This window comes from Apodemus sylvaticus, chromosome 2 (assembly GCF_947179515.1).
Source record: "Apodemus sylvaticus chromosome 2, mApoSyl1.1, whole genome shotgun sequence".
Classification (NCBI taxonomy): domain Eukaryota; kingdom Metazoa; phylum Chordata; class Mammalia; order Rodentia; family Muridae; genus Apodemus; species Apodemus sylvaticus.
This window is the reverse complement of record NC_067473.1, coordinates 75,589,080-75,661,168: the sequence shown is the minus strand read 5'-3', so window position 1 is coordinate 75,661,168 and position 72,089 is coordinate 75,589,080. Positions and strand designations below refer to the sequence as shown.

At 44.1% G+C, this 72,089-nt stretch overlaps 2 protein-coding genes and 2 pseudogenes across 2 annotated transcripts in view; 2 read left to right on the top strand and 2 right to left on the bottom strand.

Moving 5' to 3' along the window:
- Nucleotides 1-13,718: 13,718 nt before the first annotated feature.
- On the top strand, nt 13,719-17,417 carry Npvf (neuropeptide VF precursor). Its single transcript, XM_052172530.1, is given in 4 exon segments — nt 13,719-13,856; nt 15,318-15,697; nt 17,260-17,297; nt 17,300-17,417. Coding segments are annotated over 4 exon segments (609 nt in total). The 3' UTR covers nt 17,353-17,417.
- Nucleotides 17,418-40,073: 22,656 nt separating this feature from the next.
- LOC127677922 (pre-mRNA-splicing factor 18-like) lies at nt 40,074-42,434 on the bottom strand (annotated as a pseudogene).
- A 5,024-nt stretch (nt 42,435-47,458) lies between these two features.
- On the bottom strand, nt 47,459-49,496 carry LOC127677920 (crooked neck-like protein 1; annotated as a pseudogene).
- Nucleotides 49,497-58,719: 9,223 nt separating this feature from the next.
- The window catches only part of C2H7orf31 (chromosome 2 C7orf31 homolog), a 22,775-nt gene continuing 9,405 nt past the window's right edge, over nt 58,720-72,089 (top strand). The window contains exons 1-4 of the mRNA XM_052172529.1: nt 58,720-58,866; nt 63,850-64,026; nt 67,866-67,937; nt 69,824-69,853. Of these exons, the coding sequence (XP_052028489.1) occupies nt 58,733-58,866; nt 63,850-64,026; nt 67,866-67,937; nt 69,824-69,853 (413 nt within the window). The 5' untranslated portion in view covers nt 58,720-58,732. The remainder of the gene's footprint in view (nt 58,867-63,849; nt 64,027-67,865; nt 67,938-69,823; nt 69,854-72,089) is intronic.

Here is a 72,089-nt window from a genome sequence, read left to right as displayed (position 1 = left end):
TCTGCCCCTGCTTCTAATCAGGCATCTTATCTTTTACATTCCAACACCAGGAAAAGAGATCGGCCCCACTCCCTCTGCCACCCAGGAATACCTGGTTCTTGAGCATATTAACATTCCTTCCCAGGTGGTGAGCCTGTGAGCCTTCATTAAAAAACAGGGCAATGCAGGAAAAAAATGTTGTTAATATAGCTTTCTAGCCAAACCTCCACAGTGGCCTGGCTCTTACATGGTCCCACAGTTGCACCCGCCAAATGCATAAAATAATGGTCCTGTGTTAACACCAGCCATTCTGTGAGCATACACCAGGAGTACAACAGGCAGCAGCAATGTCGCCTCTGCTCCAGTACGTCTTACAGAAGTCTTACCGATTAAAGAAGGAAACGAGTTAGAAAGAGCAAGAAAGAAAAGAGGGTGCAACAAAAGAACCAACGCCCAGATGGAGTAAAAGCCCCAACCTACAATGCATCAGGAAAGAAAGAATTATGAACTAAAGAGCTAAAAGCACAACACAGTCAAGCCTATAATTCTGTAATGCCAGATTTTTAATGAAAATAAAAAGGTTTATAAATTTCAGGTTTTTGCTCAGCAGTTGTTGGAGACAGAGTATGTTCAGAATTACGGAGTGAATATAGATAAGAAAAATGTCTGTGTTATGAATGAGTGCTAGGATCTTGCACATACACACACACACACACACACACACACTACTCATGCCAGTACAAGAGGAAATAGACTGAATAACAGCCAATCTTGAACTTTTGTCACAGTAAATGATTAGCCATTTGACATTGAGTCAATCTCAATTCAATCAACTCCATGGAAATTAGTCACTCTGAAGGAAAAAGTACTTAACTTGAAAGGGTTCATTCATTACATATCCACACACATTGCAAAGATAACCTTTCTGCTTAAGGTCCAGACCCGCTCCCTTCTCTCAGGTCTTCCTTCATTTACTTAGCAAGGAGTGTTGAGTTCTTACAGTAATCCATGTGTACTTTGTAGGTTATAGACAATAAAAATATCCACCATAAGATAGATTGAAGATTTTATATATATACATATATATTACTTATTTTATTATCTGAATATAAGCAAAGATTTACCCTCTTTCCCTCAAAAAAAAAAAAAAACCCGACAGTGACAAAATGACTCAGTGTGTAAAGCACTTGCCACCAATTTGATGACCTGAGTTCAATCTCCCAAAACAGGGAGTGTCCAGGTCAGTTCCAGATTCATTTATCTACAGCCTACAGCTTATGTGTATGGTGTTTCTCATTTAGTTATGGTGGGCAACCAGAAGTAACGCACTGCCTGCACTGCTCTGGGTACCTCTGGGGCTCCTTGACAACCAGCTCTCTTTATACCACGACCCTTAAGTCTCACTTAATTTATGACAACAAGTTACATGAACTGGTGCACCTGAAGTTTGTGGTAGATATTACATGACATAGACATGAAGTTGAATAATATATAGAATAACCTAGCAAAGAGGAATATAACACATTAGGAAGTAATTTATGGGAGGGTCTACTTTCCTGAGTATATACCTGCTGTCCGTCTCTGGTGGTGGGGGGGGAGTCTGCATTTATGAACCTATTCATGTGTGTCTTAGACTAAGATAAGACACATTAAGAAAGATCATGATCTTCATTAATATATGTTGTGGCCTCTCTTAAAGATAATAGTAGACAAGTCTTCCTGTGTTATGTTTACTCATAGCAATGTTATCATTCCAAAAGGGTTGTAATTGTCTTCAAGACCCCTGAGACTATGCCACTGCTCTGTTTATGCCCAAGTTTCCAAGACTGGAAAACCCAGACTAAGATAAGAGAGTCATGCACTTGCATGTAATTGCTGATTATGTAGTAAATTATTACACCAAATGGGAACTTGGAAACTATTACCTTCTTTGTAGAACAACCAATAAATTAGTAACCAATTCTTCATGAATATGAATTATTATATGCTGAGTAAAACTTCTTTTATAATTGTCAAAAGGTACTATTTGAGCATAGTTTGAGAATCACTAAATATTAATAAAAGGGAGGGAAATGCAGATAGCCTAGACAGCAGAGAGACAAACGAGCCAGCTCATCGCTGCTGCTGTGAGCGGAACGCCAACATTACAGACAAAGGAAGACTTCGGAACTATTACATGGTGCTATTTAAAACATGTGCTACCTGTATAATAGGCTGGAGAAGAACTCGTCAATTGATGATGGGATATTTAGATCTATGACTTACATTATCATGATGAATCCTCTATTAATATTAAAGTTCTATCCATCATTTTGGACATCTCCCTAGAGAGTTTCTAACACGGCCTAGTGGCTACCTTAACATGTAAATCACTGCCAGTGCATAGTTTCTGCTTAGAACTTTTTCTACATTCTACCTTCTCTCCATATTTTTTAATTTGAAGGAAGAGAAAAACCTCTCATCCTCCCTTCAGATTACCATGTTGTATTACCCTAGCCAATGCCGAGGTTCAGGCGTTCAATATTATCTCCCCCTTCCCTCTTTGCTTGCTGATAGTAAAATTAGCAGCACTAAGGAGTCTACTCTGCAAGCTTAGGAAACTTGGCTCAAGCTGCTCGAACAAGCAATAAATGCTGGCCAGCTTTTATTTTGTAGCTCGTAAAGCACTGGATTCCATAGCTCAGATTCTTTGGTCGGTGGCCACAGTCTACAACTGTCACATTTCATCAAAATCACTCCAGCAACTGCTGTCACAGGCATGCCCAAAGGGGAAAGGGCGTGACGCCATGCAATAAAAGCAGACAGAGGTCATGCCAGCGGGCACTAACTGCCACGCAAGAGCAACACTGTTGCCCAGGTTCTCAGGTGCAAAAATAATCTGTGCCTCTCCAAATTCAACACATCTGAGATTTGGGCATGAGAAAAGAATAGGTCAGAAGTCATTCAGCCATTTTCTTTCTGGCACAGAATCCCCCAGGCTTGCAGCCAGCCGGCAAGCAACCTGACTCTTCCTCCTACCAGCCATGGACACAGTCATTATCTCTAAAAGATTGTGGGCATATCACAGTAACAGCAGCAACAGCGGCAGCAGCAGCAGCACAGCCAATAACAACATGTACCCAGGGCTTACTGGGCTGAGGACACAGCCAGCCAAGCTGAGTACGTGCTAATGCCCATCTCCAGATGGGCCATGGAGAAGCTGACGGGGCCACTGAGGGGATGGCAGGTGGACTCTGCATGGCCACCCTCCACCTCACAGCTCTGTCTCACTCCAGAATGTGGCCGGCTCACATCAACTTCACCCCAGAGACAAAACACGCACCCTCTGCTCAGGTTCCCTCCTGAGGGGGAAGGTCAGCCTCGGAGCACCCCAAACTTTCTCTGTCAGTTTCTTGGAAGTGGTCAAAAGAGTCTGGTTGAACAATGACTGGTAGGTATTCGGGGAGATATTACCTGACAGATTTTTCATTCAAAAAACTTTATGAATTTTTAAATCTCACTCTTTCAAAATGAACCATAAATGGGTCAAATGATATAGAATAGTAAAATGGATGTGATATGAATTCTTTATAATTATGGAAATGGTGCCTTCCTTATTGGTCACATGAGTCACGTAACATGTAATTCCCTGTCTTGGGTTATTAATAATAGATACACAGTTATCAAATTGTTCTAATGAACACTTCTAAAATACTTTCTGTCACTAGAAGCAAATATGTTAGTGCAGACAGATATGCTTGTAGGGGCTAAACTAGACTATAGCATTATTGCTACTCCTTATTTAGGGTAAATGCTGTCAAAAACTGACAGAGAGTAATAAAGCTAACTACTGAAGAGTCTACATGTGCTTATATATGGGATTATACACAAGAGTGTACTTTTACTATCTCCAAAATAAACACTCCTTTGTGATCTCTACGTAGCTCACTGTACACAGCAGAATGTTTTGGATTGTGTCTGTGAGGAAGACTACCCAAGTGTTGGACACAAAATGTTGAGCCTGCTAACTTCATAGAAAATGCAACTCTCTTGCTCAAAAAGCAAGGTTTCACAAAATTACTGCTTCATAAAATTACTTGACCTTAATCAGCTCAATAGGCAGAAATGAGGAAAGCCAGTATCACCACTACAAAAGCAAGGGTGTAAAACATTTCGGAAGGAGGCCCGAGTTGAAAAGAGTTTAAGACCATTTAGGACTCAAACCATCTGGTCTTGAAATCCTCAGAACTGTGCTGCATATCTGGTGCGAACATAATGCTGGAAACAGGAGTGCCTCCAAATGCCAGAGAGAAACGCCTGAGCCAGGATTTCCACCTGCCAAGAGGGAAAGGGAGGCCTACAGGCTCCCACCACTGCCTCTGCTTTTGATGGATATATGGAGAAAGAGCTGGGAACTGTGCCCTCCACCACCCTTGGGGAGGAAGAATCTAAAATTTGTTTTTTTGTTTTGTTTTTACCAGCAAAGCCCCATGCGAGCTCCAAAAATATCACACAAGAACACCTGCTTGCTGAAACAAAGACCCAAATTGCCCAGAAGAAGCACTATCTGCCTTTACCACACAGCTGGACTAGAGGGACTGTCTCAGCACCTCTACAGAGAAACAAAGGAATGTGACACCAGCAACTGTTTACTTCTGCCTCTGGCACAGTTGTCACTGAGACAGTGGAGAGAATTGTTTTCCTTTGCCTGGAGAACTGGAGTCAGGGAAAAGAGTTCTTTTACTTTCATGCCATCTATCTGACTGACTCATGTCCAGTCAGACCACCTCCCCGGCACTACCACCCAGCCCACTTCTCTCACAGCCTCACATAGGGCATTCTGTGTTAGTATACTATGACCACCCCCAGACACAAGTTCACTCAGAATTGGATGGGTTATCTACCCCGGGTAAATCAGAGTTCTTCCTTCACATCTTGAATCTGGACTTGAGAAAGTTAAGACAGTTTTGAATGGGATGGCCAAAATTGCAAAATGTTTAAACTTATAAAGTATTGAAAAGTGGATAGGTATTTTCTTTTAAATCTAGAAAGTAGTCAGTTGTTAGGGTAGAAATGTGAATTTAAGAGGAATACCTGATAGTGATTTGAGTCCTTGGCTCCAGGTGTTCTACACGCACCAATCCCATTCAGAAGGCATCCCAGGATCTTTATAATAAACCCTCGGTTTTGCTTGAAATCTCTGTAAAATGTAACCCAGGACACATGGATAAACTATCAGGAAAAGAAGAGCTTCATTCTGCAGCTGTGCCAATAAGAAACTTTTAACCACAAAGCATTTGTAAGAATTGCAAAGTGCTCAACAAGCCAGAAGATCCAACATGAACCTACAGTGATATCTCTCTGCCTTTTCTCACCCTGTCACACCTGGGCTGCATGGTAGGGTTTCCCTGCATCTCTCTGTCCTGGAACAGAATAAATTATATGTGAAAGGCTTTTGGAGGGATAAGAACAAACAAATCAACCTGAAGTCTATGAAGACATAGGAAGGACTGCAACTGCTCTAAATCAAGAGGTTGGAAGATGAGGCAGGGATGGACAGTTCACTTAGCGGCCACATCACTTTGGATGCTCCCTGATCATGGATCACTAGCTGTCCCTGTCGATGAGGGCGAGCTCTCTGACTCCATCAGCCAAGACATGCCTTCTAAAGATGCTCTTGAGTCATTCACACCTGGATTTGTAAGAGACTTCTGTCCGTAGCACTGGCGCTGTGCCTAAATACTCTCTAAACTAAAACCTTTCCCAGGTTTACTTATTTTCTTTCTCTTATAACCTCTCAAGAGAGAAATAGCAACTCTCTTAGACTTGCCAACTTAAACCCTGGTTTTTAAAACTCAGTATGGAGTTAAACCTATTAGGTATATTTAATGAGGATTATATTGACATTTATTTTATACATCTAACCTCAGTTAATACAAAGTCTGGATCCAATCTAGATCCAGAAAGTCGTTGGGGGAAAAAAAACTTTTAATTGAATTTATACCAGAGTCACAGTACACTTTGAAAGTGCCACATGCACATCCAAAGTTCACTTGAAGTTTTTCTGGGTTTTTGCTTGCTTATTTGTTTTGGGATTGGCATTTTATTTATTTCTCATAGAACTGCCTGACTTTCAACCAACAGATCTGCCCTATTGTGGCTCCTGACCATATCACGGACTCATCTAACAGAAGTCACACGGACGGGATCAGTAAAACCTTTCTCCTCGTTGCAATCTAGTCACTGTGGCTCAAGTGACAGAAGGAGCCATGAGGTTTCCACAGGATCTCATAGGCAGATCAGAGAATCAGGTGCAATTACCAAAACCAAAGTGCTGACAAAAGACAAAAGAGAACCAAATTTCCAGCGTATGGTCCCCCACAGCAGCCAACGCCGGATCCACTTCTGCGCGACAGAGCCTAGACGAGCATGGCTGCTGGAGACCTTTACAGAAACTCCTACCCCAGCCCAGCGCTGAGCAGCACAGGAAGAGCAGGACCCGACTAGCAGGAGAAATCCCAAGTCTTCCAGATGAAAGAGCATCTAGGAGGCCCGCGTGAGTCATGATGCCCCTTCAGATCAGCTACACATCTGCCCTTAACAGCCATGTTTGAGACCGGAAGCCAGTGGTGCTTGCTTCTGGTGTTTGCAAACATCCTCTGCAGCTCGCATCAATGTAGGTTCAAGCAGCAAATTCTCTTCTCTGAGATCGCCTGGACAAGCAGTGAGAAAGGATACCCCACGGCTTAGGTGAGGGTCCTTCCTACCCTAGTCAAAGCCTCATCTTTTTTATTAAACCAAATTATTGCTTTAAAGGAACATTCTAAGATTTATTTGTATATGAGTACACTGTAGTTGTGACTCATCATGTGGTTGCTGGGAATTGAATTTAGGACCTCTGCTAACTCAGGCCCAAAGATTTATTTATTATTATAAATAAGTACACTGTAGCTGGCTTCATTGTGGATGGTTGTAAACCACCATGTGGTTGCTGGGATTTGAACTCAGGACCTTCGGAAGAGTAGTCAGTGCTTTTAATCGCTGAGTCATCTCTCCAACCCTCCTAGCAACTCATCTTTTTTATTAAAAGAAATCATTGCTTTAAAGGAACATTCTACATTTAGAGCAGAACACTTCCAAAGACCACAAGAATAAATTAAACAAAATGTTGAAAAGGCACACACTAACATTTAATTAAGGGCTGGCAAACAGTTCAGCGGTTAAAGGCACTCGCTTCGCTAGCCTGACCTGAGTAACTCAGTTTGATCCCCAGAACTCTAGGAGGAAGGCGAGAACCAATGCCTCTAAGTTCTCCTCTGACCTTAACACGTACACTGTGGCATGTAAATGCACACACATACACATGTACACTGACAGATAAAACATATTAAATTACATAATCCCACTCAAGTTGGAATATTGAGATGGCTGCTTGCATATCTCTCTCTCTCTCTCTCTCTATATATATATATATATATATACATACATATATACATATATATGTATATATCAATCAAAACAGGCTAAAAATAATTCTAGTACAATTTCTATTTCCTACATTTGTATAAAAGCTATGTGTGATTTTTAACTAAACATCTGGTCTTTGTCCCTCATGTAAAAAACTATGAAATTTCTTGAGTCTTTGGCAAGAGGCACCAGAACCCCATGCCAAGCCAGTAAAAATCACACATTCTTCCCAAGAGGAAAAAAATGTCAATAAACTGAAACATTGAAAAAAATGTCAAAGCTCAACTAGGAGAGCTGTGAGGGCCGCCTCCTCATCAGCTGCAAATTGCTTTAGATGTTTTAAATTCCACTACTTGGAAGATCTAATACTGGAGGTTTATTCAATATATTGCTCTTTTAAAAAAAAAATCTCCTTCCAACACGGAGATTCAGTCGTTATTCAGGCTCCTAGAATAAATCATATGAATTAATTTTTATAAATATTTAATGTCTATTCTTGCATTGTACAAATTGATTCTTTAGGTTACTTCAAATGGAGTTGAATTTCGACATTTCTCACTACATGGAGAAATAATCTTGGTCTCACACTCGCCTCAGCACCTGCCCAGGCCCGGCACTGGCATCTGTCATGGAGAAAGCTGAGAAATAAATACAGTCTTGCCATTAACATATGACAAGCTCATTATAACAAAAGACTCATAAATCTCTGAGCAAAGGGAGTACCTTTGCATATTTAAATAATAATTTTACACAGTTTGTACATGGTGCTTTTACTTGGAACAAAGACAGGTATTTTTCCCCCTCTCTGCCATATATAACATTAAAATGAAATATAGCATAATACCACCTCCCGCCTTGCTCTAAAAGGGCCAAAAGTTAACAGATTTGCGAAATACTTTGGAAACATGAAACACAAAATAAGAGTCTAATGCCCATAAGTTCTCCTGTGTAACTAAGCAATTGGATTTTGCATAGGTGGGAAGATATAAACATTGGAGAAAGGCAAATGGCGCAGAACGAAACGGCTAGGTTGGGGGTGAGAAAGAGAGCTTCGTTCCCAGGCTCCTCTGGATGTTAAAATTGGCCACCCTATAGCAGACATTTCCCATAGCTTCAGGAAGCATGCATCTGCGAATACAGTAAGATGCCCCTTCAGCGTGGGGTTTTAGAATATGTGCAACCCATAGCACACAAACAATCTCTTATTCAAATACTTTACTAGAAGCCCAGATAGATCAACCCTTTTAAACTCGGGTCACTTCAATTCTGCATTGGTAGGAATTATTTGTTCTCCTTTGATTATTACTTGTCAGGAGTAGAAAGTGCAGGTATAGAAAGACAGTAAGCCAAGAGCCTTCTTCCACCCAAGTCTGCTGCCCCATGGGAGACCCTGCAGCACTGACAGGAAGCCATCCTTGGGGCTGCATCTTTTGTTTCAATAGAACAGATACCCGTCAACTCAGTGAGATCCACTGGAGCAGAGTGATCTTATCAAGGTGTGTGATTACTGCAACAGAGCAAACCTAATGGATTGGCAGTATAACTCAGTGACAGATCATTTCACCAGAACAGTAAATTCACCAAGCACAACTGTTCTTGGCATGCAGTGAATATTTAAAAACATTGCCTACTATTGAGTACAATGCTCAGACCTAGAGACAACAGCGAACGCTGTACAGTGGGATGTGGGAACAAACGGAAGGGAATAGCCAGGGCTGTTGTGGAAGAGTCTGGCTCAGATCTCCAGATGAATGGTAGTGAATGTACAAGTTACTGACTGTGGCTCAGCTCCAGTCTACCTTCCAGCACATGGTATAAGGCCATGGAACCAACCCAGTCACCCTCTTTCTTTTGAAGGAGGCGCATGGTTCTGGAAAGCCTCTGGCTCCAGGACCATCTTCCCCTTAGTTCTCACATCCACAGCTGCCATTGGTGTATGTGAGGGATAGCATGATGCCCAGTAGAAAACTCCCAGGAGTCTCACAGATATCCCAGTTTTTCACCACACCCAGACTGCCTCATGCTTGGGGTATGGGCAAGCACTGGCCCAGAGGTGGTGGCAAATTTCTCTGTTGTTTATAACTTCTCCAATGTGATCTGAGACAGTTTGCTCTCTCTCCCTCCATGGTCTGCCTCATCCCTAACACATGCCTTTTCCCCTGTATAATTTAAGCCTCTGGGGTGGGTGAAGTGGATCAGTAGGTAAAGGCGCTTGCCACCTGGATGGAAGGGGAGGACTGACTACAGCCAAGCTGTCCTCTGACTTCCAAGCGTGTGCTGTGACATGAACACATACACAATTTTAAAAATAATACAATAGAGCTTAAAAGTAAAACATGTACCTGAATAAACACAAGCTAGCAAGAAAAAAACTAAATTTGTATGTCTGTATATCTTACCAAGAAGTCCCCAGAGTACTAAATCTACATGCACATATGCAATGGTACCATCTGTCTATCACCAAAGGTCTATCCTTTGTACATCCTGTAGTGTGGTTCTCTATTTGTTAAACTTCACAATGCTAAACAGAAAATATGGTGAAAAACAGTCAATTTCCATTTTAATAGAGGCAAGCCTTGTTGGCCAAGGTCACACCCTGGAAATAGTGGAAGGCACGAGATGGGGTTTCTAAAATTTGATTTGTGTCTAGCCCTTTTCAAAGAATGTGGGACTCTAAGAAGGTCACCAGCTTTAGTCGTACATAAGGTATTGGCACACTATTATAATTGCATTCCAAACATGGAAACCTAACCTTGTAGAGCAGAAAGGTAGTTATACAGGCTCCTCAGGATGTCCCCTAGAATAACCTCTAACACGTGTGCCAATACCTTACATATAACTGAAACCATGGCCGGCTTCGAGTGCCACGTTCTTTGAAAAGGACTAGACACAAACCAAATTTTGGAAACCCCATCTGGTGCCTTCCACTTTTTCCAGGGTGTGAACTTGGTCAACAAACTTGCCCCTTGCTTCATCCATTTCTCAAAAGTTTGAAAGATCAACTGACCACAAAAAGGGAAGCTCCCTCAGCAGTTTACAAAAGAACAATTTGGAAGAGAAGTGTATTGAATCCTAAGGGAAATTAAACCCAAATAATCCAATAACTGCATTACAAAATTAACACAAGGCTATGAGTTGAATTAATTGCATACTACTGTGGGGATTCTTGGCTACTGCAGACCAAAACAAATGCAGCCCAAAGAAGCCAACTGCCTTAAGAGAGGTCACAGGCAAGTGCGGCATTAAAGCCATGGAGAGTTTACCTACTGCTGCCTCTCAACTTTCTGGCTTACTTTAGACACCTTCAGAATAGGGAAAGGTCTTTGCTTCTGCCACCTGTACAGAGTCATATTGGGAGTCATACCACATGGTAGGAACTTGACATTGGCCAAGGACAATCCCTGGCTTCTCCAGGAGAAGCTAGACAACTTCTGCCGGAAGTCAGCACAGAGTCTTGGGGGGGGGGGAGGGCTTGCCCAAATTGTTAAAAGGTCTGACCACCATTAAAGTTTCGGCCTCCATCAGTAAAATATTGTCCTGGCCTTCTTTCTTTTCGCCACTTCCCCATCTATCCCTCAGCTTCTGTTCCAGCAACCCAGTTCGTAATAGCTGCAAGCAGCTATGGAATACAACACACCTCAGGTTACACACAGAGGTTGTAGAGAGTGCAGAACAACTACACACATTTTGTCAAGTCACCTCCTAGAACCTCTGTGTGGATGTAGATGGATCTCCATGTAAGGTCTAGTTCTCATGGGAGGGCAGAAGGTAAGATGTGACCAGTGGTGGCTTCTCTGGAACAGTGGGTCAGCAAATACAGAGGGGAACACTCTTGGCCAGCCATTGAACTGAGCACAGGGTCCCCAATGGAGGAGCTAGAGAAAGGACCCAAGGAGCTGAAGGGGTTTGCAGCCCCATAGAAGGAACAACAATATGAGCCACCCAGTACTCCCAGAGCTCCCAAAGACAAAACCATCAACCAGACAGTGCACATGGAGGGACCCATGGCTCCAGATGCATAGCCAACAGAGGATGGCCTTGTTGGACAACAAAGGGAGGAGAGGCCCCTGGTCCTAGAAAGGCTCATTGCAGCAGTGTAGGGGAATACCAGGACAGGGAAGTGGGAGGGGATTGATTGGGGAGGGGAGAGGGCTTATGGGACTTTTGGGGGTGGGGAACCAGGAAAGGGGAGATCATTTGAAATGTAAATAAAGAATATATAATAATAATAATAATAATAATAATAATAATAATAAAGAATACCAGTCAGCTTCTCCAAAAGAGACTTGCTGTGGTATTTTAGAAAATACACACTTATTTCTTTTTTTTTTTTTTTTTAATTTTTTTTATTTGATATAATTTATTTACATTTCAAATGATTTCCCCTTTTCTAGCCCCCCCCCACTCCCCGAAAGTCCCGTAAGCCCCCTTCTCTTCCCCTGTCCTCCCTCCCACCCCTTCCCAGTTCCCCGTTTTGGTTTTGCCAAATACTGTTTCACTGAGTCTTTCCAGAACCAGGGACCACTCCTGCTTTCTTCTTGTATCTCATTTGATGTGTGGATTATGTTTTGGGTATTCCAGTTTTCTAGGTTAATAACCACTTATTAGTGAGTGCATACCATGATTCACCTTTTGAGTCTGGGTTACCTCACTTAGTATGATGTTCTCTAGCTCCATCCATTTGCCTAAGAATTTCATGAATTCATTGTTTCTAATGGCTGAATAGTACTCCATTGTGTAGATATACCACATTTTTTGTATCCACTCTTCTGTTGAGGGATACCTGGGTTCTTTCCAGCATCTGGCAATTATAAATAGGGCTGCTATGAACATAGTAGAGCATGTATCCTTATTACATGGTGGGGAATCCTCTGGGTATATGCCCAGGAGTGGTATAGCAGGATCTTCTGGAAGTGAGGTGCCCAGTTTTCGGAGGAACCGCCAGACTGCTTTCCAGAGTGGTTGTACCAATTTGCAACCCCACCAGCAGTGGAGGAGTGTTCCTCTTTCTCCGCACCCTCTCCAACACCTGCTGTCTCCTGAATTTTTAATCTTAGCCATTCTGACTGGTGTAAGATGAAATCTTAGGGTTGTTTTGATTTGCATTTCCCTAATGACTAATGAAGTGGAGCATTTTTTAAGATGCTTCTCCGCCATCCGAAGTTCTTCAGGTGAGAATTCTTTGTTTAACTCTGTACCCCATTTTTTAATAGGGTTGTTCGGTTTTCTGGAGTCTAACTTCTTGAGTTCTTTATATATATTGGATATTAGCCCTCTATCTGATGTAGGATTGGTGAAGATCTTTTCCCAATTTGTTGGTTGCCGATCTGTCCTCTTGATGGTGTCCTTTGCCTTACAGAAACTCTGTAACCTTATGAGGTCCCATTTGTCAATTCTTGCTCTTACACACTTATTTCTATAAATTTTCTTTTAATGCTAGGATGTCAGTATGCCTGTGGCAAGGTGAGATTACCTAACTACTGTGGGCTCTGGGAGCCACAACCTGAACATACGTGTGACTAACTCATCCCCTGCTGGATGTCTTAATGTAAGGACTTTGAGCAGGAAGGTAGAATGTGTCATCTTTATAGACATAAAATCCAGGTGATTTATACACATTTACCAAATTAGACCCTCAGGGCAAATAACAGGGAGGCTGCTCTGCCTCCTGGAACACCTACTGAACATTTTCTCTGCAGCTCATCCTGCACACGACAGCTGACATTTACTCTTAGAGCTTTGTAATAACCGAACAACATTTTACAAAAACAATTAATTCATGGCATTTTATTGGGGTACTATGCGACTTGCTATTTTTTTTCACATTTCTTAATTTCATTTGACATTTTGAGAAGACGATGCCTCACCCTTGTACCTGAATTTTTTAAAACCCAGTTAGCGTGTAGAGAATGTTTTCTTTCCTTTTTAAGCTTCCCTCAAAAACTAACAAAAGCACCAAAAACAAAAGATTTTTTGTTTAAGCTCTGAGAAATAAAACATCCTGTTTGTTTGGAATCTTAATGACTGTTGTCCCAATCTTACCTAATTAGGAGGACCTTCTAATGAGGAAAATTCTTTTCAAAGTCAATGGATTTGCAAACACGGACATTACTGTCTCCCCAGAATGAATTAAGCACATTCCTTGTGTGCATGTTTTAGTTACACACTCTAATTAATATTACTACTTAAAATATGTGGGATTTATCTTACAGTATAAAAACACCATGAGTTCTCTTCTCATAGACTCATAGACACCAGGCTCAACATATTAACCTAATCTAGATTTAGACAAAATGGAAATCATTTCATCAAAACGATTCATTTTATTGACTTTAGCAATTTCAAGCTTCTTAACATCAAACATCTTCTGTACAGATGAATTAATATTGCCTCATTTTCACAGCAAAGAAGGTTATGGAAAATATTCCCAGGTAAGTTATGAAGACTACCTATTACAATTAATATTTTATATGTACACACGCTAACATAACTGACATTCTAAATCCACATGCTAACATATACATTCTACATATACATACTAACAACTGACATTCTATATGCATACACTAATATAACTGACATTCTATATGTATACCTAATATAACTGATATTCTATATGTACATACTACTATAACTGAAATTCTATATGTACACATGCTAATAACTGACATTCAATACGCATGCTCACGTATGCACATATACTATTTATCTTGAATCTAATGCTTTTGTAAAGAGTAAGTAATAAGCAAGTTTATGCTTTGCTTTGTTTTGGATTTCGGGTTTCTGTCATAGTTTGGCTTTTCTGTGACAACATATGATGTTGCTTTGTAAAGTTTAGCACGACTGCAATTAGCTTGACATCTCAGTGACACGTACACCCCACTCAGTGTAGTATTTAGCAAAAGAAAGGAGAATGGTACATATCAATTGACGGAGAGTGCATGCCTGCAATAAAGACACATAGAAATAACATCTGGATGCACTTCAGCTGGAAGCTTGCATGACAAACTCGGTATTTGTATTTTCTCCTTTAGCAATTACAAGCTGGTAAAGATTACATTATCTTTAAATCCTGATAAAATGTTCATCCCTACATCAGGGAAGTGCAGGAAACTTCAAGTTATGTTTATTCTTAGTGTTTATATGTTCTGAAAATTTCTTGTTAGTATGTTTCAGTCAGATTATCATAAAAAAGAATTATTTAAAAATTTTTTTTGCATGTGGTCCAGTGTGTAGGACAGAACCAGATCTAACTAACTATCCACTGCACTCTCTGTGGCTCCCACAGAGTCAGATTGTTGGATTTTGGCTTTTCACTAAAAATGTAATTTGTAGTCTAATTAAAGTGCAACTGGTTTTTTGAAATGTGTTTTTAGAGTGAAACTCTAAATATAAGGGAGTAAAGAAAGAAAGTCGACGGGCCTATTCCCAGACCAGGCGAGATCCAGTCCTGTGGGTCTTTAAAGGGTGAGGTGGAGCACAAGCCCGAGGGGAATGGAAGTTTTCTCTAAAGCCATAATATAAGCATATAAAAATACCCCATAAACAATATGAATCAAAAACCTGAAAGAGAATAACTGTAATAAAATAAACTTTTGCCTTATTTCAATACTTCATTATGTCCCTGCTGCTTAAACATACTGCTGCACTCACTATATATTTTTTATTAATATTTTATAGATGTCTTATAATAGTCAAGGGACAGAGAAACTAGATTGCTTTAAGAAGCTTAATACAGATTATTTATTTAAAAATTCTGCATATAGAAACACAAACTTTGTTTATAGCTAGAGCAAGTCTGCAGATTAAAGTCTGGATTTAAGTTAATTTAGGGTTTAAATCTATGGCTTGTAATAATAATAAATTATTTTAATTCTTGTTTCTAATTATAGCTGAGAGGAATCCCAAAAGGGGAAAAGGAAAGAAGTGTCAGTTTTCAAGAACTAAAAGATTGGGGGGCAAAGAATGTTATTAAGATGAGTCCAGCCCCTGCCAACAAAGTGCCCCACTCAGCAGCTAACCTGCCCCTGAGGTTTGGGAGGACCACAGAAGAGAAGAGAAGCCCCACAGCACGGGCCAACATGGAGGCAGGGACCATGAGTCATTTTCCCAGCCTGCCCCAAAGGTTTGGGAGAACAGCAGCCAGAAGCATCCCCAAGACACCGGCTGGTTTGCCACAGAAATCCCTGCATTCGCTGGCCTCCAGTGCGTTGCTCTACGCCATAACCTGCCAACATCAAGAAATTCAGGGTCCTGGTGGAAAGCAACCGAGGTAAGTGTGAGAAAGCTGGTCAGCTGCACAGGCAGAGAATTCAAAATGTGTAGCCCGCACTGTCAAAGCGGACAGCTAAGAAAGCCAGCTTCTCAGAAGGACAAAGGCAACATCCCAAGTCAATGAACGCCTGTACATTCAGAGCTCTTCAAGGAAGGGCACCACGGGCCAAGCACTATGTCCATGCAATGACGGATTTAAGCTATGCCATATTGTGCAATGTTTCATCTCTCTAAAATAAAAGTCCCACGTGGGAGAATTGTTCCCCAGTTTAGATGATGCAGCTATCTCAATCAGATGGCAAGTGTAGGGACTTTCCCCCCAAGAATACTTTTGGGATGGTGAGGGAGATGGAATGTGGGCCTTATGCATGCTAGGTAGGTAGATGCTCTACCACTGTCAAGTTGGATTCCGTTTCTGCCCAAGTTTTAAATTAAAGTTTTCTGTGTGCTTTTATACATAAGTCCTTCTACAGTCATTCTTTGTATTAACTGAAAAGTATTTATTATCCAGTATCTATAAATCATAGTATCAGTTGCTATATAAGATTATAAAATGTTATTTCTTGTAGAGACCACATATTAAGAAAAGCAGAATTCCTGACTTTGGTTAGATGCTGAAGGACATAGGGTTACAGAGTCTGAGAAGATGTCTAGGAATACACCTGGCTTACTGTTTCCAAGAACTTGCAACCATCTGACTTACATGTTTAGGCTCCGTTCCCTTTAACAGATCTCCGTTTCTGTAAGCCCCTTCATTTTATCTAGTGCCCTACTCTTAGGGCCGAGGCCTGTGACTGCCCCATAGTAAGCCCTGCATATTTGAGAAAATAATTGAATGCCATAAGAAACTAATAAGATCCTACGAAGGCAGGTGGATCCGTGGGAAGGAATCCAGAGATCTTTCCTCCAGAGGATGGCTGGACTCTGAACATGAAGAGACTGTGGGGATAAGACAGGTCACTTCCAGGCTAAAGGCTAAGGATGAGCCAAGGCCCTGAAGAAGGCAAGCCATGGGGAGGGAGGGGCCTCTGCATGGGCAGGAACAGTGAAGAGACCAGGAAAGGGCAGGGGCAGGGGTCAGAGGGCAAGCAAAATGCAGACAAACTGGGTCCAGACACAGCTTGGGACCCCAGTCATTAGGAGATGGAGAGTTGCTGTCATTTTGCTGAGGTCCTGGGGTATATAAAATATAATATGGGGTAGATTTGCACAACTGTCAATGGTAAGTGTCCATAACAAATTCAGAAGCCCCCAGAATCTTTCATTTCAACTACAACCCAATTCAGCTAAAGTATAACTAATTACAAGGAAGATTTTTTTTTAATTTTTTTTATATTTTATTTATTTTATTTTGAGATATCATCTCACAGTGTAGTTCTGACTGTGCTGGAACTGTCTATGTAAACCAAGCTTGGCTCACACTCACAGAGATCCACCTGCCTATGTCTCCCAACTGCTGAGCTCAGGGCGTGCGCATCTACACCCTGGATGGCTGTATTTTGATGTCCCTCTGCTTGCTAGTGCTCTGAGAGATGAGAACCCCGTCCTGTTCCATTTCAGGAGACGAGCGTTCACGGAAACAGATGACGCAGAGAGGAAACCAGAAAAATAGGAAACCTGGAGCCCATCCTTCAAGAGACTACAAGGCTGTGACCTGTGGCCTGAGCAGCTCTGGGGTGTTGACAAGGAAGAGCATCAGCGAGAGCCATTATTCCTGTCAGTATGGTTATGTTAGCGGCTGTTAAACAGGATCAAGGATGATTGTAATGTAAACTTGAAGTAACTTTTGTTAGAATAAAACAGTATTGTAAATAAAGAAGCCTCTGGTTAATAAGGGGGTAGAAGGGAGGGAACGTGGGAGGGAAGGAGGGAGGGAGGGAAGTAAGGAGGGAGAGAAAGGAGGAACAGAGGAAGGGAGGGAGGGATAGAGAAGGAGGGAGAAGAGAGACTGAAGCTACAAGACTACACATCACAACACGTGCGTCCCTTCCTCCCTACACCCTAGCCAACATCGATCGCTTCCTCCTGTTCACTGGGTCTGGGCCACAGGGGCCTGGTACTTACTCCCCAGCACCCAGCACCCAGTACCCAGCACCCAGCACCAGCTCCAGCTCCAGCTCAGTCATCCAGCAGCTGAGATTACAGGGACGGAGCTTGGGGCGGGGAGGGCTTCTGTATTTAGGTGATGAAGCAAAACCTCCCAAAGGTGCAGAAACGCAGTCAGCCCAGGCTCCTGGACAGCTCCTGCTGTCTCATGAAGCTGTGAGGCCTGGGCAGGATCCACATGAGCAGAGCAGCTGCCCAGCCCCTTGGGTCCTTTCTGCATTCCCCCATCCTTGCAGCATAATACCCCCAGGTCTTCAGTGCCCGATCAGACAGCCTGGTGCCTTTGGACGTCAACCCTGGGTTGTGTTTCCAGCAACCTAGATGAGAGGATGTTGGGTCTGCCTTCACTGCTCTCACCATGGAGAAAGTCCTATTGTAAAAAAAAAAAAAAAAAAAAAATCACAAAAAAGTTTGTGTAAAAACACATCCCTGTACTACATGGAGATTCTTCCTAAGTGTCTATCTGTCTGTCTGTCTGTCTGTCTATCATCTTTCTCTCTTTCACTGATACACATGCACACATACACACTCACACAAAACATGCAACCATATGCACAATTATGAGTGCTTACAAAGTTAAATAGAAGGCTGACCTAACAGATAACAAGGTAAAGGTTGATTGACAAGCAAGTAGTCCAAGGTGACGTAGTCACTTGTGAACATGTTTTAAAATTATTTCTCTCCTCCAGGTCACTTTAAGTGATTCTGTGACCAGCTGGAACTTAAAGCCAGACACCTCTCTGTGTAATTGTACAAGACAAAGGAAGCCCAAGGGCATAGAGGCACAAAAGAGAGACCACTGTGAGCTGATGCATTTAATGTCTCCTGTCCAAGTTCAGAAACTCACCTCTGTGTATCCCCCTGCTTCTCCTTTCAAACTTTAAGGTTTTGATTTGATGGAAAACCATCTGGCCACTCCTCAACCAACAATTTATAAATGCACAGAACCAAACTCAAACGCACGGCCATCCGACCTTAGTCCTAAGAATATGAAGCTCTTCATCAGTTGTAACAGGCTTACTGAACAGCCTCAGCTCCACGGGGGACCCACAGGAAATGATTTTCTTCTCCCCCCATTCCCCCATCAGCCTCTACTGGGCCTTGTGACTCTCCCACTCCTGCTGGGCAGAGATTCATTAACAATACCCTGGACAGACTCCATAACTTCCTTGGTCACTTCCTGATATTAAAAAACTCTGTCAAGTCCGGGTGAAGACACCATCCTCATATCCTCATATCGAAGGCAAATTCTTCAGTCCCTCACCACTGGCTGGCCGGTGGGCGGGGAAGACCCACAGTGGGGAATAGATGATTCGGCTCTTTCCTGTTCTTGCATGACTTTTGTGACCCATGTATCCTGTCTTGTTTATGCCCCAAGTGGTTGCTGGAAAGGTGAATATAAATAAATATGTATGTGTGTGTGTGTGTGTGTGTGTGTGTGTGTATTCTCAGGATGGCTTTGTCCTCCTTTGCATATCTATAGAACAACCAATTTAAACCTATCCCTGACTAGCTTACAAATAAATGAGACTCGGACTATGGCTATTTTTTTGGCTTTGACAATTACTGGGAGGTAACCCCTAATCTGCTTTTCTAACTGCTGACCTGGTTACCTTCCCAGCAGTGTACCCCAAACACTTGCTGATTCTCCTGGCCACATACTCATGGTCCATCTCCCCTTCAGGTGGCTTCCTGCTCTCGCCTGGTTCCTCCTCCTTTCCCTCCTGTTCTCTCTCCTCCCTCTACTCCACTCCCAACCAGGTAACTCAAAGCCCGCCTACCTCTAATCCCTCCAGTAATTGGACATAGCCAATTTTACTTAACCAATAGTTTTAAATTAAGGAACAAGGTTTGCACAACAAAGCTTTGCATCTAGGAGAATTTGCTCATAAGTCTAAACCTCATGATACAGAATTATAGCATCACATAATTTGGTCCATAGCAACAGACCAAACCTCAACATCTTTCACTCTGCTCAGTTAGAGCTTAGGGAAGGCCTCCTAGGATCCACTGAGCTCTTCCCAATTACCGTCCTCTCATGCACCCCGCCCCAATGCTGTAGTCCTCCCTGGGGCCTCACCAGCATGGAGCAAATTACAGCATCATGCTCCTAAACCTCCAAAACTGTGTGCTAAGCTGCCTCTTTTTTAAATAAGGAACCCAGTTGGAGGTATTTTGTTATAGCAATCAAGAGTAAAGACCCACCCCTTCCAAGGTTGTGACCCCTATTACCTCCTACTATACTCCAAAACTAGTGTCAAACATCCAGCCCATGAACAAGCTGAAATACCCAGGCCTTAGCATTGGCTTCCAGAGATCTTTGGCAGGCAGGCCCACTGCTGGGTGTCTTATCCACAGTCCTTCGTTGCTTATCCCAGAGTGACTTCACACATCTGTGACCTGAGTAGTCTGACAGGGCCCCAGGCTTGATGCTAAAATATGGAGATAACTTATGTGATCCTCAAGGGCTCCTGTGTTGGAAACTTGGTCCTCATTGTGACAATATGGAGATGTGAGACTAGGAGGATGTTCATAGGTCATGGGGAGAACCACGGCAAAGGGCATTAAAGAAGTATTAATAGGAGTCTGGGTGAGTTTGCGTGACCTTAGGTCACACAGACCCAAGTCTTGTGATTGCCTCTTTAGCTTTCTGTCCTACAAGTCAATCACTCACTCCTGCCCAGAAAGGCTCCCGACATTGTGTGTGATTGTGGTTAGAATATGAAATGTGCTCCCAAACTCATGCTTGAGCAGTGATTGAATCACATGGGTACTGAATTAATCCATTGTGCTGGAGAGTTTTGTGTCAATTTGACCCAAGTAGAGTTATCTGAAAGAAGGAAACCATAATTGTGAAAATGCATCCTTAAGATCCGGGTCTGTTTAGTATTATAGCCTGTTCTGCTTCCTTCAAACTTGACAATTCATCTATTTGTACTTTTTTGTGTGTGTGTGGTACTGGAAAATACAGTCTTCCACTTGACTGCATCAAGAAAAAGGAGAGAGAGGAGAATGAACAGAAATCTTTCCCTGTCCATGGCTGAAAGCCTACCAGATGCTATGACTTTGCTTCTTAAAAACCATCAGATCAGCCAGGCCTGGTCTACGGAGTGAGTTCCAGGACAGCCAGGGCTACACAGAGAAACTCTGTCGGGGTGGGGGTGGGGGGTGCATCAGATCTTTGTCTTTCATTACTGTTGCTGGTTTTTATTTATTTTATGTGTATGTGTGCTTTGTCTACATGTATGTCTGTGTACCTCATATATACTTGGCACTGACAGAGATCAGAAGAGGACATCAGATCCCTCAGAAGTTGAGTTACTGTTTTGAGCCACCATGTGGCTGCTGGGAATTGAACTTGACTTCTCAGAAGAATAGCAACCGCTCTTAACCACCCAGCTGTCTCTCCAGCCGCCCTCTGTGCTTTCTAAGTAAAAAAATACATCACACTTAATTAACTTGATTTAATACCTCCAACCTTATTTTAAAAAATAATAGCACATCATTGTACCCCACAAATCTACTCAAGTATAATTTTTCTGTGTATAATAAAAAGAGAGACTCAAAACTTGGAAAAATAATGTGCATACGCACATACAAAGCCATGGTCCTGTTGTAATCATATTTCAATTGGCTTTCAGAGTCCATTAGCCAGTTCATTCCCTACCTCCTACACCACCAACCAGGAGGGGGGCTCCTACACCACCAAGGGGGGGGGCGCTGACTTTGTAGACCCGCAGTGTGAGTGAGCCAGGAGTTTTCCTCCAGCCTGGCTGCTCCATTGTATTCCACTGGCAGGGAGGAGACTCCAGATGAGAGGCAGGAGACTCTCCAAACCAGAGACTAGCTCTTTGCCTGCAGCCCTAGCGTCCCCCATAATACCTTCCCGGCTGTCCTGGGCAGAGTCCTGGAGCATGGATTCCCACTCCATACACACCCCATTCTCCTCTGGGGGCCCCTAAGTAGGAAGGACCTAACTCACTCTCTTGTGAAGTGCACATATCCAAGCCCAGTTCACCTTTCCTACTTAGCACGATTTCAAGGAAACTCTGCACTGCCTTTCTTGCTTTTAGCATTTGGAGCCTTTGTTTCAATAAACCACACAAAGGACATTTCCTTAACTAAGGGAAGCCCCTCACCTTGGATAGGGGGAAAGGATAGCAAGGTAAAGACTTTGTTCAAAGAACTTTTAACAAATACAAATGCTCCCCTTGTATGTCTCCTAGTGAGGAGGGATCCAGACTCAGTATAACTAACTTCCAACCATGTACAGTTGCTGACTTGTGCTGGGAATTTTACAACTATTGGACTTTGGTGTTGACCTGCAGCATAGAGGGAGGAGTGCTCCTGGTAAGGAGCACTGAGAGCCGCCAGGAGGAAGTTTGCTCCGAAGCATCAAGCAGACTGCAGGTTTTCCTGAAGAATTCAGAATTGACGCTTTTGGATCATTTAAGTGTATGTGCTTCCTGCTGCCTGTGGAGATCAGAATAACCCACACCTTTTGCCAGAATAAGTGCTCAGAGCCGCTAAGCCATCTCTCCAGGCCCATCAGAAGAGATTTTGATGTCAAAAAGTTTAAGAATCACAGCAACAGATTTATTCTAGTATAATTTTAAGCGAGCATCTATTTCAATTAATAGATGATTGATGTTTCTCACTGGCCCCAAACAATATCTTCTTACAGCAGGGGCGGGGGGAGAGGGAGACAGGGAGACAGGGAGACAGGGAGACAGGGAGACAGGGAGACAGAGAGACAGAGAGACAGAGAGACAGAGAGACAGAGAGACAGGGAGACAGGGAGACTGGAAGAGAAGGAAAGAGGGAGAGAGGGAGAGAGGGAGAGAGGGAGAGAGGGCGCTCTTCCAGCACTTTCCTTTCTATAACCTACCTGGATTGGTGCCACCCTACATCCCAGCAGGCCTGTGAAGGGGGACAGAGGACAGAGGCTTCAGGAAAAGCTGTGGATTGGGCTGCTCTGATACAGGGATTTCATGGAAGTGACTGCCACGTGGTCTCAGCACCACACACCGTACATCATGATCTGACAATGACCTTGAAAAAATACAAAAATAAGGAAAAGTGTCCTGACTCTGAGGCAATTTCTTATGAGAGAAATGAAAGGTCGGTGCTCACCTGACTGTGACCAAAGAAATGAAATAGGTCAGAGGTAAGTGCGCTGGCTCCGTGTATCCGGTCCCTTTTCTCCTTCTTAAAGAGCTGCCTGGGCCGTGACATGGTTCCTCTCCTTTAGAAGTTAGGAAATTACAACACTGCAGAACGAACGAACCAAACCTCATGCTATTTTCTGTACCTGTATCTATGTCAGTTTCTTCATCAGGAAAGCCTGTGTCCCGCCTCTCAAAATCCCTGTTCAAGTTTTTATGCAGATACATGCAACAGAAAAACCTAAATAACATTGTTCCAACTAAGAAAAGCTTCTTTCTTCTCACGTAAAAATGGGGGTGGGGTGGGTAGTCCGGAGCTGGTGTAAAAATTTAGCAGCAGCCACCAGGGACCCAGTTTCCTGACATCTTTCCCTCCTACAGGTCTTAGCAAGCTACCAGGTCTCTTTCTGAGAGCAGAAACAGAGCCAAGGCAAAGGAGTCCTCTATTTGAAAAAAACAAACAAACAAAAAAAAAAAAAAACAAGATAAACTGCTCTTCAAACACTAACCAGTGATTCCCTCTTTCTTTTGTGCAAATGGCCACCGTTATCTGCAAACAGGACACAGAAATAATGCCTCTTTCCACTGCACGAGGTGGCCCCGACCCCTATTCCTTTGAAGAAAAAGGCAATCGTGTGGCAATCGGACGGGCAACGCTACAAGCTCACTTCCTTGGTATAGAAAATCTGTTCACTAGACCACAAGGAGCCACTGCCTTTGGACTGGGCACCATCGGCTCACTGCCAGTTTTACCTGTTATGTGCCAATGGAACCATATCTCTTAACACTACCAAATGTTGTGACTATTTGTTGCTGTAGGGATTATGTCTGTCTTACCATTTACTACTATTCTGTTACACTGTTTTCTATACATGAGAAGGGGGATTAGAAGAAACAGGAGCCAACAAACCAGTTTAACTGGCATTAGTCTGTCCTAAAGGTACCACTCTCCTCTACCTATGGCCCTGTCCACCAGCAATGGCGTATCCTCCAGCTCCTAACATCCTGCTCCTAACACACGGAGCACGCAGGAAACACCAGCTGAATTAAGCATCAATGATAAAAACTACAGGATCCCGAGATTAAACCCTTAGTGTTTTAAACTACCACACATGGATGTGGAAGGGAGGAAGGGAAGGGGGAGGGGCGGAAGGGAAGCGGCAGAGCAGCAGGGAGGAAGGGAGGGGAAGAGAGACAGGATATAGATTCTGGGAAAGCATTGCTTCATCTCTTCCCTGAGGCCTCTAACTGTTGAGGAGGAAAGGAGCACCCACCCACCTCATCAGGAATAAGAGGTAAGGGGCACAGGGTCGCAGAAGCAGAAGGGGACCATTGTTATCTTGGATCATTAAGGAGCAACTAACACTTTTTCTTCTCCAGCAGTCAAAGTGTTTGGGGTTGTATGTCTGTCTGTACAGACATGTGCACACATGCAATGTGTAAGTGTGAATGCATGTGTCCACGTGCATATGCATGGAAAGGCCTCGGGTGCTGAGGGGTTTATTTTTCCTTTTCTTTCTCATTGTTTTTAAGAAATTCAAGCAGGCTAAGCCCCCGAGACCCACCTGCTTCTACATCCTCCATTCCATGATGACAAGTGAACCACCATAAACCTCAAGTTCTTGTGCCTGCAAGGCAGGACTTTACCAACTAAACTATCTCCCCAGCTCCCAAAGTGCTCCTGTTGGTGAAGACCAACTTCCCATTCTGCTTCAGCCATGGAGCTGGGCCAGAGAGGTCCAGGAAACCTCGGTGACTGACAAGCAGAACTGGGGAGCAGTGGCCAAGAGGTGATCTCTGCCTCCAGAGGTCATACACTCCCTGGGTGATTTGCAGTCTGTTACAGATCTTATTCAAGACCTGGAACAAGACAATAAAGCAATTAAATCAGCAGTGTGCCCTGACCCAGCAGCATGAAGCATGGTAGACACCTCCACCCCTTCCCCCAGATAGGTGTCTGTAGTCATATGCTCAAGAGTATTCAGTTAGGAAATATTACCTAGCGAGCATCAGGCCCTCCTCACTATTCCCAGTCTATGTGAACTTCCTGTTTACTAATTAGCTCCTTCTCTGGGATATTTGTCAGACACTGCAGATTTTACTCGCTGCCGTGCTTTTTAAAGTGGGTACATAATGCTTGCCTTTTGAAACAAATTTTTATTGTGATAAAAATCCATAGCAGGGCGGTGGTGGCGCACGCCTTTAATCCCAGCACTTGGGAGGCAAAGGCAGACAGATTTCTGAGTTCGAGTCCAGCCTGGTCTACAGAGTGAGTTCCAGGACAGCCAGGGCTACACAGAGAAACCCTGTCTCAAAAACACCAAAAAAAAAAAAAAAATCCATATAGCATAACATGTATCATCTTCATCTCCTATAAGTTTACAATTCACTGAAGTATACTTCATTAGTCTTTTTCTGGCATCTGATTCTATTCATTATACACATGCTGATACAATGTAAGCATACACAAAGTTTTATATTAATTATGCAAAAAAAATCCCATGAACACAACAAAGCTGGCTATTTTCCAGAGGCCTGGGCTCTATACAGTGCCTTCCGTTACCCAGAAATGTTAAAACTTGTCACCTAAACATTTTTCTTCTATAATGTCCTGTCTCAGAGGAAGCTACATCTGTTGCCAGCCATTTTTTCTCCCCTTTAATTCACTCCTGGCTCTGGGCACACTGTACTGGCTGGGGTCCCAAGCTCATGGAGGGTCTGGAAATACCTGGGCGGGCACAACTTTCTGTGAGCCCGTCAGATATGAGGAGACATTTGAGAATAGTCATGAAAAGTCTGATTAGTTTAATTATCTTAAATGAAACACTGTGCTTGCTGGTGTGCTGTTTGGCAGTGCTTTCTCTTGAACTTGATAATGTGTTCACATTCTTCACATTAACATAACTCATTACATTACTTCATGTCTGTTTCAGATTAAAGTCAATTAAATTGAACACTTGATGTCAGAAAAATCTACATTAACAATTACCCCAAAAGATGTCCAAAGATAACAAATAGAAAAGTTCCTTATAAAAGTGTTTTCATCTCATAGTATAACATGACTGTATTATATGTAACTAAGGAAAAAGCGAGAATTATTACCCATATCCTCATCCTCAATATAAGAACTAAAATATGAAAGGAGTCAAACAGGAAAACCACTATTAGAATCAAGAACAGAACTAAATTATAGCCAGGATGATGTCAAATTATCTTTTTTTTTGTAGAAATAGAAAAATATTGTTTTAATCCTGAAGGAGAAATATCACAAAACTGATTTTACTTCTTGCCCAGATTTTTAGGCACTGGTATATTGTGGTTAATAAATCAGAATCTATTGTTCCTCTTTTGTAAAATATGTAATAAAAGTAATTAGCTATGAAAGTGCTTCATGTAATTTTCACACTTTCAAAATTAATTGTGTCATTTCCCTTTGTGAAGTGTTAAATAGAGCCGACATTGCAAAATTACTTTTAACCACTAGGGGGCAGAAAATGTTTCACATTTGTATATTACCAACTTTAAATTCTTAAGTTAAAATGAGTCTCCACTACAACAAAAGGTCCTCAAGGTCATCCTGTGTTCTGTACAGCACACTGCCCAAATAACGCTCAGTTGATTGCCTTAGGGTTGTTTAACTTTAAATGAGTGTATCGTCTCCTTGACTCAACAGTTCCCTGATGGTGGAAGTAAACATCCCTCTGAGCCTAACAAATCCTCCAGGAAAGGTGGGTTGCTTAAAGCAGGCTAGCAAACTCTGAGCACAAGCCAGGCCCTTTCTATGTTACAATGTCTGCAATGCAGTGAGAAGGTGGTGCTTCTTCTACAACTGACAACTGGGTTGTCGCTGAATTCACAGAGCTATAAATGCCTGGCTATTGACCCTGGAATCCTTGTTAGGTGAACTTGCCGTACCATGAGCTAATAACAGCTCTAATGTGGCAAGCATCTTCTTAGTTTCCCCTTAATGTACCTCGGTGACCCGATTAGCATGTCTCCCTTTCAATGAAGCCATTTCAGTAACTAAAGCATTACTTTGATTAAAAGATACAGCCTCTTCACTTTTTCTCTCTCCTTAACTTAAACACATTGTGGTAAATTGTCCCTCTTGGATTTCCATCTGAACGGGTGACATTTTAACTACTGCTCCTTGATCCTCCCCTCCCTGTCAGCCTTGGCCATGCCCCGCATCGCTGGACAGCTACAGGGCAATGGTAGGAGGCTGATGGCGGGAGGAACGGGGCTGGCAGGGAGCCAGGAATTATCTGTCACTGAAGCTGGTGACTTCTCTGATGCGTGGGCCTTGCAGGTCAAACCTCATACAGATTTTAACTTGCACGGCTTTACCCACCACCCTGAATCACTCCCGTTCTAAAGTGTTTTTCCTTAACAGAAACAATTCTCTCTCCACTTCCTAGGTCTATGACTGACACTCTTACAAACACTAAAAACCACAGAGTGATGATATGGAAAATCCGGGGGAGGGGCAGCACGGCAGTGTCTCCTCTTATTTAGTAGTAAGAGGAATCTGCTGCTAAAAGCAGGACTTTCAGACAAACACCAAATGTTCAAAGTACAGAAGTGTTGGGAAATGTCCTAATCAAGTCCATCACTTTACATGGTTAACAGATGCTAATAACAATATGGAGAGGTGCTGGCAAAATGGCTGGGGTGAAAGTAGCTACCACACAAGCCTGACTTTGACCCCTAAGATTTACATGGTGAAAGAGGAGAACTGACTCCTGCAGGCTGTCCTCTGCCCTCCATGTGCATACCATGACACACGTGTGCTCTCACACACAATAAAGGGACAATGATTGAGAGAGAGAGAGAGAGAGAGAGAGAGAGAGAGAGAGAGAGAGAAAGAGAGAGAGAGTTTGGAGACTATTGATGTCTAATTTTCTAAGCAGGTTCATAGGCATTGGTCTCCCGGGCCAAGATGGCACCGTAACGCCCAGTCACCAGAGACTGGTGCTTTAAACAAAAGAAATATCCTTTCCACAATTGGAGCAACTGGGGTCTGGGGAGAGGATGCCCACATGACTGAGCTCTGGGAGGGCTCTCATTGGCTTGCCCATAGCTGCCTTCTCTTCTCACTGTATACTGTCCTGTCCTGTCCTATCCTGTCCTGTCCTCGGTGCTTGTGCACTGTCAAACAGCTCCTCCTCTCTAGCCCTCATTCTTACTTTCTCTCCTATAGGATCAGAACTCCCATCCATCTAACCCAAGTTCTTCCCCAGACCCTATCTCCAGATGCCAATTGCACTGGGGGTTAGAGCTTCACCGTACGGAGCTGGGGAGGGTTGGGCATAATTCAGTCCCTACCACAGTCTGTGTCTATTACCCAAAGGTAATTCCCAGCATCTCTTTTCACTGTATTAAGAATCCCTAGCCAGGGGGAAAACTAGCATCCCATGTTCTGACCACACCAATAACTTCTCTGAAAATGAATTTTCCCACTTTTAACAATGTCATACCCATCCAAATTCTCAAGAGAGTGTAAAGATGGGGGAATTTGCATCATAGTTGGTACCAGGCCCCTAGGCCTCCCTTTAAAGCAGGACTTGTGCCCAAGTTGGCAATCCTGGCACAGAATGCCTCAACCACGTCAAGCTCCATGACCTTCCTAAATGCCATTGTGTAGCTAACAGCAGATCAAGACAGCAGGACAAAGGTCATCTCCTCCTGGACTGCTGTGACAGACAATGCCTGTTCCCAGATCCAGTGTTAGACAGCATCTTAACAGGCCCTCATCCGGGACAGGCTTCAGGATGTGCCCAGTTCTTAATTCGCTCTTCCTCCACAAGTGCTGGCCTTGTTGTTTGAGGCAGGATCTTCCATAACTCAAGCTGGCCTTTTGATCCTACCTCTTACCTCTACCTCTCCAATGCTGACGGTACAGGAATGAGCCACTCTGGGTACCTACCTTATTCCTCTGCTGCTGCAATAAAAGTGACTTAAGGGAAAGGGAAGCTTATTCTGACACAGTTTGTGGTGGTTTGGACAATAATGTTCCATCCAACCAATGTTTCATCCAGGAAGAGGGAAAGAGAGAGGGGGGAGGGGAAGGAGAGGGGGACAGATAGGGGGAGGGAGAGGGAGAGGAGAGGGAAGGGGAGGAGAGGGGGACAGGGAGGGGGAGGGGAAGGCAGAAGGGGAGAGGGGGAGGGAGAGGGAGAGGGAGAGAGACTCATGCTGCGTCTCACTTCCCTTTTCTCACTATACAGTCCAAGATCCCAACCAGGGAATGGGACTAACAATGTTTACAGGCCCCACTGTGCCCCCTTGATGTTGTGCTAACTGTCAGCTGATCATACACTTCAGATTTGTCTCTGATTCTCTATTTCTTTTTTTTTAAATATTTATTTATTTATTTATTATATGAAGAAAGTACACTGTAGCTGTCTTCAGACACACCAGAAAAGGTCATCCACTCTCATTACAGATGGTTGTGAGCCACCATGTGGTTGCTGGGATTTGAACTCAGGACCTCCAGAAGAGCAGTCAGTGCTCTTAACCACTGAGCCATCTCTCCAGCCCCTCTGATTCTCTATTTCATTCTACTGGTGCATGTCTCTTATGGTGCCAGTAAGTACTGTTTCCAGTCTACAGATTCCTGAAATAATATTAAGTCAAGGAGTGTGATGTTTCCAGCTCTTTGTCTCTCAGAATTACTTTAGCCATTAGGAGTTTTTATGATATGATTCCATAATTAATCTTGAAGTTTTTTTAAATTGTATAAAAATCTGACTGAACAGTAGGGCAGAGGAACTGCAGAGATGGCTCAGTAGGCGAGAGAACCCAAGTTCAGATTCCATCTCCCAGGGAGAAAGCTGGGTGTGGTGGTTTGAAGAGGAATTGCCCCATAAAGCCATGTGTTTGAATGCTTGGCCACAGGTAGTGGCATTATTAGACATATGGCCTCTTGGAGTAGAGTGGCCTTGTTGGAAGAAGTAGGTCACTGTGGAGGGAGGCTTTGCGGTCATCTTTGCTCAAGTTATGCCCAGCATTGCTCACAATCTCCTACTTCAGATCAAGATGCAGCACTCTCAGCTCCTTCTCCAGCGCCATGTCTGCCTTCATTTAGCCATGCTCCCCGCCATAATAATAACGAACCCTCTGAACCTGTAAGCCAGCCCCAGTTAAATGTTGTCCTTTGTAAGAGCTGCCATGGTCATGATGTCTCTTCACAGCAAAAAAAAAAAAAAAAAAAAAAATGCTAAGACATTGGATATGATTATATATTGTGCCTGTAAACCCAGTGCTGTGGGTGGACAGACAGCCTAGTTCCTAGCTCAGTGAGAGACTCTGTTAAAGAAGGAATGGGGTGGAGAGTAATAGAGGAAGACCCCTGATATCTTCCTGTGCACCCTGGGAGCACTTACACATGCATTCAAGAAACCCATACATGCATGCATATACCACGCACACATATGAATATACAACATATATCATACACATATGAATATGACATATTCCATACATATATGTGAATATACCATATACACATATACCACACTCACACATACACATATATTACCCACACATATACACACATCACATGCTTACATTTCACATCCACACATCGGTGAGCAAATACTGGAAGAAACACTAATTCAAAGATGGCACAAAAGTAGCCAATGGCAATAAACAAAGATAACCAAGAATATTAAGTATCCAGCAAATACAAATCAAAACAACTAGGAGATACTGCCTCACTGCTGTTAAGACAGTGTTCATCAAAAAGTGAAAGAGAATAAAGACTGCAAAGGTGTGGGGAAAAGCAAATACCAGTACACCTTATTGGGATGAAGAATGTTGTAGCCAGTATGCCAAACAATATGGAGATTTCTAGTAGAGTTATCCTATGACCAGCCATCCATCCTTTGGGCATTATTCATTGGACAACATCATTATCCCCCTAATGATATGATATCTATACTTCTATGTTTTATATATATATACACACATATAGTGTGTGTATAAAAAAACTGTATGGTCAGTACCACAGCTGATTAATTTATGTATGTATGGCTTATAGTATGTGTGTGAAAGTGGGATATATAATATGTATTGTATATGTACGTATATATAATATAATCTAACAAATGTGTGACAATATAATAAATATGTTAATATATAATTACTATATTGTGTTATATATGCTGCATATACAGATTACAGATGATATAACATTACACACATAACATAAGCCATACATATATTTATATTAATGACATAAATTAATCAACTTGATACATATATGATGAAAATCTCATCCCTAAAAAAAAATGAGAAGTTATTATAAGCCAAAACATGGAGAAGCTTCAAAGATATCTTTTGGCAAATGGAACCAGCCAGATACAGGAAAAGACTTTACATGACTTCTTACATGTGAATCATGTAAATTAAACTTTTTCTAGTCTTTAAAGAAATTAGCTAGTCAGCGGGGCAGAGTGTCAGATGCTTTTAAGTCCAGCACTCAGGAGGTGGAGGCAGGTAAAGGCTGTGAGTTCGAGGCCAGGCTGTTCTACACGGAGAGTTCTCCATGGACAGCCGAGACTGCAAAGAGAAACCGTGTCTCGAAAGCAAGCAAACAGAAACCAGACAGCTACAGCCAAGTATAGTAATAGAAAAGGGGTTAAGACAATTACTCAAGAAAGAAAGAAAAATCTCTCTAGGAAGTTACTCAAAGTGGCTCCTGAGGCCCCACCACTCAGTAAGGGACTGCTGGCAACGGGCAGTTGCTGAGAGAGCTGTCTCTTTCTTCAGTACTGCAGGCACTGACAAGCTACCCTGTGCTCCAGTAAATTACCTCCTGGTTATGCTCATGCAAACAGCTGTAATTAAACCTGGTGGGTCACACACAGAGAAAGCAGGAAGACTTGGTGGGAAGAAGGAAGGGCTTCAAAGGAAGCAGAGTGTGGAGGAAGAGAGGGAACAGGGTGAGGAAAACTAAAATCCAATTAATTAAAAAATGAGGGGGGAGCCAATTGACCCGTTTGCAGGGTAATTTTAAAAGCAGAATTGGCGTGCTCACTGGCCGTCTTCCTAGTGAACAGATACAGATCCTGAAACCAATGAGCTACAATGTTTCAGGTTTTTAAATGCAAATTTATAAAAAGTACCGGCAGAGGATAATACATCTTTCAGAGCAAAGAATAAGATCCAGCTTTTCTCCATTTAAGAAATCTTCTTACTTGCCAAGAAGTTCCCTCAAAAACTTAATTCATTTTTGAAATGCCACTTTGTTAAAGGTCTCTATAAGATTTAAAAGAAAGGTTATAGTCTATAATTCAGGCTTGAAATTATTATATATGTCCTGTAAGTTCTTTAAGTGAAGATAAATGGTATCATCATGATCTGGGATTTTTGTCAACGCAGAAACAATATTCTAGGTATATTTTTGTTTCTTTTATGTACCCTCTGAAAAGTTCTTGGAAATCTAAATATCACACAATCACACAAAAATTATCTGCAGCTGGCAAAACCATACCTCCACTACAGCCTGAGGCAAATCGTGGTCAGCTGCCGCGGACAGTCCGCAGAAGCCCTGCAGCCCACACCTGGGAATTTTACCTAAATTTTACTCCCGTGTGTGAAGGACTGCTAGAGTAGGAAAATGAACATGTGAGAAAGAGATCCAGCTGCCTAAAGGAGAACAGGGTGCAGGGTGACGATGCCATCGATGGCCATCGCATCCTAAGGGGTGAGTCACTGTGACCGTCTACAGGCAGGTCACTTGTGTTGGTGGCCTGAGGCAAAGGAGTTAAGCCACAAGGGCTAGGGACCAAAAAAGTGTTGGTCGAACATGTAGAGCCAGGCCTTACATTGTCCCTGAGAACCTCCCAGAGGTGTGTAGCTGGCCCCTGCTACCTTGTGAGTTCTTCTTCTTCCCATCCTTGATGGCCCCATTTCTCCCACTAACACTAGATAGAGAAACAAGGAGAGAGGGGAGACAGGAATTATGGAAAAGCCTCAGTCTATTTCCATTCTCTTTGTTTCTTCTTTAGCTGTGGCCACCGACACATAGCAAGCAACCTCCCTAAATGGCCAGCAACCACTGACCCCGCCTCTCAGGGCCCTCACATTTGTGTACCCTCAGAAAAGTTCTCAGAATTCCAAACATTACACCATCGCAGAAATTATCCTAGGCTGGCAAAACCATGTTTCCGTTAGAGCACAGGGCACATCGTGGTCAGCTGCTGCGGACGCGCCGAAGCTGCTCCCATGAGATTAAAGCTGCCACACCTGGGAATAAAACAAAGGACATTCTTATAATATTCCTGTTTTATAAAGAAACCAAAATTCTAAAACCCAAAAATGTCACTACGGGGATGCATTTCCAAAGAACAGCTGTTTTAAAAAGATAAGATGGTGTCCCTTTCCTCTAACTTTTAGTTAAAAATCTCAGTGTTGAAAACAATTAAATTTTTCTACCCTTTACATTTGAATAAAAAGGAAAAAAGAAAGGAAAAAGGAAAGGACAGGACTGCTCCTTGGTGTGGTCGGGGAGAAAGTGTATTATAGATATGCGGGAGAGCATTGCAGGGACATCTGGGAGAGCATTGCAGGGACATCTGGGAGAGTGACATGATCTGACTGAGCTGGGCCACATGCGGAGAGGAAAAAGGAGAGAAGGGAACAGGGTGCAGCTCCCAGGAGGCCAAAGGTACAAAAGGCGAGGAACCAAAATGGTTGGATTATATTAGAAAGAGCATCCCAGGCCCCTGGGCTCAAGAGTTTAGGCAAGCCGGCAGGTATGTCAACAGAGGGCCCTGTAGCAGATAGGGACTAAAGGACTACAGGAAGAACCCGGCAGCCAGTGCCTGCTTTGATACATTAAATAGGCACTTCAGCTATTTGTCTCAGGTTTGAAACCTAACTACATTCACTTGAATTAAAATAAAAATGCGAATCAAATGCAAGCTGGAGGTTACAGCCATATCATTAGAGTCCTTTAGCTCATAAGAAGCCAGATCCCACAGCAAAAAAAAAAAAAAAAAAAAAAAAAAAAAATGACAACAAAAACAGATTGTGACCCATGATCCCCTACCATTCTACCTCTGAACAGAGAGTAAAGAACTGTCTTGTGTTGTGCTTTGACAGCTTCTAAATTCCTAACTTGTGGTCCTGACTAGTCTCAAACTCTCCTATGCTTGCTGTTGTGTGCTAGGTTGAACTAAATCGCCTGGTATAAAATATCCCATTACCCTGAGAGGCTATACAAGTCCGGTCTCTCCCTTGTGTGACAGGGATTTCTCTGACAGGATACTCTGGCCCATGCCTGCCCGCCCACAGCCACACAATCCCCCCTTCTTGCTTCCTGTCAGCCGTCTCACTCACGATGGCATCCTCTCTATTTAAAGAGAAGCATCTCCTTGCATTAGGACCCTGATGCTTTCTAATGCTCTCCCAGGTCAAGGCCCTGGCATGGCCTCATCCTTGAACGGAAACTTTATGCCAGTTTCCTTTCGTGAACCAGCTGTGCATTATTTTCCCCTCTTTTTTAAAATTATATTTAACATACATTCAACCTAGAATTGCTGCAATTTCCCCAGTGTTACCACCACCCACAGGGCATAGATCAATGGTGAATTTTCATCAAATAGACATCACCCAACTGTCAGGCTCAGTTTCTTCCCAGGAACACTCAAACCATGACTAAACGGGACCAAGGCCCAGCACAGAGAAACGTAGCACGGACAGTACTAGAAGGCTGGCATTAGGGTGTGCAATGAATAGTCCCCAACAAGTTGTACTTCTCAGTGTTTGGCCTCAGCCGGTGGCACTGTTTTGGGACATTATGTAACTTTGAGGACATGAAGCCTAGCCAGCAAATGTGCCATCCAGAGCAGGCTTTGAAGGTGAGTATGCTCAACCCCGCTTTGAGTCCTGCCCTCTGCTTGCCGATGTCCCTGAGACTTGAATAAGCTGCCCGCGAGCTCTCTGCACTGCAGACAAAGCATGTCTAGTCGCTGTGTCTTCCCCTGGTGGACGCTACCCTCTGAAACCTTTCTGTCTGGCATTTTGTCACAATAATGAAAAAAAGTCCAGATAGGGACACAGGATGAGATGGGCAGACAGGGAATTAAACGAGGGGTGGGGGTGTCCTACAGGGAGGAGCAGAAAGTGCTAGATTAGGATGGAGTTCCATCAGAAACTGGAAAACAAATAAAAAAGGAAAATAAAAGAGTTGGGTAAGTGTCAGAGCTTCCTTTCCCCATTCATTACCCTGTCTCCAGTAGGGACTGGTCCTCCAGGCGGAGGATTGATAACATTGCTACTGTTCTATTGCTGTGAAGAGAAACTTTGATGAAAGTGACTGAACAGCCAAAATTAACTTCCTGGCCCCACCCACCCAAGGACAAGGCAACATCCTGGAATCCTAGGAGCTATCGGTCTTGAAAGATTACAAGCCACATGTTTTCACTCCCTTAAGTTTGTTTGATTCACTGGCTGTGCCTGACCACACGTGGGCAGGAGGTACATAGGCAGGAACTACGGCAGGATGTATGTTTTCCCCTGTTAGGCCCAATGGGAAATACAATGAACTGTGGGGTTTGTCTTTTTAAGTCCCTACAAAGGGTGGCCAGGCCACTGGTGGGAATCCAGAGGTGAATCTAGCTAGAATTCCTTTTCATCTTGGCCAGAATTTAATTAAAGCTTCCTGCAAATGTGGCTCAAAATTGTGAAAATGGTTTTTCTCTTGAACAGACAAATCTGCTGATTAACCTCGTGATTAACAGCATCCTATTAAAGAATGCATTGAACTGGGGGCCTGCTTACAGCTTCAGAGGAATTCATTCTCATCTCTCCTTCGATTCCTACCGACAAAATGTCTTCTTCCTGCATTCAGGTTTTCACGTTGTTTTTCAATAACACAAACTCAGAAACCTAAGTCTGGTTTGCATTTTATTCTGACACACCCCCCCTTCTCTTTTTGGATAGGGTCTAAATGAAGTCCATGGTAGCCCTAAAGTCACTGTAGCTGAGAATGACCTTCAACTGTCTGACGCTGTGCCTCAACCTTCTAAGTGATGATTTCAGGTGTGCACCACCACTGCAGGTTTTTGTTTTTATTTCATTTTGCTTTTTAATTAGTTTCTGACAAGGTTACAGTAAGGACTGAAAATTCAGAAGGGACCAAGCTTTGGGGGACAGGAAGATAAACTTCACCATTCCACTGTCAGGGAAAGAGGAACAGAAACTCAGGTCTGAATGTATAGAATCTCTGGGACTCCACCTTGGAACTCAACAGGATTGCAAATGAGGCGCTCCACCAGCCTGCCTTTCCTCAGCTCAGCTGCTGCTGCTTAAGTCATCACCTGTCCTGGCACGTGTAGCACACGCCCCCACGAGGCTCACAGGCTCTTTAAAAGGTCCCAGCCACCAAGCTCTCTCTGGGTGTGTGTTTTGTTCTTTGTCTCTTGTTTTCTCTGTCTGTTTTTCTGTCGTGCCCCCACACCTTGGTTCCAACCTACCAAGGACCCTTTGTCTGGTGGACTATCTTGATGCCTGCTCACTCTGTTCTAGCCACACTAAGAGCCTCTCCTTTATCTGCAATGGCCTGGCTTCCACAGATCTCTGAGCACCGCAGCCATCACTGACAATTGCTGAATGAGTCCTACAGGCGAGAGCAAATGCTTCCCGAAGTCTAGCAAAGGTTCCTGCCTCTGACTACTTCCCTTGTGTGAGGTTTTAGGTTTTGAGCACTGTTTCCAAACTTTGCTTTCATTCGAAAGTCCTGGTACCAAGCACTCGGGTCTCCTCCAGCTTTCAAAGGCCCTGGCCTCTGATCAGTTCACGAAGACCCTCTGAACAGTTTGTGCCTTCTTTGTTCAATCCTCCCTGAGTCTTTGGGGACCTTGGAGTTCAGGCGTTGGACTTCTCTCCCTACCTATCTCATCTGCTTCCTAGCTCCCCTTGGGAAGTCTTTTGAAGACATTCTCACTACTCCTTTCCAGTGGAATCTGGCCTCAATATGCTACACAAGAGATCTACGGAACATAAAAAAAAAAAAAAACCCATTCCCTATTTCTTTTTGACTTGCTCCAAGCCCTCCCCAAACTGTGAAATGCCCTGTCTGTAAAGTTTGTTGCAAAGTGGGAGTCATAGCAGGCACACAGGGTGAGTGACAGGGTGAAGGGGCAATGGGGGAGGGTGTGGTAAAGGAGCAGGCCAGCTTCTGTAAGCGCTCAGCACACACCTATTATCCCGTGCAGCATCTACTCTTACAAAAGAGTAAATTATTGCAAACTAGGAAGAATAGTTACAACATGGAAGTAAAGTTACCTTTTAAATGGCCAAGGTCTTTAATGTGTTCAGGACTGTATTTGTAGTCATGCACAGTACTAATGTAATTACAGGAATAAGACTTAATTGGTTAGCCTCCTGCATGTTTCCAAACTTAAGCCTAAAACAAATAGCTCAAAATAAGCATATGATCTAGGATTGATGAACTTAATAGATAATGGTCCTCAAATGCTTCAGAGATCTGCAGAACATGGCATTTAAAATGGTTGCTAAAATGCACTTTGTGATAACAATGCCAGCTCCTGGCAGCTTCTACTCCATACAAGATGGAGGGGCACAGAACTCCACCTGGAACTTGCTTTAAATGTGGTAAAATGTGGGCAAAAAATAAAATAAAATAAAAATGCCCTTTATCTCAACTGCTGACAGAACACTGTCAAAACTGTGGACAAGCAAGGCACTGGAGAGTTGTTTGCCCTTCCCTGCCTAGACAAGGCAAGCCAATTTCCCAAAATTCCTGCTCCACAGGAAAGTCTGTCCCATCTTCTGGGGCTGGTAGCTGAAGATTCCTGCTGCCCTGTGCCCTCTGCCCCTGCTAACCACAGAGGAACCTAGGGTGACTGTTCAGGTAGCTGGTGAGTTTCTGATATTTATCAACGGATTCAGAAACTACTTGATCTGTATTTCTGCAGAAGAAAGTTGAGGTGAAATTCATCCTTTTCAGGTGAGGTTGGTAGTGGATGGGTTCGTCAGTTGAACAGCAGTGCCCAGGGCTTTAGCTGCCTCCTCTGTTCTCTTCATGTATAAAAATCAGGCCACAGCACTTACATGCCTAGGGCTACTACTAGGTCTAGACACAGTTTCTCTTGTTACCAGGCTCAGAAAATCTGTAAACTCACCAAGCAGATTCCATTTCCTTCAAAGGAACTTGCTTTACAGTGACTACTAACTGTAACCAACCACCTGTGTCACCTGATAATTGAATTTTTAGAAAGGAGTAAAGTTTTCGAATGGTCAGAAAATACTAAAGCTTAAGTTGTGAGGATGTAAGAAAATGTTTTAGGATCTAAGAAGGTATTTTAAGGTGGGGGAAAATGGAAGTTCAGAGTTAATCAATGCAGTTCTGATGCACTATTCGTCTAGCTCTGCGAAAGCACTACTATTACCAGAGTCATAAGCTCGAGCAAAATTCCAAAGTTCCTTTGGTGGCCTTCCAAGAACAGACTGAAAGTCCTTCTCCGTGGCTTAAACTGCCCATCTCACCTGCACACATCCAGTCTTCTTGGATCAATCAGCTTCCTCTAGCATCTTCTCAATGTTGAGGGAATTGATTGTGATGACTTCCAGTCTGGGCTCCCAACTCTCCAACAATGGTCAGCTGTGAGTAGCAAGTCCAAGGATCTAGAAGTTGCTCAGTCACACCTGGGGGTCCCCACTAGGCTGGTTGTTCCAGCTGGCTTTCTGTAGAAGTCCTTTACAACACAAGGGCTGGCAAGTCATTGCAAGCAGGTGAACAAGATTGAATCTTCCTGCTTCCAATCTCCTTATATAGGTCCCCAGCAGAAGGTGTGGCCCAGATTAAAGGTGTATTTGACCATGCAGGGATATGGCACATGGTTTGTTCCAGGCTGACCTGAACTCCAATATATCCTTGCCGTAGTATCCTGGTATTAAAGGTGTATAAGACCTTGCCTGGTCCTAAGTTTTCCATAGCCACGACCATTCAAGATCAAAATGCCAAAACCAGGTGAGAAACTTGTGTCTTCAGCCTCAAGATCTGGATCACAGGTGAGCCCTACAATTCTGGACTGTAGTTCATTCCCGATTGAGTCAGGCTGACAACCTGGACTAGCCATTACACTTCTGGAGAAAGGGAGGAAGCCCATTCCTGCTCTCTTGTGCTCTCTCTCTCTCTCTCTCCCTCTTAGTGTGTGTGTATGAGAGAGAGAGAGAGAGAGAGAGAGAGAGAGAGAGAGCACGCTCACCAGCAAGCACACAGGAACATACACTAATAAATTTCTTGAGTTTAAAGCAGCAAAGACAGGGACTGGACACCTGGTGTGGTTACTTGGTTCAATGACAGCCAGGACTCTGCACAGAGATCCTATCTCAAACCAAATCCACAAACCACAAGTGCTAATAATGTCCCAAGTCAAAAGTGTAGAAAGAGTACATGAAGTGTCGCGCGCCTATCGTCTCTCACGAACGACGCACGGCAACAGGATTCTTCTGCGGACATTCTTTACTGTACAGCTTTTCAGTACCACTCCTGAGGCTGAGAGTTCTGAACCTTCCCCGGACGGGCCACCAACTGTCTGCGCCTAACCTTATCCCGCAAGGAAAGACGCGACACGACCAGGTTCTCCTCTGCAGCACTTTATTTAGGACCTTCCTTTTCTTCTTCTACACGGGGCCCGAGCCTGTCTTTTGCCGCCCTTATATAGCCCAGCAGCCCTCGCTTAGGGGCATGTCGCATTGTGATAGGAGAACTAAGGTTCACCTCATTAGCATGCCAATGTTGAGTCATAGCAAAGCCATACTTCACGTGTGTTAAAGTTGTTTACCAACTGCACGTGTGTCAAAGTTGTTTGCATGGACTAAATATTTCCTACCAGCACCGTCTTGCAACAGCGCTGGATAAAGTGGCTTCCCACAATGAAGTTCTCAGAAGAGTGTATCACCATAACTTCAGTTCATGTGGACAAGGTGTAAGAGAATATAAACAAAACTGAAAGAGCACACTGGAACTCTTCATCCCTCATAGCTGTGGTAAGGCCAGAAGTGTACATGCTGCAGGGAGTGGGAAAGGGGGGAGGCTTCCTGTTACACACATACAGTACAGAGATCTTACAGTGCATTATACTCCCCACATTTTGATGGGTCTGTAGCAAAGTGCTTCTGGCAAATTGTCATTAACATCTTGAGGCCCTGAATGTATTTCTGTTGGGTTTCATCATTTAAAACAGGTGCAACATCCTTGGAAAAGACCTTCTCCCTGCCATTTCTGGCATGGATACCAATAGTGACACCAATAAGCCAGGGAGTAGGTCCAATGGCCATCTGAAGGTAAGCATCATTCGCCTTCACGTACTTTTGCTGCAACATGGACTTAACAATAGCTGTTACTGACCCTTTAATATCAGCAGGAAGATTCCTCTTCTGAAGCTTTCTGAAAAGCAGTCTGAGGTAGGACTCTGCTTGTGGGTAGCACTGTTCAGTTTGCCCTGCATGCTGCACTTTACGTAGTCCTCTCTGGCATTCAGTTCTTTAACCCAAACACCAAGAAGAAACCTCAGGAATTTGGTGATGATGGCCATGTCCTGATGATCGTCACCTTTCCCTAAGGACTCCTCCAGTGCCTCTAATTCTTGAATGGTGGTGTTATCCTCGTGAACTTTCGGGTCATTCTATGTGGCCTCCTCTCCAGCTTCCTGACCACCCACAGTTTCATTCAAATAGTGCTGGTCAATCTTGTCCAAGGCTGCTTTCAGATCATTCCTTAAGCCCTTGTTCACCTCTGCTGTAAGAATCTCCATCTTCTTAAAGTGTTGGAAAGCATCATAATCGGTTTCCCCAAACAGTCTGATTGGCTGTACTCTTTCTCTCAGTCCTCTGATGACCTCTTGCCAAGAAAGAGTCATAGGAAGTTTTTCCTTTGCAAGAACAAATTCCAGCACTGGATCAGATGGCGTAGTGGTTTCTCGTCATCCTTTTTGGCCTTTATCTTGTAGCCACATCTTTCAAAATACTCTTCCTTTTCTTTTTTGGCAAGTTTACTGTGCTTGAAGTGCTTTTTATTTTCCACCAGCTGGTTCCTGTCCTCCACCAGCTGCCACTTCCACAGAATCTCTGATTTTAGGATGCCTCGCTCCCAGTGTTTAAGATCCACTTTGATTCTCTGGCTCCTTGGCGATAACCTCACCTGCAAGGGGAAGGGAAAGAAGACCAGTATAAAGGTTTTGTAAGGTCTGAAAATAGTAAGGTTTCAGTTGTGATGACCTAAGAAAATGTTTTAGGGTCTAAGAGGGCATCTCTCCTTTTTTATTGAATGTATTCTTTATTTACATTTCAAACATTATTCCCTTTCCCAGTTTCCCCCCCTCCCAGAAATCCCATAACCCATCGTCCCTCCCCCTGCTTCTATGAGGATGTTCCTCCATCCATCCCATAGCCACCTAACCTCCCTCAATATTTTTACTTTGCTGGGGCATCTATTGGGCCGTCATCAGACCAAGGACCACTTCTCCCATTAATGTTGCTGAGAAGGCAGCAGATGCTGGCAAGGCTGTGGAGAAGGAGGACCACTCATCCATTGCTGGTGGGATTGCAAGCTCGGACAACCACACTGGAAATCAGTTTGGCAGTTCCTCAGAAAATTAGATAAAGTATTACCTGAGGACTCAGCTATACCACTCCTGGACATATACCCAGAAGATGCTCCAAAATGTAATAAGGACACGTGCTCCACTATGTTCATAGCAGCCTTATTTATAATAGCAAGAAGCTGGAAAGAACCCAGTTGTCCTTTGTTTGCAAGTAACTTTTTGTTGTTTAATTTTCTCACACACAGATAAACACAAGATGTCAAACAATGCCTTAATGAGTAAATACATCTGAACATCCAGAAGTCAAAGTTGTAAACTGTTAATTCATAAAAAGCAGTTACAGCACTGAAAAAGACGAGGATTCCCTCTCACCAATGTCCTCCTCTGGATCAGGTTAGGTGGCCTCTCTTTCTTGTTGCCCTTTCTTCCAAAGCTTGGCCATCACCAGAAGCTTGAGGTTAGGCTGGCTGGCAGCATCCTCTGGAAAGATGGAGCCATCGTGCTCTTCCCAGCCTGCATCAGACCCGTCCTCGACCTGGGCCTTTCTTCTCTTCCTGGCCTTTTGTGGCATGAGTTTGTCCACTCTCTCCTTGTCTGACGCTGTCCCAAATTCGTCTTCAAACCTTCTCCAGGATTGCAGCAGCAGAAGCCTCTCTTCCTTTTCTTCCCGGTTTCCCATGGCTTGGTTAGCTTCTTCATACATGTGTCTGCACGCAGTCACACCTGCTTCTTTCCCAGAAGATAACTCAAACTGAGCAAAACTGATGCAGACCTTGATGTGCTGTGTCCGCCGCAGCCACTGTCGGTAAAGGGTCCGCGCACTCTCGGGTTCTCCTTGCTTGATCTCAAAATCAATATAGGATTTCCAAAGGACCTCTGGCATGTCCAAGTGTGGCTGGCTGACAGCCAATTCATAGATCGCCCGAGCTCTTCCATATCACCGAGAATTGTCTCTAATTGTTGCTCTATCTCTCTGTCTCTCTGTATGTCTCTGTGTGTGTGTCTCTTTCTCTCTGTTTTATTTGTGTTTATTTGTGTTTGTGTGTATATGTGTATGTGTGAAAGAGAGAGACAGAGAGAGCACTTACAAGCAAGCACATGTGATTTATGCTATCTATCAGAATTAAGATTTCCATAGTATTTGTTTAATTTAACTGTTTTAAATTGTTACACATCAAGATGGGTACAGTTTTGAGTTTTGTGGTTATCTTCTTCCAATGAAAGAGAGATCAAACTAAAAGTTTTCCTAGTTACTGGCTAAAGGACATATTTATTTGAGCAAAAGTCTTTGTGTTTGGGTTTTTAGAAAAGGTGATTAGACTCTGGACAACTTCAAGAGTTCTATGGATCGTTTATGACAGAGGAGGAACTTGTGAAGAACTAGATTCGAGAGATTCAAACAAAATAGGTAAACACATGGTATGAATGAAGAATTATCATTGGATCTTATTAAAATGGGCTCATGATAAAGATTGTCTTTGTTATACCCAAATGAGGACCAAAATTTTGTGCCTAACTTGTCTGTCCACCCTACACAGAACAATACAATCCACACAAATATCTCGATGTAACTTAAATTTGTTTTTTACATTTGTAAATTGAAGAGGGCACAGCTTTGGAGAGAATCACCATGAGACATGCTGAACTGGCCTGCTAGAACTCCCAATATCATGGATACAAGGTCATCTTGTATCATGCAACCTTTCAGATGGATCCAATCGGAACTTAAACATCAGAGACTATAACAATTGCTGGCATGGGCTTCTTAAGGCCTAACCAACTCTCCCATTTTTCCATACCCTTTCACCACTTAAAGATATCTCAACACCCACATTTAGCAGGAAGTTATGAAGAGTCCTCGTCCCAGTTCCTGGGTTTGGGGGCTGGAGGTGCTTATTCTAGTTTTCCTTGTCAGCAGTTTAGCAATGGCCATAATTTGAACAGGGAGGATTGTATAACCATAATCTCACTTGGTAGAAGTCTTTTATTGTTACAAAATTAAAGCTAAAATTTCTTACATTGGTGTAGAATGAAAGTTTTCATTGTATGAATTTCTTTTACTGACACAAAAATTTAATAATACAATGATTATACCCAGTCCTTCTATAACTGCCAATACAAACTGATTTTTAGATGATTATGCATACATGTTATGGGCCAGATAACAAACTCCTGGTATGTTGAATTAATTGTTAAGGGTGTTTTCAACATATTATAATTAGAAATAGCTGAGAGCCATTATAGGACAGTAATTGATAAAGTAATCAGTCCAGATTACTTTTCATAGATACTTTTCAAAAACTTCAGAAATCCACAGAATGCATCATTTAATGTTACTTAATCATGTCATTGAGACAAACTTGCTCCTGACAGTGCCCCATTCTTGAATTCAAAGAAGAAACTCAACATCTATCCCTGCAAGTGTTGTTGTACATGAGGCAAGGAAGCTCCTGGGCAGAACTTGCCTACTCATCTACAGACAAAATTACTGTCCACAGAAAGGACATATTATGCAGAAAAGGCTACTGATAATCTCTTCCAAGACAGGGTAATCAGCCCTTCAAAATGCTGCATGATAAAGGTCTGTCAGATGATCCTGGGACAAACAGCCACAGACTGATGCTCCAGTGTGTTGAAAAACAGTGGCCTATGTAAGTAGGCAGCTGTCTCTACAATTTTTCTCTTTTGGAAACTGCGTTAGTGCTTCCTATATTTTCAGGTAAATTTGATGTCCCTCTCAGAATTCTGACGGGGTTGAAGACTAGTGGTAGACTCATAGCCAACCCAAGCTATTTAGCATTGAGAAAGATGATTTAGATTTGAGAAGATGGTTTTCAGATGCTATGAAATCTGAAAAAAAAATAACAGGTATAAAATTACAGGCATTTTTAAGTTAGGATGGATAATAGAGTGCTTAAATTGACAAAATTGATGGACTGGGTGTTAAGTGTATCTTATACTTTTTAATTATAGAATGGTAAAATTTGTGCTGAGTTTATACCTGACAAAAAGAGCCTTACAATTGGACAAAAGGGGTGGAATGATGTAAATTGCTCATGTGTGTGTGTGTGTGTTCTGCTCTCTCAAGAGTCCTTAAACTCAGGTTCTGTCAGGTGACATTGTAATGGGTCAGATAAGGCTAGATCCTGTGATTGGGCAGTGGAAGGAAAGGCAGAGCTGACAAGTTTAGAGGGGGTAAGGGAGATGGAGATGAGAGAGGGAATGGAGGACAAAAGATGGAGGAAGAAGATGGAGCTGAACCACGTGGCCCTAGGTGCCACAAGTAACTGGGGATTTTATAGGTGGGAAATAGAGGAATGTAGGTACACTTGCCAGAACTAGGTGTGTAGTTTGTAGTCATGTCAGTTGAGTTTTGTGTTCTTTGCATTGGCATTTTGTGGTTGGAGATTTACCCTAATAAATTTGGCTGGTATATTACAAGTCTTTGGTGTTATCATTTCAAGGGAGAAAGGGGAACTGCAGAGGCAGACAGCTTTCTGTACCATAGCCAAGGCAGCAGATGGCATTGGAAGTATGAGCAGCCTGGCAGCAGCTCACCATGGCAACCAGGGCTGGACCCTAGAGGGGGGGTTGGCAAGACCACCTTCCCGTGCCTAACGAGTTAAGCATGTATTGGGTTTTGCTTGTTTGATTTGTTTGTTTGTTTACCTACAGGCTCCAAACACTAATCTTCTGTTGCTGTTAGGCAATGAGCAATCTGGGGACCTTGACAAAAAATTCCCCATTCCCTATGAACTTGATAATGGTTAAACTTGTCAGTTGAACAGGAGCAGTCAGAGCTTTAGCTGCCTTCTCTGTCCTCTTCGTGTACAGAAATCAGGCCACAGCATTTACATGCCTAGGGCTACTACTAGGTCTAGACACAGTTTCCCTTGTTTATGTTTATTTTTGTTTGTATATTTAAAGATGTATTTCTTTTACATATGAGTACACTGTAGCTGTCTGTAGACACCCCAGAAGAGGGCATCAGATCCCATTACAGATGGTTGTGAGCCACCATGTGGTGGCTGGGAATTGAACTCAGGACCTCAGTGCTCTTAACAGTTGAGCCATGATACCAGGCTCAGAGAAGCCTGAAGTCACCAAACTGAGATTACAATGGAAGGCTATACATAAATAAATAAATAAATAAATAAATCTAAAAATAATATAAATTCAGAGCCCACACAGACCAATTCTGGGAGTACAGAAGTCATAGGATCTAGTTTCCACTTTATGAGGAATAGTAACACGGGAAAGGACGACAACATAAAATGACTTGCCCTGCTGTGTGACCTAACCGTGGATGAAGAGTAAGTGACTTAGGCATTTCCAACGCTGGTGATAAAGAAGAACTTCATAAATAAACCACATGTCACAGTAGGGATTTGCTGCACATCTCATCAAACTCTCCTCTTTGTCAAATCCCCCTAAGGTCTACCTGAACTCATCCTAACAAAAGGCTTCAGCTGCAGGCCAGGGGACACTGATTCCACCCAAGACAGCCTCCACCCTGCCAGGGACTGGCACAGGCTCTCCTACCTACGCATGCCTTGGACCCTAGGTAGCCAAGAGTGGCTCTCCATCCTTCTCCAGAGAGGCCGGCATAAGCAACTGTGAATGGGAACCGCCTACAGCAGCCTCCAGGCCCTGACCTCTGCACTCCTAAACCTGGACCTGACTGGAAGTGAAGACGGGAACTACCTAAGAAAGATTCCATCATTGACTGCTGTTGCTGCTAATACAATTGTCATTGTTGTTACATGAGTGCGTACTATCCCATCGCGGCCACAGGGCCCCATAAGAACCTTGGCCTGCACTGTAATGAGCAGTAACAATGATCTCTCGTCACCCGCTAGGCAGGGGGAGGGCTCAGCATCTTACTTGAACAAAACCACTAAGAGGTCTGGATTCTTCTTGTCACTGTCAGATACAGAACCCAAAGGTCAGCAAGATGGACCTGAGAAGTTGTCAGTCCAGATTTTACCCACCCACTCTTCCCTCTCTGACACCACACCCAACATGGCTGGTAAGAACCCACCTGCAGACAAATTAGTCCTGACCTCTCCGCACTGCGCCACCTAGTGGTCACGGCGATCAAAGCTTTACTCTGGAAGCCCTAGAGCAAGTCCTCCTTTTGGGAGGAGAGTGAGGACTGAGGGAAGCACAGGGAAGCCTGGAACTCTCCTGCATCCAGTCCTAAGGCTGCAGCTCTGAGATGGCTCCACCACCCACTTCCTCACCCTGTCCTCCAGACTCTGGTGTTCTGCACTTTAGCTGGGATACTAAGTAGCCATCTGTGCTTTCAACCTAATTGATTCTGCCTCTCCAGAAAGGTGACAAACATACTTTGAACTCAAATGAAAAGCAAGTCTAAAACACAAGAATAATAACACTTTTTTGGTTTTGGTTTTATGTTTTTTTACTCTAAACTCCAGATTTTATACCCCTCCCAGCCCACTCTCCAACTGTTATATATCCCATACCTCCTGCATATCCCCCTGTGTCCTCAAGGATGTCCCCAGCCCCCACCCTCATCCCACCAGACCTCTAAACTCCTGGGGGCCCCAGTCCCTGAGGGTTAGGGGCATCTTCTCTGACTAAACCCAGACCTAGCAGTCCTCTGCAGTGTATGTGTTGGGGGCCTCCTATCAGCTGGTGTGCGCAGCCCCATTGCTGTTCCAGAGGGTGAGAGATCACGGGGTCCAGGTTCCTTGAGACTGCAGGTCCTCCAACAGTGTCACCAACTTCCTCAGCTTCCTCCACCTTTCCCCTAATTCAACCCCTACGGGCAGCAGCTTCTGTCCATTGGTTGTATGCAAACATATCTGCATCAGACCCAGGTGCTTGTTGAGTCTTCAGGAGGGCAGTCACGACAGGGCCATTTTTAAGAGAGCTCTACAGCAGTTACAGCACTGAAAAAGACGAGGATTCCCTCTCACCAATGTCCCCCTCTGGATCACGTGTGGCGGCCTCTCTTTCTTGTTGCCCTTTCTTCCAAAGCTTGGCCATCGCCAGAAGCTTGAGGTTAGGCTGGCTGGCAGCATCCTCTGGAAAGATGGAGCCATCGTGCTCTTCCCAGGCCGCATCAGACCCGTCCGCGACCTGGGCCTTTCTTCTCTTCCTGGCCTTTTGTGGCATGAGTTTGTCCACTCTCTCCTTGTCTGACGCTGTCCCAAATTCATCTTCAAACCTTCTCCAGGATTGCAGCAGCAGAAGCCTCTCTTCCTTTTCTTCACGGTTTCGCATGGCTTGGTTAGCTTCTTCATACATGTGTCTGCACGCAGTCACACCTGCTTCTTTCCCAGAAGATAACTCAAACTGAGCAAAACTGATGCAGACCCTGACGTGCTGTGTCCGCCACAGCCACTGTCGGTAAAGGGTCCGCGCGCTCTCGGGTTCTCCTTGCTCAACCTCAAAATCAATATAGGATTTCCAAAGGACCTCTGGCATGTCCAAGCGTGGCTGGCTGACGGCCAATTCATAAATCGCCCAAGCTCTCCCCACATTGCCCAGGATTGTCTCTAACTCAGCAAACGAGGTACAATTTTCAGGTCCAAAGTCCAAAAACTTTTCATAAAGCTTCCTGCATCTGTCAAATTCTCGAAGCTGCAGTTCCAGTTCGATGTAACCTCTGAATAACTTGTTCTTTGGGCATTTGCCTAGGGAGCTTCCCAAAGCTCTTCTGGTACATGGCAGATTTTTCTGTCTGATTTCAAACCGCACATAATATAACCACATCTTGGCAAAGGTGAAGCTTTTGTGAGGAATGAGTTCCAGAGGCGCTTGATAGACCTGTCGTGTCCTCTCGGGATCTTTGGCCTCCTGCTCTTCATAGAGTGCATAGTTCAGCCAGAGGTAGATGTAGCGCTTCCAGTGCCTCTTCTCCTGGATGGGGGGCACGTTGGCAATGGCTCTCTCATAGACTTCCTGCACGGTGTCAGCTTCCGCATCCCTCTCCACCAAACGTAAATAATCAAGCCATGCATCATAATTGTGGGGATGCACCTTCACTTCTTCTTCATAGTGGAATCTCCTTTTGCTCAAGATGATCTCCTCCAGATCCCTGCGCTCGCCAAACTTCTTCTCAAACATGGTATAGTTTTTCCAGAGTTCTTGGGCCTCCTGCTTGGAAATCCTGTCCAGGGCATATTTGTAGATGACTCGTGCCCTTTCAAATTCTTTCTGCTTTTCCTCAAATTTAGCAAAGGCCACCTAGAGGTGTTCGTCCATGTGCTCAGCCCCGAAGAAGTCGACAGCTCTCTCGTAGACTCTCTTCAAACCGAGCAAACTTGATCCAGTTCTTCACGGCGGGGTGCACGAGCACAAGGCGCTCATAAAGGGCGCGGCCCGCTCCACCTCTTGGTATCTCAGCTCCAGGTTGATGTAGGAGTGCCAGGCCTGCTCCTCGGGCTGCCATTCCATCCAGCGCTCGAACACCTGAGTGCCAGCCATGTTGCCCAGCATCTCCTCCATGTTTGTGTACTTGTACCACAGCTGGCTGACTCGTGGCAGAGTTGTGACTGCACGGTCCCAGAGATTGCGGGTGTGGTTGAGCTGCCAGTTCTTCATTTCCATCCCTGCATAGTTCAGCCAGAGGGTGAGATTTCGGTAGTCGACAGCTAAAGCTTGCTCAAAGATGGATCGAGCCCTTGCAATGTCCTTTAGACCTGCCTCCCACTGTGCGCATTTGATCCAGTTGCTGATCGCAGTCCTGTTTGTTCTTAGGTTATTTTTAAAAGTCTTCCTTTTGCATAGTCTGTAGTCGTCCAATTCCTCTTGGTCTGTGATCTTCTGCTCAGGTGGAGGCGGGAGGAACTCGAGTTGTCTCTCCTTAGCTTCTTAAGAGCTGCTCTACTGTGATCTGCACCTCGGCCTGAGCTCTGTTTCTCACCTTGGCCACTCTAGGAAGGCGCTGTTTCCGGGACACCCTGGAGGCCGCCATGACTATAGCCGCGGAAGGAACGCCAGGGAACCTGGCCCACAGCCTGACTTCAGAAACGCACTTCAAGAACCGGCCCCCACCACACAGGCGGCCTGCAACAAACTGGATCCCCTTGGGTCTTTTCAGGTGTCAGGAAAGCAAGTTCAGACTTAACTCAAAGCAGTTCTGAGGCGCTATTCGTCTAGCTCTGCGAAAACACTACTAACACCAGAGTCATAAGCTCGAGTGAGATTCCAAAGTTCCTTTGGTGGCCTTCCATGAACAGACTGAAAGTCCTTCTCAGTGGCTTAAACTGCCCATCTCACCTGCACACATCCAGTCTTCTTGGATCAATCAGCTTCCTCTAGCGTCTTCTCGATGTTGAGGGAATTGATTGAGATGACTTCCAGTCTGTGCCCCCAACTCTCCAACAACAGTCAGCTGTGAGTAGCAAGTCCAAGGATCTAGAAGTTGCTCAGTCGCACCTGGGGGTCCCCACTAGGCTGGTTGTTCCAGCTGGCTTTCTGTAGAAGTCCTTTACAACTCAAGGGCTGGCAAGTCACTGCACGCGGGTGAACAAGAGTGAATCTTCCTGCTTCCAATCTCCTTATCTAGGTCCCCAGCAGAAGGTGTGGCAGAGATTAAAGATGTGTCCCACCCACCATTCTGGGACTTGTTTTGCCCCAGGCTGACCTTCAACTCCCAGAACCCCTTGCCTCAGTCTCCTGAGAGTAAAGGTGTGTGCAACCAAGCCTGGGCCTAAGCTTTTCCTGGCCACTACCACTCATCTAAATACCTGCCGAGAGGTGGTGGCACAGGCCTGTAATCCCATCACTCTGGGAGGCAGAGGCAGGCTGGTTTCAGAGTTCGAGGCCAGCCTGATCTACAGAGTGACTTCCAGGACAGCCAGGGCAATCCAGAGAGACACTTTTAAAAAAAGCAAATACAAAAAAAAAAAAAATAGAGAGAGCTCTAAATACCAATATACAGGTCGCAAACCTTGGTCTTCAGCTTCAAGATCAGGATCACAGGGAGCCCTCCAATTCTGGACTGCAGTTCATTCCGTTTATAGTCAAAGAGAGGAAGCGCCTCTGCCTTTCTTTCACACTCTGTATTTATACTGAAAATCCTTAAGCCGGGCTCCACAGGAAATTTCTGTCATGTCTGACATGGCCTCAAAGATTATTCCTGGTCTCTTGTACTCCCTCCCCTTCTCTCTCTCTCTCTCTCTCTCTCTCTCTCTCTCTCTCTGTTTTGTGTGTGTGTGTGTGTGTGTGTGTGTGTGTGTGTGTGTGTGTGTGTGTATGTAGGTGTCTATGAGAGAGAGGGAGAGAGTGGGAGAGAGAGTGAGAGAGAGAGAGAGAGAGAGAGAGAGAGAGAAGGAGAGAGAGGGGAAGACAGAACACCCACAAACAAGTACAGGTGATTGATTCCATCAATCAGAATTTCTTAAGGCTTAAATAGTATTTGTTTAATTGACTTGTTTTAAATTGTTTCACATCACGATGGGTATGGTTTTGAGTTTTCTGTTTATCTTCTTCCTATGGGAGACAGATCAAGCTAAAAGTTTTCCTAGTTACTGGCTAAAGGACATACTTATTTGGGGAAGTCTTTGTGTTTGGGTTTTTAGAAAAGCTGATTAGACTCTGGACAACTTGCAGAGTCATATGGATTAGATATGACAGAGGGAGACCTTGTGAAGAACCGGATTCAAGAGAATCAAACAAAACAGGTAAAGAGTCTTTGTGCCATCCTTCACATGGTATGAATGAGAAATTATCATCGGATCCTATTAAAATTGGCGCATGATAAAGATTGTCTTTCATATATTCAAACGAGGACCAAAATGTCATGCCTAACTTGTCTCTACACCCTACACAAACCAATACAATCCATACACATACCTTGATGGTACTTAAATTTTGTCTTGAGGTTTGTAGATTGCAGAGGGTACAGCTTTGGTGAGGGTCATCATGAGACATGCTGAACTGGCCTGCTAGAACTCCCTGTCTTAGTCAGGGTTTCTATTCCTGCACAAACATCATGACCAAGAAGCAAGTTGGGGAGGAAAGGGTTTATTGAGCTTACACTTCCACGTTGCAGCTCATCACAAAAGGAAGTCAGGACTGGAACTCAAGCAGGTCAGGAAGCAGGAGCTGATGCAGAGGCCATGGAGGGATGTTTCTTACTGGCTTGCTCAGCTTGCTCTCTTATAGAACCCAAGAGCACCAGCCCAAAGGTGGAACCACCCACAAGGGGCCCTCACCACTTGATCACTAATTGAGAAAATGCCCCACAGCTGGATATCATGGAGGCACTTCCCCAACTGAAGCTCCTTTCTCTGTGATAACTCCAGCCTGTGTCAAGTTGACACACAAAACTAGCCAGTACACTCCCCATGTCATGGATTCCAGGTCGTCTTGTCGCAGTCAACCTTTCAGATGGATCCCATAAGAACTTAGACATCAGAGACTATAACAATTGCTGGCATGGCCTTCTTAAGGTCTAACCAACTCTCTCATTTTTCCATACTCTTCCACCCCTTAAAGATATCTCAACGCCCACATTCAGCAGGAAGAAGTTATGAAGAGTCCTCATCCCAGTTCCTGGGTTTGGGGGCTGGAGGTGCTTATTCTAGTTTTCCTTCTCAGCAATTTAGCAATGGCCATAATTTGAACAGGGAGGATTGTACAACTATAATCTCACTTGGTAGAAGTATTAATTTTGTTACAAAATTAAAGCTATAATTTCTTACATTGGTATAGAATGAAGGTTTTCATGGTATGAATTTCTTTTTCTGATACACAAATTTAACAATACAATGCTTATACCCAGTCCTTCTGTAAGTGCCATTATAAACTGATTTTAGATGATTAAGCATTCATGTTATAGGTCAGATATCAAACTCCTGAGAAGTGAATTAATTGTTAAAGGTATTTTGTTTTGTTGTGTTTTGGTTTGGTTTTGGTTTTTTTGGATTTGATTTTTTTGAGACAGGGTTTCTCTGTATAGCCCTGGCTGTCCTGGAACTTACTCTGTAGACCAGGCTGGCCTTGAACTCAGAAATCCACCTGCCTCTGCCTCCCAGAGTGTCCCTTCCCCCACAGCATTGAGCTGGACTTCTCAGCCCATTCAAGCTGTGACATTCCTGGCTGGCAGCCCCCAACCTTCCGCTGGTGTTATCTCGGCCCTTGTTCCATTGAGAACCATACAGCTGCTTTCACCTTGACAACCAAGGCTGCCTCAGGGCAGTCTCACCTGGAGACCAGCAGAGACCTTGAAGAAGAGACTTGAAGCCGGCCACCCGCTGAGAAGAGGAACCAAGGAATTCGAAGCCTTCTCCTTGATGTGGGGGGGAGGGGGGCAGGGTTGTTTTCTAAAGACTATATATATTGGCTAAATAATAGTAAAGTCAGTCTTGATCGGCAAAATGTCATCCTGACTCATTTCTCTTTCGTTGCCTTCCCGTTTATCCCCACAATTCTCTTTCAGGTTTCCAGTTCACATGTGGCGCGGGCAGCTACACCAGAGTGCTGGGATTACAGGTGTGTGCCACCACAGCTTGGCTTTTCAAGATATTTTAATTAGAAAAAGCTGAGAGCCGTTTTAGGGCAGCAGTCCAGATTACTTTACATAGATACTTTTCAAAAATGGCAGAAATCCACAGAATATGACATTAAATGTTATTTAATCATTTGTCGTTGAGACATGTTTGCTCCTGACAGCACCCCATCCTTGAATTCAAAGAAGAAACTCAGCATCTACACCTGCAAGTGACCTTGTACCTGTGGCAAGGTAGCTCCTGGGCAGAAATTGCCTACTCATCTACAGATAAAAATACTGTCCAGAGAAAGGACACATTATGCAGAATAGTCCATCAACTGATAATTTCTGTCTGGACAGAGTAATCAGCCCTTCAAAATTCTGTATTAGAAAGGTCTGTCAGATGATGCTGGGACAAACAGCCACAGACTGATGCTCCAATGTGTTGAAAAACAGTGGCCTATGTAATTAGGCAGCTGCCTCTACAATTTGTTTCTCTTTTGGAAGCTGTGTGAGTGCTTCCTATATTTTCAGGTAAATTTTATATCCCTCTCAGAATTCTGTTGGGGTTGAAGACTAGTGGTACACTCATAGCCAAGCCAAGCTCTTTAGCATTGAGAAAGATGTTTCAGATTTGAAAAGATGGGTTTCAGATTGTATGAAATCTAAAACCAAGACATAACAGGTATAAAATTATAAGCATTTTTAAGTTAGGATGAATAATAGAGTGCTGAAATTGACAAAATTGATGGACTGGGTGTTAAGTGTATCTTATACTTTCTAAATTACAGAATGGTAACAATTGTGCTCAGTTTACAACTGAGTGAAAAGAGCCTTTTAGTTGAATAAAAAGGCAGAAATGTTGTGGATTGCTTTTTGCATGTTCTGCTCCCTCAAGAGGGCCTGTACTCAGATGTTGTCAGGTGAAATCTTTCTTCTTTGTTTGCTTCTTTATTTGTTTTCTGAGACAGGGTTTCTCTGTATAGCCCTGGCTGTCCTGGAACTCACTTTGTAGACCAGGCTGGCCTCAAAGTCAGAAATCTGCCTGCCTCTGCCTCCCAAGTGCTGGGATTAAAGGTGTGTGCCATCACTGCCCCGCAGGAACTGAAATCTTAATTGGTCAGATAAGGCTAGAGTCTTTCTTTAGGCAGTAGAAGGAAAGGAAGAGCTGAAAGGTTTAGAGAGGGGAAGGGAGATGGAGAAGAGAGAAGGAACAGAGGATAAGACATGGAGGAATAAGAAGACAGAACTGAAGCATGTGGCCGTAAGTAACTGGGGATTTCATAGATGGGAAATAAAGTAATGTAGGTACATTTGCCTGATCTAGGTATGCACCTAGAATTTATATCAATTGAGTTTTGTGTTCTTTGCTGGTGGATATTTACCGTAATAAATTTAGCTGGTATGTTACACTTTTGGGGCGTTATCAATTAAGCAGGTAAGAAGTAAGAGCAACAGCCAGATTTCTGTAGATTAGCCGCAAGCCATGGATGGTCTGGGAAGTGTGCACAGCCGGCAGAAGCTTACCATGGGAACCAGGGCAAGACTGCTGCAGGGGGCTGGCCACTGGGGGTTGGCAAGACAACCTTCCTGGTGTCTAACCAGTTTGTAATGGATTGGGAGTTTTGTTTGTATGTTTATTTGTTTGTTTGTTTTGTTTTTTAACTACATGCTACAGTCAGATATCTTCTTTTGCTCTTAGGCAATGAGTGATCTGGGGCGCATGAAAACTAAATCCTCCATTCCCTTTCTTTTTCCTTTGCTCCAAGGCCTCCCCAAACTCTGTCTATGCCCTGTCTATTAAGTTTGTTGCAAAGTGGGAGTCTTAGCAGCAGCACAGTGTAAGTGGTGGGGTGAAGGGGGGATGGGAAGATAGGGAGGAGTAGGGGGTGGCAAAGGAGCAGGCCAGCAGCTGTAAGCACTCAGCACAGACACCTATTGTCCCCTGCAGTGTCTGCTCCTAACCGAGCTGCTGATCTAACCCTCCTAAGAAATGTGTGCATCATCTGTGACTTTGATTCTGACTCTTCAGCTGTGTCCTGCACATGGCTCTAACGCTTGCATCCCACAGACCCATGTGGATATATCCCTTGTCTCCTACTCCCTCCTGGCTTTCTCTCCCCGTTCAGCCATCCTGAAGACACACTACCACCAACTCTCAACTCAGGGATGGAATGTAAACTCAGTTTTACAAAAGCTTCTAAATTATTGCAAGCTTGTAAGGATAATTTTGACAAGGAAGTAAGTTACCTTTTAAATGGCCAAGATCTTTAATGTGTTCAGGACTATATTTGTAGTCATGCAAAGTACTAATGTAATTAATCACAGAATAAGCCTTATTTAGTTAGCCTCCTGTACGTTTCCATAGTTAAGCCTAAAACAAATAGCTAAAAATAAGCAGATAGTCTACTTTCAATGAATGTAATCAGTAATGGTCCTCAAATGCTTCAGCGCTCTGCAGAATATAGCATTTAAAATAGTTGATTGCTGGGCGGTGGTGGCACAGGCCTTTAATCCCAGCACTTGGGAGGCAGAGGCAGGCGGATTTCTGAGTTCGAGGTCAGCCTGGTCTACAGAGTGAGTTCCAGGACAGCCAGGGCTGCCCAGAGAAACCCTGTCTCAGGGGGAAAAAAAGAATTATCTTCTGTCCCTACTAATATGTGTCAGGTCCAGGTGTTCCCTCACAATCTGCATCCTGGACAGCTTCAAAGCAGCTAGCCCCAGACGGTCAGTCCAGCAGGCAGACTGCTCTGACTAGGCCTGTACTTTCCAGCCCCAGATGGTCCCACAGAGCCTGGACAGCAAGTGAAATAGCTAGCTCTCCGAGGACTTGGCCAGCATCCCAGCTTTCTTGGGTCCCCAAAGATTTCACAGACCCTGAACAGCAGGAAACAGTTTAAAGAAAACACCTTCAGTTCCAGCCTCACTGTCACCCCTTCCTGTTCCTTCACCTTTAACAATAAAAGGGAGGATGCTGTGAACTGGGTGCACTGCCAGTGAGCGTGCTACTGAGTAACTCCGCGTCAGCATATTTCCACGATCAGTACCAGTTACGCATTTCCACTATTCAACAAGAACATCCTTTAAAAGACCCTGGCCATCTGGATCTCTCTCTGTCTGTGTCTGCCTTGTCTGTTTTGCTCTGTCTCCCAGTCTCTTGTCTCTCTCATGTCCCCACTCCAGGAAGGCATTTGCTCTTCCTGCCCCAATGAGCCCCTTGGGCCTTAGATCTCTTCCACAGCGTGAACCCTTAGCACACCTTGGTCCCAACCTGCCAGGGTACTCCCGACACTTTATCCTAATAGTGTTGGTGCTGTGCCCAGATTGTAAAAGCCCCAGAGAGACCACTAGGAATCACAGCCCGCTGTCATCGAGTGAGGGTCTTTATTCAAGCTTGAGCTTGGACCACTGACCTTCCTGATGGGACAGGAAGGAGAGTGACCCCCAGGTCTAAGCGAAGGGGGTTCATAAAGGAAAACACTGCAAGTGGGGTTTCCAAGCCTTGCCATTCCATGATAGGGTAAAGGAATGCTGTCCTTCAGACCTGAGAATGTTTGTTCAGGCAGCGGGGCGGAACCTTGCAGCTAGAAAGGGACCTTTCTGACCTGGGAAAAGGAACTTGTGCTATCAGAAGCTGGTGTACTTGTACAAACTGGTCACAGCTGTCTGGGAACACTTAATTGTCTTTTCCATAGTCCGAGAGTGGGCTTTTATCATGTCAACGATATTGGCTTCTGCTTCCTTCAAGGGCAGGAGCCACCATCACGGGGAAATGTTGGCTGATAATCAAAAGGGGGTGTGAGTTTCAGTGACTTTGAGGCTAGGGTATGTTGCTTTTTGTCTGTTCCCAAGCTGGCATTTGCCCCCGGAGGTGGGGGTGGGGGTGGGGGTGAAGGGTGGGGGGTTGGGGGGGTTAACAGCTCTGCCTCTGCACAGAGTCAGAAGAGTGTACGATTTGATGCCAGGTTTCCCATGTCCCTTCATTGGAAATAATAAATTCAAAAGACCTTTGTAAACCAAGCAGTTTTTAATATTCAATTCTGCAGAAGGCAGCATAAGCAGAGAAAAGCCAAACATGGCTGGTGTACTGATTTGAAGCAAGACTATGGCGTTTTCCCTGATACCAAGAAAGTCCATTCTCCCTTCTGACAGGCCAGGACTTGCCCCCTTCCCAAATTCTTCATCCTGATGGTTTATGGCAAGAGCTTTATACATAATTTAGGGCTTGAGAGTGTCCCCTTCTCTGATCTAGTGCTCAGCAGGCTACTAGTAACTCTCCAACTCTTCTGAGCTGTGAGGTAATCTGGGTGAGCCACAGGCTAGGAGAAGAGATTCTTAGTTGCCTTGGGCTTTTCTGTAACTGAGGAACTTAAAGAGCACATCATACTGCAAACTGACTGTAAAAATCTGTCTTTTATACAAAGATCTCGCTCTCCTTCCCAGGACCAGAACGTTTGCTCCCCTCACACCTTGAGAAAGCAGGCTCACTCAACTCTAGGGCAACTGTGTAGACCAGATAGTCCAGGGAATCAAAGGATTGCCAAGCCGGCGCCACCAGAGGGCGCCTGGGGTCAGCCTATGGCCGGGCGTGAGGCAAGACGAGGCCTGGGGCCCGCAGGAGGGGAAACCTTGGGGCGAGGGAGGAGGCGGGACCTGGGAAAGAGGGTGTGGCCTGGGCCTGAAGGGGGCAAGGCCCCAGGACCATGTGGGCGGGGCCTGAGATGCGGGCGGTGCGCAGGGATGCTCTGGGGGCATGCGTGAGTTTGAAGGCACTAGGACTTCAGGGCCAAGGATGGGATTGAAGCAGAAAAGCGACAGTTCCACCTTCCCCCTAGCTACAAAGCCCTCTTGCCTCACTTCCCGCCTCTCTTCCAATTCTGGTGGCCTAGGATCCTCTGAAGGGCTCCCCGCCGCTCATCGGCCGGCCACGCGGGCGCCCCACCCTCAGGATGTGTTACCTAGTGCGCGGTCACCGCCGCCGTCACAGGCAGCCCTCAACCCCGCCCCGGCCTAGCCGCAGCCCTCTGGCCTTCCTCCCCCGCACCTGCCCGCACGCTCCCGGGGCCCGCAGGTGCGGAAGACCACGAAATTCCACGCCCCGCGGAGAGGAGACCCACCAGCTCCCGAGACGAGAAGGGGAGGCGCGGTCGGGCAGCGCTCCGCGGCAGATGTGTCAGGTGCGTGCGACCCCTGGCGGCCTCCGAAGGGGCGGCCTTCTCTCCAGCGCTCTGGGGAACCCAGTGTCCCCAGAGGTGGCCAGAGGTGCAGCACCACCCAGTTTAACTGCCTGAGAAACGGAATTGGCAGAGCCTTTAGAGGAAGGGCTCTTGACTTGTTCATGACAAGTCTCCCTGCTTAGAAAGGCCCCCGCGGTAGAAGCTACCTGATTGTAATTGAATAGTGTTAAATTTGAGCCAAGACACGAATTGTAGTAGGGGACTCTGCTTGTTTCATAATGTACTCATTTGCTTCAGTTTATTTCCACAGAAGTTTACATCACTTTATTACAGGTTTGACAGCATCCAAAGACCCTCACAGCCAGTAAGAAAATAAGCCTCTGATTTGTGTGCATCGATGAGTTGAATTTTGCCAGCAGAAACTGCTTCCTGTCCGACCCAAGGCAAAGTCACTGTAATACTAACCAAGATAGTTTACAAATCCAAATGTTCATTTTTATCTATTTACTCTCCAGACTGCCTTTTTAGGCAAGAAGCATGGAGGTAATCCACGGCAGGCCCTACTGTTGCAGGGAGCTTGAAGGAGCCGACATTCTGTCAAACACCTTTTACTCTAATGGACTGCACACCCCGTACGAAACAACTATTCGGCCAACTGCTTCACATGACAGGTAACACAAAAATAGAAAAACGCAGGAGAAAGATGTCATCACATTAGTGACTTTTTCTATAACATACACACTTGAGCACTCCCATATATCACATAAAGGAGAAGGTAAAACACAAGTAAACCACATGGTTAATCTGTTAAGGAAAAGTACTGTATACTATAAAAAGGCAGACATCATATTCTTCCACTGCATTCGAGAAGTGTGTGTGTGTGTGTGTGTGTGTGTGTGTGTGTGTGTGTGTGTGTTGCTAGGGACTGAACCCAGACCATGCCTGCAAGGCAAACACTACCACTAAGCTACATCCAGCCCTGTTCTAGAGCCCTAGAACCGTCCCTTCCCTCACCTGGAGACTGTGTCAATAGAGCACTGTGGTATACACTGAAAGCCTGCTCACCAGCACCTTCTGCCAAATCAGAATCGCAGAATTGGTTGCAAACATGATGCTGTGTGAGCCCTGCACCACGTTTTGTTGTTGATCTTTCGCTCCTCGTGACCATGACAGCCATGAGCACAGTAGAACTGTTACCCTATGATATATGTAGGGCACAGACACATACTTTGCCAAACTCTGTCTCAGCTACATGCCCCCTGGTCCCTGTGATTTACTTGAGTCGTAAGTCTGTTTCTAAGTTCCTTATGTAGTTGTATTCTTGTGTTTTTCTAATTTCACATGGCCCGATCCCTAATACTTTTTTGTAGAGGAGGATAGGTAGGCAGATGGCAGAGGAGGATAGGTAAGCAGATGGCAGAGGATAAGTAGACAGATGGCAGAGGAGGATAGGTAAACAGATGGCAGAGGAGGATAGGTAGACAGATGGCAGAAGAGGATAGGTAGGCAGATGGCAGAGGAGGATAGGTAGACAGATGGCAGAGGAGGATAGGTAGGTAGACAGATGGTAGAGGAGGATAGGTAGACAGATGGCAGAGGAGGATAGGTAGGCAGATGGCAGAGGAGGATAGGTAGGCAGATGGCAGAGGAGGATAGGTAGGCAGATGGCAGAGGAGGATAGGTAGGCAGATGGCAGAGGAGGATAGGTAGGCAGATGGCAGAGGAGGATAGGTAGACAGATGGCAGAGGAGGATAGGTAGGCAGATGGCAGAGGAGGATAGGTAGGCAGATGGCAGAGGAGGATAGGTAGACAGATGGCAGAGGAGGATAGGTAGGCAGATGGCAGAGGAGGATAGGTAGGCAGATGGCAGAGGAGGACAGGTAGACAGATGGCAGAGGAGGACAGGTAGACAGATGGCAGAGGCAGATAGGTAGACAGATGGCAGAGGAGGATAGGTAGGCAGATGACTCAGTTGGCAGAGTGCTCAACACAAAGCCTAAAGATGTGAGTTTGATCCCAGCACCTATATAAAAAGCATGTGAAGGCAGTGTGAACCTATCAGCCCAGTGCTGGGGAGGCAGGAGGACCCTGGAATCCCTGGGGCTCAATAACTAGCTAGTCTGCTGTAATCAGTAAACCCCAAGTTCAGTGAGAGACCTCCTCTCAAAAAGAGGAGATCGATCAAGGAAGGCATTTAATGTCAACTTCTGGCTTCACACATCTGGGTAGAAGCACATACACAAACTGTTTTCTTTATTCTTAGGGAATTAGACAGAAAGCCACCTTATCTCAGTTTAAACACTTCCAAAGTGGGGCTGGAAAGATAGTTCAGCTGTTAAGAGCACTTGCTGTTCTTCCAAAGGACACAAGTTTGGTTCTCAAGATGTATGTCTGGCTTCCATATCCTGTGTTAAATGTGATAATGTGGCAGCTTGCAACCACAAGTAATTCCAGTTCCTGAAGATGCAGTGCCCTCTCCTGGCCTCCAAGGGCACCTGCACACGCATGTGTGCCATACTCATATATATATAGATATATATAGATATATATCATACTCATATATACTCATGCATATACACACACTCATCAAACAAAAACCTTCCACAGTCCACTGCTTCCACACAGGCAATCCATTCTACTTATGACTGTCCCTGATTGTTGATCATTGTCTTTGTGATGTTTCTAAGAAGACTCTTTCTTGTAACTTCTACCTGCTTTTCCTGGCTCTTCAGTCTGAACTGTGTGACATGATAAGTAATTATCCCCAGGCCTGGGGTTCTTCAAGGGTCTCCCTCAGGATCTGAGCCCCACCCAACACTGGTTCTCCTGACTCTGCTCTTACATTTAGGTTCTTGCCATCCTGGTTGGGTTTCATGGATCCATTTCAATTTATAAACCTGCTCTTTGCAAAAGAAAAATTTTCAGGGCTAGAGAGATGTCTCGATTTTAGGAGCATTTGCTGCTCTTACCAAGGTTCAGTTGCTAGCTCACACTCCAGTATGGAATCTGATGCCCTCTTCCAATGTCTATGAGCACCAGGCACAAACATGTGGTGTGTACATACAGGCAAAATACTCTTATTAATCATAATATGTAAACAGATGTTTAACATGATCAGTGTTTTTGAAAACACTGGAGAAAGTTAAGTACCCATATGATCAGTTATCCATAGAGTGTGAGAGGCCACAGAAAGCGATGTCTGGGAACGACCATCCCAGCTTCTCACAAGCAAGCCTTGCTTTCCCTTTTATTTCACGTGAGCACTTTCCTACTGTAGTCTCCAGCAGAACACCGGGATGGCCATGTGATCCTCCAGCCCTTCCTCTTAGCTCCTTCATAAGGAGCCAACAGGCAGCTTAGAGAAGATCCTCTCCCTCAGGGTTCTGGATGCTCTAGAAAGTTTCATCAAGATAACAGCAGCATCTCCACACTGTCACACCTGAGGCTTGCCTCCAAACAAGTTCTGGGTCAATGACTCAACCAAAGCCACAGGGTACCCACCAAAGCAAAACAAAACAGCAAAGCAGAAGCCCCCGCATGCCAGGGAATCACTCTTCCTAGTGGTAATGAGAAAGCAAAGCCCTGCTGTATGCCAACTTTCAGAAGCTTAGTATCTAAGCATAGACACAGGCATGCCCTTACAAAATGTGACACATTTTTAATTAATTTGGCTATTTTAATGGTGATATACAATTATACCAGCCTACTTTGTTCTTTACACAGTGGGCAAAGCAGTCAGAGTACATTAAACCACCTATTGCTAATCATACCAGCTTATCCCTGTAATTTGGGCACTTAGGAAGCTAAGACAGTACCATTGAATTAGAACTGTGATCATGAGTTCAAGGCTGGCCAGGGCTACCAAGTAAGACCCTATCTCCAAAAAAAATTACTTGAGAAGCTTTGTGAAAACATACATTACCAGGCTTAACCTATATGTATTCATAACACAGAAGAAGGGCCAAAGAAGCTGAAGAAGACTGGTGTCTTACTCAGGGTTTCTATTCCTGCACAAACATCATGACCAAGAAGCAAGTTGGGGAGGAAAGGGTTTATTGAGCTTACACTTCCACACAGCTGTTCATCACCAAAGGAAGTCAGGACTGGAACTCAAGCAGGTCAGGATGCAGAAGCTGATGCAGAGGCCGTGAAGGGGATGTTTATTACTGGCTTGCTTCCCCTGGCTTGCTCAGCCTGCTTTCTTATTGAACCCAAGGATACCAGCCCAGAGATGGGACCACCCACAAGGGGCCCTCCCCCCTTGATCACTAATTGAGAAAATGCCCCACAGCTGGATCTCATGGAGGCACTTCCCCAACTGAAGCTCCTTTCTCTGTGATAACTCCAGCCTGTGTCAAGTGGATTAGCAGAACATAGTGTAAACAGTAAGAGAGTCAGAAATAGGGTTCTGGCTTACCCATGATCAAAGAACAATGTAACTTTTACACCTTACTTCAATTACTTTATTCACTTGTGGGTTTTAGAACAATTACAGTAGCCACTATATTATATAATCTCCTTTGAGAATGTTAAGTAAGTTAATAAACAACCCTTTTGCATTTGTTTCTATTGAAAGTTTCCAGAGAAGGAACAAGCCATTTGGTGGCAGGCACAGCTCTTGCTTGATGCATGGGGCTCTAGATTCAGCGTCCAGCATCTGCACACACCAAGTATCTAAGATAAAAGGAAATATCCTGGCCATGGTGGTTCACTCCCGATAATCCCAGTATTTAGTAGACTGCAGCAGTTGAATTGCCATGAGTTCTCTGGCAGCCAGGTCACAGAGAAAGGGTGCAGGGGTGGGTGATGGGGGTCATGGCTGATTTAGGCATTACCTCTTATTTTAATGTTTTTTTCCCCTCAACTTTCCAGTGTCACTGAGTGCCAGTACACATGATTGATTAGCATTTCCTTCTGGCTTGTCTTCTGGGACAATGTAATTTATTGGGGTCAGATATTGAGAAATTGACTCATTTATGATTTAAATATAACTTTACAAACTTAAAAATTAAAGCTTAGCTTGTCATTAATCACAAGTGTTTAATATTTTCCCTTGTCGTGACCCCTAAACCATGTGTGTTGATCATAGTCAGAGGTGGTAAGAGGAGAAAGGTCTGACAAGCTATTTGCCAGAACCCCAGAGCAACTGTCAGCAAACTTTCCTAAACTGGTTAGTGTTGAGCTTGGGACATGTTCTCTGTAACAAGCCAGACAAAATATTTTGTGCTTTACAGCTTCATCATGGACACTCAGTTCTGTTACAGAGTGAAGGCAGCCACAGGCTAGTCATCCACAGGTGAAATGCAGTATTCCAGTAACATATTATTTTCACGACAGTTAGTAGGTCCATGGGCCACAGCTTAGTAACTGTTTGTCTAGCAGTTTCATTCAGTTCTGTTTGTAAGCTAGTCCCGAGAGGTACTTCTCCATTATACTCAGCAGTTACTGTGTGGGTGTGGGTGCTCTAAGCCATGTTCTGTGCTGACGGAGGTACCAGGCAGCGCATGCCTCTGTGTTCCTGACTGTTCCCCTGCACTCTCATGGTACAGCCTGCAGGGCCCAGGAAGCCTTTGCCAGACTTAAAATCCTAAAGAAGCAGGAGGGAGGGGTTCTCAGTGCAGGCAAGCAGTCAGAAGTGTGTCCTGTCTCACAGGTATCAGGAGCTGAGGGAGGCGCTGCCACACTGCAGGCATCGGTGGGGTGCCGACAGGGAATATGGCGGCGTGCTTCCAGTTTCCCTTCCCGAAGAACACAGGCCAAAGTGCGAGCCTCCCCGTCTCATGAGCAAAGGACACCAGCATTATGGATTCGGCGGGGAGATCTGGCCAAAGTAAGTGAGCTGTCCAGCACACCTCGCCTTCACACAACCGTTTCTCACATTTACTGGTGGTTCTTTGTCAGTGTGTCTGCTTCCAGACTCCTTTTATTGCTTATAGAAAGATACAAACAGAAAAGCAGATTCCGTGCTTCCCAGTTGTGAAGTTAGTGGAAAGTCTGTAGGATTTATTTTATGTAGCTGTCATTTGAGATATTGAAGTATTGTTATTAGAATTTTTGATTAAGCCGGGCGGTGGTGGCGCACGCCTGTAATCCCAGCACTTGGGAGACAGAGGCAGGCGGATTTCTGAGTTCGAGGCCAGCCTGGTCTACAGAGTGAGTTCCAGGAAAGCCAGGGCTATACAGAGAAACCCTGTCTCGAAAAAAACAAATCCAAAAAACAAAAAAAAAAAAAAGAGAGAGAGAATTTTTGATTAATTCCTCACTTAGTAATATCAAATGAGGGCTGAGAGGAGGCTCAGCTCTTATGAGCACTGGCTGCTCTTCCAAAGAACCTGGGTTCGGTTCCCAGCACCCTTACATGGCAGCTAACTCTACTTTTGGGAGAGCTAACACTCCCTTCTGGACTACACAGTTACTATATGCATGCAATACTAAGATACACATGTAAGCACATACAGCCACACACATAAAATAAAATTTTAAATTAAATGAGATCAAAGGTAGGAGAAAGCAATTAGGTTAAAAATATTTTTGCTTGAGCACATGCTAACCCAATTTGTACGGATGTTCTTGGTTGGAGATTCTGTTTTCCAGTTTCCAGTCTTTGAGTCTGCAAGACAGTCTTTACCGGCTGATTCTTTTTTCATATGTGTCTGGGGTAGGGTGCATGGAGGTCAGAGGACAACATTGAAAGTTGGTTCTCTGCTTCTGCTTTGTGGGTTCTGGGAACTAACTGGTCAGGCTTGGCAGCAGGCACCTGTACCCACTGGACTCACTGCCCTGCTCACTACTTATCTTAAGTAATAGACTGTAAGGTCATTCCTTCAGCAAGGGTATTCAAAACACAAAACTAAAGGAGTCGGGCTGGTGATGTAGGTGTGTAATCCAAGCTGACTAAGAGGCTAAGGCAGGAGGATCAGAAATGAAAGGCCTGGACAACTTGGTAAGAAAGACCTTGTCTAAAAATGAACATAAAAGAGAAAAAAAATATTCAGGATATAGCTCAATGGTCAGTGGTGAAGAACTTGTCTAGCATGCACAAGGCCCTAGATTTAAAAAAAAAAAAAAAAAGCAAGCAGCAAGTTAAATTAGATGCCACATTATTTGCTAAAGGTTATTATATTTATCCAGAATGGACTCTATAAAATTGTGGCCCAGTGCCTACCTTCTTTGCTGCCTTATCTAACATTCCCAGTTGCCTGGTTTACTATCAGTCTAGGTAACTAGTTTCTTGTTATTCTAAAGCATGTGAAAGACATAAATTATGAAAGATAAGCCACAGCTAGAAAATGAAATGTTAATATAAGGCCATGTTTAGCCAGTAATCTTCTCTAAGCGTCAACAAATAAAAAGCAATATCCCGCAGAGACACATCGCAGACAGTAAGGATCTCAAGCTTGAACACTTGTTCAACACACCTTAAAGGCTCCACTCTCACAGAAACCCTCACTGTGCCGGTAAGTCTGTAAGCTGGAGGCTCTCGCTCTTCCCTGGAGTGGCAGTGCAGATCTATGGCCCCAGGTTTGTTTGATGCTAAATTCCCAAGTGTTTCCACCTGTTCCGTTTATTGATCCACCTGTTGTCTTCTCCATAACTTGAACACAGCAAGCACTGGCTTAGCAACTCGGTTACAGCTCTCTGAAGAATACACAGCTGTGGGCCCAACATCTGTATTGTAAAAAGGCACAGCATTCTAAAGGAATTAGAAGTATTCACAGAGAACTCCAGTGTGTTTTTTAAAAAAACAAAACGAAACAAAAAACTGGTAGGGGGAGCCAAAAGCACTAGTTTTAAATATTCAGAGAAATCCAGTTTGAAAGGAGGAGGTTCATTGTGCTGATGGGTTAAATGTATACTAAGTTTTCTGTACATAAATATAATTACAAAATTTAAAAAAAAAGACCCTGAGGATGGAGTACTATTGCCCTCAGAAAAGTCGGTCTTCCTGACCCAGACTCTAGGTTAATGTGTCTGGTTTTCTCATGCTCCTTTATGCCAACGCTGTTGCTATAGCATACTTCCCTTGAAAACATCTTTTCAGACAGTCTTATGTTCTAGCAGACTGCAAAAACTGTAGAAATGATTTATCTTCTCCCCCCCCCCAAAAAAAACCTGTATTTTTTACAGTATTTTTCTTCCTTTCTGAAAAGAGCCTTTTATACAAAATATTTTCCAGGTTTCTGATAGGCCAAACCTAAATTAGTTCATAAAAATATTGCTTTTGAAACCATAGGTCATTTCCCCTGGGTGGGGAAGGCATTTCAGTTGGGTCTTTGGTCCCACAGCCACTACTTGGTGGGATGTGTGCTAGTTATTTTTTGTCAGCTTGATAAAGATTAGTTCCCCTGTGAATTAAGGAATTGTTTCTATCCATTTGGCCTGTGAACACTTCCTTGACTGATGATGGTGTGGAAGGGCCCAGCCCAATGGCAGTAGTCCCAGGCAGGTTGTCCTGGGTTGTGTGAGAAAGCAGGCTGAGCATGCCGGGAAGCCAGCCAGGAAGCAGCAGTCCTCTTCTGTGGGCTCTGCTGCACTTCCTCCCTCCAGCTTCTTGCTTGAGTCCCTACCCTGACCCCTCTTAATGATGGACTGTAACCTAAAAGGTAATAAACCCCTTTTCCCCCAACTGGTTTTGGTCAGTGTCATAGCAACAGACAGCCTACTAGGACAGGGGAGGCTCCTTCCTCCTGGATAACTTGATGAGAAGCACAGAGACCTGCTCCTTAGGGAAAGGTCATGAGGAGATTATTTGAGGCAAGGCTAAGGGAAGGATAGCTATCAGCAGAGCAATTCTGTCATGCCGTGGGAGTCATCATTGCTCCTCCAACTCTTCCTGACATGACTGTATCTAAATAAAACTCTAAAGCGGATTTTGAGCAATACTCACTTAACCAAAGTGTGCACGCTTCAGAAATTCTAAGTTGAGTCAGACATCTCCCAATCCATCCATTCACTGCAAGGATAAAATCAACATAATGAAAATGTGTGGTCTTGTTTTCACTTTCATCAATGCTTTTATTTATAAGTTTAGTCAAGTAACAAGTTGTTGAGTTCTCCATAAGAAAAGTAAGTAAATTCTTTACTAAACTACTGTCAAATGATAAGAAGTATTAAATAGACCTGTAGTACCATGTGAACTAAAGGATTTGTGAACTTTTTCTTGGTGGTCTTTAATGGTAATGATGGTGGTACTTAAAAGTTAATGTGACTATATGAAGAAAAACTTAAAACGTGTAAAAGATACAACAAACTCAAAATTTACCACCAGACAAGAACCAACAACAACAACAAAACCATATGCCGTTAATAGGAGCCAACCAAAGAAAGAAACTTGTATATGATTTATTCCAGACTCTAACTTAATGTCTACCAAGAAGGCATTTGAAGCCAAGTAATTCTTTGTCCCACAGATTGTAAGATGCTTAGCTTCCCTGTCTCTTCACCTATAAACAGCATTAGCGGTGACAAGTGGGGTAAAGTCACATCCCTGTGCTGTGTCCCATCCTGTTTCCTGACAATTACTTCCCTGACAGCTAACTTACAGCACTGCCTTTTATATGCGCAATGTAGAGGCTCTATAGAGTCGAGGCTGTTCACCTGCTCATCCTACTGCCTCGCAGACGTGCCATACTTTTGTAAAACTACATCCGTGTCCCGCTGTCTTTCCAGGAAGCTCCCTATTGAGCAGTATTACTACCTGACGCAGAACAAGAAGAGCGACGTGTATGGAAACGACTCGCTGTAAGTCCTGGGCAGGGGCTGCTTTCTATGAGGTCACAGAGGATTAAATGGAAATGACTTATGTGAGAAATTAAAAAATTCTTTTATAAAGATAAACCTCTCCTTCATATGAGCGATCACTAACACCAGAAATCAGCATAAGCAAATGGAAACAAACAGACTGTGGTCTTTAACAAGTCTGTGGAAACTAAGGACTCAGGGAGAGCAGGAGAGCAGGGCAGCAGCTCAGGTCACACCCCTGCCTTTCTCCTTCCCAGTCCAGTGAAAGCATGTTAGATCTTTTTACAGTCACTGAACATGCCAAGGGTCCTCGACACAATTTGAATTTGAATTTATGATGAGAGAGGTTATTATGATTACCTAATTTTAATAAAATTACTGTCTCTTTATAGATAAGGGATGGATACTTGTTATCTGACCTGCAATTTAAAGTATTGTCTCCAATCATTAAATTGTTTTGAAATGGTTTCTTATGTATACTGAAAAACCACTACTTTATTTTCAACTGAAAATAGTGTCATCTCCTTAGTGGAGCCTGGTTCTACATACAAGGAACGTGTAGCAATGGCAGACACTGAAGTAACACAGAGCCCTTAAGATTTGTTGTAAGACGCTAATGCAATATAGGACGGAGCCACTAGAGGGAACCAAAACTTGTGTTTGCCCAAGCTGTACCCATTTGAGTTTCATTAAGGAAACTCAAGCATGGCAGAATTAGTGGACTGCTGTCAGGAAAATGGTGTCTGCTACTTTGGTTGTATCTTTTTAGATTTTTTTTTTAATATTTAAAAAACATTTCATATAATTTTTCAGTTTGAAACAAGTCCATTTTAGTCATAAATTATCACAGCAAAATTTGTCATGCGAGAACAATTTTAGATGTCAACTCCTGCTGTCTTCACACAAAGTTGTCAGTCTAGCAACACTACATCCTCTGAATTCACATACTCACTTCCTGGCCCCTTACTTCTGCCACAGTAACAGGACTTGAAGACAGAACATAATTTCTTTTTTTCAGTTCACACCCACAGAATACAAATAAAGGTCAAAAGCATTGTGGCTCAAGTGAATTGTATGTTTATAATGCACTATAACAGGATAACAGGATAATATGGCTTGCTCCTCTCTTGTGAATATATCCAGCATGGAGGATATCTAAAACAATTAACAGTGTATTCAAATTTTCTGACTTATTTTATTGTGAAATGATCACGTTCTTAATATTTTCTGCACCTGAAGTCTTTCAGAGTCTTCTGAGCATAGACTGAAAATGTCAATACCAGTGTATAACTCTCTCTTCAGGGGACTTGTGTCCAGCCTTCGGGTTCAGAGCAGTTAGTAAGTACACGGCAGTGGAATGAACTGGCTCAGAAAACCCATGCCCCTGGGAAGGGGTTGGTTTTGTTCTCTGCCCTCTGGCGATTGCACAATATCTCCTGGCAGGAAAGATCAGCAACCACAGGCAAAGGGACAAAGCATAGGCAGTAATTATACAGCCTCCCTGCCAGGCCACACAGGTCGCTTTAGGACACACCATTGCATCACATGTGATGTCAGGCTCTCTGGGCTGTCTGGCTTCTTCCTGGTTATGACTGGAGGTAAGATCAGGAACCTTAGCCCTTGAACCTTCCCTGCAAATAAAAAATGCAAAAGATTTGGTGACCAGGACTAAGTTGGAATCAATGGGAAAACCGGCCAATAGACAACTGAGATGTGAAAATACCGAGGCCCCGTGTCTTATCATTGTGCAAGGCAATACAGAATCGCCCACATGTCAACATGGTTTAAACACAGAATATATCTTCATATTCTTAAATTTTTAATAGGAACTCTCACGTTTAAAAGCTCCAACTTAAATTGGGACTTTTCCCCTGTTTCTATTCAAGGTTACCCAAACCACCTAATTCAGCAGTAGGGTAAGTATATACTTTATTTTTTCCTCCTCACTTTAATAAAAAAAAATGATAGCACTGCTTATGACTTGGCTGGGTCTGAGCACAGATGGAACTTTGCCCGAAAGCTGCATTTGAACTGCTGGAGAACAGTCTGGTGAGCTCAGAGCACTGCTGTTCCTATTTCTCTCCCCATACATCTAGTCAGTCTTTCTAAATACAATTTTACTTTAGCAGAGTGTTAGGCTTATCTACATAGTCGAAGCCTCTCTGCGTACATTGAGTCTTTTAACGTTCACGCAGCATGCTTTTCATAGTAAATGAACCTACAATGACGCGCTGTCATTAGTGCGCCCACCCTTCAGATCCGATCGGTTGTATGCACGCTCCTTGTCTATCCCAGGATTGCACCTAGAACACCGTGTTTCACAAAGACATGTCTCTTCGGGTGCCTCTTGGCTGGGACAGCTCCTTAGACTTGACTTGTTTTGATAATCTTAACAGCTTTGAAGTTTATAGAATATTTGTAGACTGACCCCCACATGGAATTTAGATGAGTTTTGGTTTTTGGTTTTTAAGATAAGATGGGTACTGTGTTTTGGAGAGAAAGACCACAGAGGGAAAGTGCTGTTTACACACTGCCCTGTTCCCCTGGATCTATTGCTGCCGTGACCCTTGGGCACTGGGCTCGGGTGCTCATGGGCTTCCCAGCTGCAGTTACCCTGTGTCCTTCCTTCCCCGGTGTGCTCTTGAGAGTTGATAGGTGCGGATGGCATCTGTAATTCTGCATTAACTTTCAAGAGCAAAGTATCAGCACAGACTGCTTAGGGCTGGGATGTAGTTGAGACGGCAGAACACATGCCTAGCACGCACCAGGCCCTGGGTTTGATTTCTAGCACGTGCCTATAAGCCCAGCACTCTAGAGGCAAAGGCAGGAGATTGAGTTTAAGGTCATCCCCAGGTATATAATGAGTGTGGGGCCAACCTGGGCTATGTTAGTTTCTATCCAAAAAATTTCTGGTATTCTGCATGGGAGTTTTACATACACTTGTAAAAAAAAAAGTGTGTTTTTTTTTTTAAAAAAAAAATAATAACCTATTTCAAACTTGTGGGTGTTGGCTTTGGTTTAGGAACCCAGGAAGGAATTCAATGCCCATTACTTTGTGTGTTGCACTGGCTGGAAGCTGCTCTTTAGATCTGTTCCTGTATCCTGTTAGTTTCCCACAGTGCAGAGGGCTGTGGGCAGGGTCTTACTGTTATCACTCACTCCCTGTCTGGCACTAGGAGATACTTCTGGGCCATCTTGTTCCTCTCCTGCCCACTCCCGGGGACCAGCCGGGACCTTGAGAAACAGAGTTGCATTTATTAGAAACTGGCCTAAGAAACTGGTGCCCCTGGCCACCCCCAGCACCAGCTGGGACCTTGAGAAACAGAGTTGCATTTATTAGAAACTGGCCTAAGCAACTGGTGCCCCTGGCCACCCCGTTCTCCTACACCTAATGGAAATGTTAACATTTAAAAACTGCTTCAGCTAAAGCGAAGAGAGCTAGCTGCTGAAAAAGCTGTCAGAATCAGGCCAAGGTTGGGGAAGTGGGGTATTAACAACCTTTGATGAGTTTTTGTTTGAGATTTTTAAGTCTTCACAAAGCATGAAAAAAGGAAAACCCCTTTTGTGGGGTTACATTTCTTAGGTCGGAGTTGTAAGTGGCAGGTTCGAAGCGCAGCACTCCCGTGTGCTCAGGGCTGATCCCCCAGAGCTGCGGGGACTCCTCAGCTGGCCCAGGGCCTGCTGCCATGCACCTGTGTCCTCTCAGCTCTGACCTGCATGGCATTCTTGTGCGCACCTCCATGTCCAAGTCTGACTTTCTTTTAATCAAATAACCCTCAACTTAGGGGCTGAAGTGGGGGTCCCCCCTCCTGCCCAACTACATGCACACTGACCCTATTTCCAATTTAGTTTACAATAGAGGGCTCTGGGGCAGCATTTCAACACTCAGATCTTTGAGAGAGAACACAATTCAACCTATAACACAGGTCTTGTTTTCTTGAATTATTTTTTTTAGGGGGGGGTCCCCGAGACAGGGTTTCTCTGTGTAGCCCTGGCTGTCCTGGAACTCACTCTGTAAACCAGGCTGGCCTCAAACTCAGAAATCTGCCTGCCTCTGCCTCCCAAGTGCTAGGATTAAAGGCATGCGCCACCACCACCTGGCCTGTTTTCTTGAATTCTAACTATAAACACTATTCTCAATTCTGTGGCCCT